Genomic DNA, 64,197 nt, shown 5'->3' with positions numbered 1-64,197 from the left:
AGAATTGCCTCGAGTCTTCTTGGGTATGACGCTACAAGCTTGGCTGCCTGTATTTGGGGAGTTTCTCCCATTTTTCTCTGCAGATCCTCTCAAGGTCTGTCAGGTTGGATGGGGAGCGTCGCTGCACAGCTATTTTCAGGTCTCTCCAGAGATGTTAGATCAAGTTCAAGTCCGGGCTCTGGCTGAGCCACTCAAGGACATTGAGACTTGTCCCAAAGCCACTTCTACGTTGTGTTGGCTGTGTACTTAGGGTCCTTGTGCTGTTGGAAGGTGAACCTTCGCCCCAGTCTTGAGGTCCCGAGTGCTCTGGAGCAGGTTTTCATCAAGGATCTCTGTGCTTTGCTCCGTTCATCTTTCCCTCGGTCCTGACTAGTCTCCCAGTCCCTGCCGCTGAAAAAACTCCACACAGCATGATGCTGCCACCACCATGCCTCATCGTAGGGATGGTGGTAGGTTTCCTCCAGACCTGATGCTTGGCATTCAGGCCAAATAGTTCAATCTTGGTTTCATCAGACCAGAGAATCTTGTTTCTCATGGTCTGAGAGTCCTTTAGGTGCCCTTTGGCAAACTCCAAGCGGGCTGTCATGTGCCTTTTACTGAGGAGTGGCTTCCGTCTGGCCACTCTACCATAAAAGCCTGATTTGTGGAGTGCTGCAGAGATGGTTGTCCCTCTGGAATGTTCTCCCATCTCCACAGAGGAACTCTGGAACTCTGTCAGAGTGACCATCGGGTTCTTGGTCACCTCCCTGACCAAGCCCCTTCTCCCCCGATTGCTCAGTTTGGCCGGGCGGCCAGCTCTAGGAAAAGTCTTGGTGGTTCCAAACTTCTTCCATTTAAGAATGATGGAGGCCACTGTGTTCTTGGGGACCTTCAATGCTGCAGAAATGTTTGGTACCCTTCCCCAGATCTGTGCCTCGACACAATGCTGTCTTGGAGCTCTATAGACAATTCCGTCAACCTCATGTCTTGGTTTTTGCTCTGACATGCACTGTCAACTGTGGGACCTTATATAGACAGGTGTGTGCCTTTCCAAATCATGTCCAATAAATAGAATTTACCACAGGTGGACTCCAATCAAGTTGTCGAAACATCACAAGGATGATCAATGGAGACAGGATGTAACTGAGCTCAACGTCGAGTCTCATAGCAAAGGGTCTGAATATTTATGTAAATAAGGTATTTCTGTTTTTTTTTTATATACATTTGCAAAGAAATCTTAACCAGTTTTTGCTTTGTCATTATGGGGTATTGTGTGTAGATTGAGGAAAACGTTTAATCAATTTTAGAATTAGGCTGTAACGTAACAAAATGTGGAAAACGTCAAGGGGTCTGAATACTTTTCGAAAAAAAAATTATCCCAAAATATGTGGAAAAAGCTAAGGCTTTGATTTCTGGTCAAACAGATGGGAAAGAGGTCTTTATAAAATATCTACCAGGGAATAATACAATAATATTGAAGTAAAGACCCCTGCCAACTAATATCAACAGGATATTTAGTATTGAAGAAATTTCTCTGTCTTCTGTAAGTTTAAGAAACATTGCCTTGTGCCTTCAAATTCCGTTACCAAAACCCAACATATCTTTAAGATATTTACACATTTCTCTCACTCGAGTGAGGATAATGAAAGTTAACAGAAGTAACAAGTAAAGGTAGACCCATCAATTAGTTAATGTTTTTACTGATATTAACTTTGTTTCTGAGTTAACCTCTCTGGGCAAGGTGGGACACTTGCGTCCCACCCTAGTCAACAGCCAGTGGAATCGCGTCGCGCGAAATACAAAACCTCATAAATGCTATAACTTCAATTTCTCAAACATATTACACCGTTTTATAGATACACCTCTCCTGAATCGAACCACGTTGTCCGATTTCAAAAAGGCTTTACAGCAAAAGCAAAACATTAGATTATGTTAGGAGAGTACCCAGCCAGAAATAATCACACTGCCATTTTCAAAGCAACTAGCATGCATCACAAATACCCAAATCACAGCTAAATGCAGCACTAACCTTTGACAATCTTCATCAGATGACACTCCTAGGACATCATGTTACACAATACATGCATTTTTTGTTCGATAAAGTTCATATTTATATATAAAAACAGCATTTTACATCAGCGCGTGACATTCAGAAAATATTTTCCCTCAAATGCTTCCGGTGAATCAGCGCTACAATTTACAAAATTACTATTCGAAAACATTGTTAAAATTTAATATTGTCATTCAAAGAATTATAGATTAACATCTCGTGAATGCAACCGCATTGCCAGATTTAAAAATAACTTTACTGGGAAATCACACTTTGCAATAAACGACGTGGTATGCTCAGAAAAATAGGCTAGGCGATACATGTTAGCGCCATCTTGGAACCATCAACCATCAAAAATACTATTGTAAATATTCCCTTACCTTTGATTATCTTCATCAGAAGGCACTTCCAGGAATCCCAGGTCCACAACAAATGTAGTTTTGTTCGAAAAAGTTAATAATTTATGTCCCAATAGTTCCTTCTTGTTAGCGCGTTCCGAAGGCTACTCATAATGTACTGAAGCGCGCGGGACTTGTCGTCACGAATGTGCAAAAAATATATATTTACGTTCGTTCAAACATGTCAAACGTTGTTTAACATAAATCTTTAGGGCCTTTTTCAACCAGAGCTTCAATAATATTCAAGGCGGACGATTGCATTGTCTTACTAAACCTTTCGAAAGGGGAGGGTAGCCATGGGCGCCCACGTCATAGTAGTAAATGGCCCTCCCCCTGTGACCAACTTCCCAAGCCTCTCTTTGGGTCAGTTTCTACCATAGAAGACTCAAACCACTTTATAAAGACTGTCGACATCTAGTGGAAGCCTTAGGAAGTGCTAAATGATTAATAAGTCCCTGTGTGTTTCAATGGCAAAGGTTTGAAGTTATTCCACACATCAGATTTCCATTTCCTGTTAGGATTTGTCTCAGGGTTTTGACTGCCATATGAGTTCTGTTATACTCACAGACACCATTCAAACAGTTTTAGAAACTTTAGAGTGTTTTCTATCCAAATCTACTAATTATATGCATATTCTAGTTACTGGGCAGGAGTAGTAACCAGATTAAATCGGGTACGTTTTTTATCCGGCCGTGCAAATACTGCCCCCTATCCCCAACAGGTTTTAAGTTATTAAATCAAAATATGTTGTTTCCAAATTGGTAACGGATGTCAGAAAAATGTCAGAAAAATCGATAATGGAATTTCTGCAATTGAATTGGCTAAAATGGGAATTCATAGTGTAAAGAAAAGTAGAGTATATTAGGGAAAGTCAGTTGTACAACTGAATGCCTTCAACTGAAATGTGTCTTCAGCATTTTACCCTCTGAATCAGAGAGGTGCGGGGGGGCTGCCTTAATCGACATCCACGTCTTCGGCACCCGGGGAACAGTGGATTAACTGCCTTGCTCAGGGGCAGAACAACAGATTTTTACCTTGTCGGCTCGGGGATTCGATCCAGCAACCTTTCGGTTACTGGCCCAACGCTCTAACCACTAGGCTACAGCGTAGTACAGTAAAGGAAATTAGTATAGTTCAGTACAGTAAGCACAATAGAATAGAGTACAGTAAAGAAAAGTAGTGTATAGATCAGTACAGTACTGTAGAGTTAAGTACGGTTCACAGTACTAGTCGAGTACAATATAATCTACTGTACTAGGTTATACTTTACTATACTGTTATACTGAACTCTACTGTTCTGTATTGTACTGTACTCTACTGAGTTCTATGCTGTATTTTGATGTCCAAACATGCGAAAACCTAGACGTCTATGATTGGTTCAGATTTGGTCCGGTCCAGACCAACCAAATTTGTTCTTATTTGGGGGCAGCTCTAGCTCATTAAACAGCCAGTGTGTAGAATGGTAGCCAAATATGCAAAGGATGATATTACATATTTATACCTTTTGTGTACCTTTTTATGATACTTCACCATGAAAAGAATGCCATTTTATATTCATAATTATGCATTTCTGTGTAGTACAGATCAGGGACCCATAATTAAATACTGTTACTGCAATGCCAATACCAGGTTTAAATCCACTTACTGTAGTTAGTTAAATAGTCAATTTGCCATGTCATAGCTGACACCTCATTCTTTCTGCAGACATTGTTGAATTTGAAACAGATATTTAATTTTTGGGAAACGTGAACACAAAAAATGGAGGAAGATATTACCGAAATTCTGTTACCAAATTTGCATCTGCACAGTTCTTCTGGTAAATGTGTTTTGGTAAAAAGTAGTCCTTGTGCATAGATGTATGGTTTGTTAAACTTTGAAATCAATGGTTTTTGTTTGGCGTACATTTTAAGTCTCAATTCCGTTACTGTAGAATTGCCCAGACTTGTCATTGTAATTAATCAGAATTTGATGGTACAATTTGTGTAGCTCTCAATAACCCAAGTGGGGTATACCTAGTTTACAGGCGGCCCCCCTTGAGTTCTCAGCTGAGGGTACTGATCACAGCTGGCTCCCTCGTGAACTACAATCCTGACGCTCTGTTTAATCCTGACTTGTGATTATAGTTTTGGTTACCTTTAGAACTTAACTTTCATATAAGCGAGAAAGAATCTTTGAAATACTGAAGATGCAAAGACGCGCCCGGTTGTTTTCACACATCGCCTCGGCTACGACACATCCTCTCACCTTGCGATTGCATTTCCTTTGGACCATTCCATTGCACATTTCCTGTGTTTCTCAAAATACAGCCAGGTGCAACTTTCCTAAACTGCACACAATAAGTGTATATTTTGTATAAGAATTATTTCTCGCTTACACAAAAGTTACATTCCAAGTGTTTCCAAAACTGTATCTCGTGCGGAGGCGTATTTGCGTTTAGACAGAGCATTTTGGGCAGCGTCGGAGCGTCGGCGAAATCCCTTCAGGAGGCAGACAGCTTCGTGAATAGATGGTATAATTAAGCAATAAGGCATGAGGGGGTGTGGTATATGGCCAATATACCACAGCTAAGGGCTGCTCTTAGGCACAACACATCGCGGAGTGCCTGGACACAGCCCTTAGCCGTGGTATATTGGCCATATTCCACAAACCCCCGAGGTGCCTTATTGCTATTATAAACTGGTTACCAACGTAATTAGAGCAGTAAAGATAAATGTTTTATCATACCCGTGGAAAAACGGTCTGATATACCACTGCTGTCAGCCAATCGGCATTCAGGGCTGGAACCACAGATTTGTAATGTTTAATACCATTTACAGTCTATTTGAATGGGCTAAGTATTCCATAATTAAAATAGATTGATTGGTTTCTTGCCTGGTTTTCCCAATCCGTAGTCTAAATGAGAGGATTACGACGCCTCTCCCTAGCCTCAGTGGCTATGGTTTGGGGCAGGGTTCCCTGCAGACTAAACAGCAGAGGGGGACAACCCCCCGCTCCTTTGGGAGCGAGGATTCTGACCAACCCTGAGGACGTCTTCCAGCATAACATGTGGTATGCGTTTGCACATCTATTATTTTTCTTTAATGCAACTTTCAATGTGAAGTCTGAAGTTGATAATATACTGTGTCAAAGGGCACAGCAGTGTATTTTGGATCAAGCATGCAGTACGTTAATGTTGAAATGATTGTGTTTTAGGGACCATGTGAAATGGTCTGAGGAAGAGAAAGAAAAAGCCAGACAAAAGGCAGACGATAATTCTAGCTTACGCATTCCATTAGAAGAGCAAGGTAGCCCTTCTCTAAACGTTCCTAGCAAATTATGTTCTTCATTTTGATTGTATGAAAACTAATATTTCTGTTGTTTTTGTTCTTCATCCACCACTAAGGCAAATATGACATAGACGCCTGTAAATACTGGGACAGCTTTTATGAGATGCACCAGGACAAGTTCTTTAAAGATCGCAAGTGGCTGTTCTTGGAGTTCCCAGAGCTTCTTCCTTTGGGGTTAGGGAGCAGTGCTACTGAGGAGAGACCGTGTGGGCTGCGGGCCCCATGCCCAGAGCCTGGTGTGTCCGGTAGGGAGAAAGAGATGGGCCAGCAGCGGCAACGTGCACCCAGTCACCAGCACATAGATCCACTGACTAGTGATTGCCAGCAGTCCTGTAATCAAGATGGGAGAGACACTGCAGGGGCTGCAAGGCAGCCCAGCTCTTTCCCAGGCGAACATGCAACTTTCAGGATCTTAGAGGTATTTTCATCTTGCTTTTATCCCTCACCTCCCACACTTGTTCATATATTATGTAGTTAGAATGCTTCTGTGGAGTTAGAACTTTGATATTGATTTCACTGGCTAGTAGTTGAGTCAAATGTCGTCTATTTTGACAGAATGTTATTTTTGTCATAGGTTGGATGTGGGGCTGGTAACAGTGTGTATCCTATTGTCAGCTCTATTAAGTAAGTAAAACATCATTACATATATTTGATCCAGTCTCGTTGTCTTTTAAATTGTTATACACTCGGATCAGAAAAATGTATTGATGCATGACATCACAAACTGAACCTGTGGTGTTCAATGGTAGATTTAAAAAATATATATATATATAATTCTGGAATAACATTGTCTCTCTTGAAGGAAAATGTTTTGATATTTACTTTGTTATGCAGACAACCTGTGCCAAAGCATGATGTCATCTTGCATAGAACATTTTGTCCAGAGGACTTGGCAAGGCTAGGAGAGGAAAGTAACGAGTAGGAAGTGTTTAACCTTGGACTGCATGCATAACCCTATGAATGACTCTTCAATGAAATGGAAAGCATGTTATCTGATAGCCAATGTATTAGTCCCTCAGTCTCCCTGCTGGGTGGGTGATTTAAGAGCTATTTGTTCAGTAAATATTTACTGATTGCTACTGTAGATCTTATACAGTTAAGTCTACCTGTCATTATACACTTAACTTGTATCCCTACTCCACACTCCTTGACTTTTTCCACGTTTTGTTGTGTTACAGCCTGAATTTAAAATGGATTACATATAGATTTTGTGTCATAGGCCAACACTCAATAATACCCCATAATGTCAAAGTGGAATTATATTTTTAGAAATGTTTACAAATTAATTAAATGAAAAGCTGAAATGTCTTGAGTCAATAAGTATAGAACCCCTTTGTTATGGCAAGCCTAAATATGTTCAGGAGTAAAAAGTTGCTTATGTCCCATAAGTTGCATGGACTCACTGTGTGCAATAATCATGTTTAACATGACTTGTGACTTGAAAATGACTGTTTTAGCAATGATCAACTTGACAAAGCTTGAAGAATTTAACAAGAACAATGTGAAAATATTGTACAATCCAGGTGTGCAAAGCTCATAGAGACTCGCAGCTGTAATCGCTGCCAAAGATGATTCCCCATAGGTGAACACTATGGGGTGTGAATACTTATGTAAATTAGATATTTCAGTATTCCGTTTTCAATAAATTTGCAAACATTTCTAAAAGCTATTTTGCACTTTCATTAGTGGTATTGTGTGTAGATGGGTGAGGATCTATTTAATCAATTTTGAATTCAGGCTGAAACACAACAAAATGTGGAATAAGCCAAGGAGTATGAATACTTTCTGAAGGCACTGTACCTTTTTGTTTTGTATTGGTGTGTTTGTGGTGAAAATGATATGAAATTAAGCTGACAAGTTCCCTATCTGTGTTGCTGTCTTATAGAAACACAGGGGCATTCTTATACTGCTGTGACTTTTCCCCTCGTGCTGTCCAGCTGGTCAAGGTAAGCTCTCTTAAAGATCTAGATACAATTCTCCAAACAAGCCAGATTCTTACAAACAAACATTGAAAACAGGTTGAAATCTGGTTGAAATTGAATCATTCCAAACAGGTTATTACATCACGGTCAAGCTACTTGTTTGTCTTGTTTTTCACATTATCCTTCTCTTCTACTCAAAATGTTAATCGTCTCACTTTGCTTGATTTGAGGCCTGGTGGACATTTGATGCTCTTGTAATTGAGTCTTTTATCAAATGGCCATGACCAGCAGTCCTTGACATTATTGCATGGAGTCCTTGAGATGCAGAGCATTTATCTTTAATGTGAGACTAGAGCAGTCTACTAGGAACAGACTGTGTGCCCTCATTAGAGGTTGTTACATTTATCCTTCTCTGTTGTCAGTTGCTTTGCGATTTATGGGTGCCATCCTTTCCAAGTCTATTTAAGAGCTTAATATGATGTTGCTCAATTAATGCTACGTATCTACTCATGAAACACTAGGAAAACACCTAGTTTGTTCACATTGCTAATACTATTGCTGGCTTGAAGTAACCACCTCATTATGTAATTCTTTTGAACTATACTGTAAAGTACTGGTGTGTTTACGGGTGCCTTCAGTTATATGCACCTTTTAGTGGTGATTTAGTGTAAGGTCTTGCCACAACAGCTTATTTGTTTTAGGGGGGGGAGTGGTTCACATTCCAGCAGTATTATTCATCCCCTTTTAACCTGATAATGGTCATGTTTTTTCAGTAAATGTAAGAAAGTAAGTGAATAATAGTTTTTCATTCAAAATGGCTTACATTAAACATGATCTTTTTCTTCTAATTATGAAAATAATTACATTCTCACATAATGCATAATTGATGTATGTTTGTCAAATATATATATATATATATATATATATATATATATATATATATATATATATATATATATATGTATATATATATATATTTTTTTTAAAAGGTCACATGCTTCTTAAACTTTCTTACGGGTACTTTTCCAACAATGCAGAGTTTAAGATAAGAAAAATGTATAATAATGACACGAGGAATACATAAACAGTGAATAACAAATAACAATAACGAGTAAAAATAACCTGGCTATATACAGGGATGATAGTCATTTAGGCAGGTTACCTTGGCGTTCTTGGGCACATGCACTATGGTGGTCTGCTTGAAGCAAGTTGGTATTACAGACTGGGTGAGGGATAGGTTGAAAATGTCAGTGAAGACACTTGCCAGCTGGTCAGCACATGCTCTGAGTGCGCGTCCTGGTATTCCGTCAGGCCCCATGGCCTTGCAATTGTTATCCTGTTTAAAGGTCTTACTCACATTGGCTACAGAGAGCGAGATCGTCCGGAACAGCTGGTGCACTCATGCATGGTTCAGTGTTCCTTGCCTGGAATCGAGCATAAAAGGCATTTAGCTCGTCTGGTAGGCTCGCGGCATAGGGCAGCTCGCGGCTGGGTTTCCCTTTGTAATTCGTGATAGTATGCAAGACCTGCCACATCCGTTGAGCCTCAGAGCCAGCGTAGTAGAATTCAATCTTAGTCCTGTATTGACGCTTTGCCTGACGGCTCATCGGAGGTCATAGCGGGATTTCTTATAAGCGTCCGGATTAGTGTCCCGCTCCTTAAAAGCGGCAGCTCTAGCCTTCAGTTCAGTGTGGATATTGCCTGTAGTCCATGGCTTCTGGTTATTAATGAAGCCGGTGGCTGATGTGGTAAACTCCTCAATGTTATTGGATTAATCCCGGAACATATTCCAGTCTGTGCTAGCAAAACAGCCCTGTAGCTTAGCATCTTCTTCATCATACCACTTCCGTATTAAGCGCGTCACCGGTACTTCCTGTTTGAGTTTTTGCTTGTGAGCAGGAAGCAGGAGGATGGAGTTGTGGTCTAATTTGCCAAATGGAGGGCTTGGAGGGCCTTGTATGCATTTTTGTATGTGGAGTAAAAGTGATTTACAGTTTTGTCACTTCTAGTTGCACAGGTGACACTGGTAAAAATTAAGTTAAAAGGATTTCAGTTTCCCTGCATTAAAATCACTGGCCATGGGAAACGCCGCCATTGGATGTATTTTTATTTTATTTTTTGCTTATGGCCCTATACAGCTTGGTCTTAGTGCCAGCATCGGATTGTAGTGGTAAATAGACAGCTACGGAAAAAAAACATTATATAAATTGGTAAATAGTGTGGTCTGCAGCTTATCATGAGGTATTCTAACTAATGTGCGCAATAACTTGAGACTTCCTTAATATTAGAGATTGCGTACCAGTTGTTGTTAACAAAGAGACACACCCCTCCTCCCTTTGTCTTACCCGAGTCTGCCATCCGGTCTTGATGTATAGAAAAACCAGTGAGATGTATATTATCCATGTCCTCGTTCAGCCACAACTCTGAGAAACATAGAATATTACCGTTTTTCAGGTCCTTTTAATAGGATAGTCTCGAACGGAGCTTATCCAGTTTGTTCTCCAGTGATTGCATGTTTGCCAATAGAACAGAGGGCAAATACGGTCTTTTTGGTCGCAGACATAGTCTCGCCAGGATGCCGCCTCGCCTGCCTCTCTTTTGAAATCGGGGTTAATGATCGCCGTTCTGATGTCCAGAATCTGTCTCCGGTCATAGGAAATGATGGAGGAGAAATAATGTAAAAAAAATAAAGTTACGATCAGCGTTAAGAAACACATAAAATAGCAGAATTGGTCAGGAGCCCATAAGACAGCTCCTATCGACTACAGCGCCATATTGGTTTCGTAACTAACTGTAGAATTTGTTATGGCGGCAGATATCCTTGTGGTTCGAGCGTTGGGCCAGTAACCGAAAGGTTGCTAGATCGAATCCCCGAGCTGACAAGGTAAAAATCTGTCGTTCTGCCCCTGAACAAGGCAGTTAAGGCCGTCAATGTAAATAATAATTTGTTCTTAACTGACTTGCCTAGTTAAATAAAAAACATTTATTTTTAAATGTCTTTGAGGAGCTTGTTAATACATTCAGGGCCATTTTTTGTGTGTGAATTAAGCAAAAATGTTAAGAAATCCAAATTTCCATCATAAGAGCTCGACAGTAGGTTTTAAGCTATCCACTACATTTAATTAATTAATGAGTTTAATTGTTAACATATTGATATCATTGTGCTATTTGGAATCAGAGGCCACTTAGTCCCCTCTTTTTCCCCATGTAGGACCACCCAGACTATGACCAGTCTGTGTGTCACGCCTTTGTTCAGGACGTCTGTGACGAGGTGGGCTCCTTTCCGTTCCCTCCACTGAGCCTGGATGTTATTCTGCTGGTCTTCGTGCTGTCCTCCATTCACCCCGAGCGGTAGGTGATGTTTAGGAGACAAAGGCAGGAGCGCCAACTCTCATTTATCACCTCCCCATGCTTTGTCTGAATGTCATTACTAATCTAACCCTCTCCACCCTCCAAAAACAGGCCCTCTCAGAGTGTGAGAGGTTATGCTATTTTCTACTACCGTGTGTGTTTTGAATCAAGAACATCCTGGGTTTATTTATACAGATTATATGCATTTGCTAATTGTACATGTTTTGTATGATAAGGCAGTTGCAAGTGAATAAGCAAAATACCCATTGAAATAGCATGCTGACTGAGATCAGTTTAGGATGTAAGCTCTGGTGTGCTGTTCATGTAGCTAACACCATCCCTTTAAAAGTAGCACAGAATATGGGAGCCTGGCGAGTAGGAGTGTTGGGTTAGTAACCGAAAGGTTGCTGGATTGGATCCCCGAGCCGACAAGGTAAAAATCTATTGTTCTGCCCGTGAGCAAGGCAGTTAACCCCCAACAACAACTGCTCCCCTGGCGCCAATGACGTGGCTGATGATTTAAGGCAGCCCCCCCACCTCTCTGATTCAGAGGGGTTGGGTTAAATGCAGAAGACACATCAGTTGAATGCATTCAGTTGTACAACTGACGAGGTATCCCCCTTTCCCCTCATACAGTACTGTATGTGCCTATTTGCAGTCTATTTATGATTCACTTCAAAATGGCATTAAGTCTAACTGCAGATCCATTTACCCTGGGTACTTGGATGCTTGCTTTTTGTAACAAACAGTGACATTTTACTTCATACTGAAGCCCCTGAAGATTGCAGCTGATTAAAATTATGGATATGGGCTGGCTGCCAGCCAGCTCTCACAGCAAGCCGTAATAGATTTTCCTGTATTCCATCACTTTTCATTTTATATTTGATGTAGAGGTAAGTTGGTACTGTCCTGGGGTTTCATCTCAGTACCTCCTGCCATTTTCTTGCTGTGTAAAATCTTTAATGGTTTAGGTTGTTATTGAGCGCTAAGTGAGTATTGAGTGTAGTGCCTGGAGTATCATGGAGCATATTGTCTCTACAATGGGCCATTGATTGCTGATTCGCTTCAGTCATTGGAAGCAGCTTGTTACTGTATTTATCAGTCACAAAATAAGACAAAGTCAAAAGGCTTCTACTGCAGGCATTTTCTGTGGGTGTATAACTGATTTTGAAATATGCTCTCTTTAGCTCACTAACTTTCTGTCAGACATCACATGCAGTGCATTTGGAAAGTATTCAGACCTTCCCTTTCTCCCCATTTTGTTACGTTACAGCCTTATTCTAAAATTGATGCGAGGGGAAAAAAAAGATTTAATCAATCTACACACAAAACCCCATAATGACAAAGATGTAGATTTATGAGCGGGAAAAAAACACCGTAATACATTTTAGAATAAGGCTGAAACGTAACAAAATATGGAAAAAGTCAAGAGGTTTGAATCATTTCTGAACGCACTGTATGTTAGCTGAGATGCTACTGTACATTTGAACAGCTAACATATTGGGGAGGAGAGTACAGTCAAATTCTTACCCTTTTTCTCCCTTGCAAAAGCCTTACAGCTTGTACTGTATATGTTCATTTCCTGGGAAGCCTCGCTCTGGAATGATAAAATGAACATCTCTCAAAATGTGTCTAACTATCCTTATGAAGTTTTGCGTCGACTGCCCACTTTTATGTATCATACCGTTGCATGTTAACATTGTTTTGAGAAGGAAACTGATGAATTGATTGGTTGGTTTGTCATTTGATTGATTTCTTTGACAGAGTCCAAGGAGTTGTGACCCGGTTGTCTCAATTCCTGAAACCCGGAGGGATACTCCTCTTCCGGGATTACGGCAGATATGACCTATCACAACTACGGTTTAAAAAAGGTGCCATTCTAATTTGAACTTTAGATAAAGTGCGTTTTCACAAAGTATACACTTTACAGAGGAAATAAATATAATTCATTGGGGAAAAACAGCAGATCATAATCATTTGAAATAGGTAGTAGTGAATACATTTTGTCTAAAGTGGCTATACGTTAATAATGACAGTGAGATCTTTTCTCTGATCAACAGGTCGATGCTTGTCAGAGAATTTCTACTCCCGGGGAGATGGAACTTGTGTTTATTTCTTCACAAAAGGTCAATTGAAAAAGTCTCTGTGAATATTGTATCTTTGAATATTGTGTTTAGACATTATCTCCAATCTAATCTTAAATAATTTAGTGGTGGTAATGTGTGATGGTAATATTATGTTACTCTTTCCACAGATGAAGTTCACAGTTTATTTTCCAGTGCTGGTTTGGAAGAAATTCAGAATCTGGAGGATAGGCGACTACAGGTGAACAGAGGGAAGAAAGTTGTAATGCGCAGAGTGTGGATGCAAAGCAAGTTTAAAAAACCTCAACCACTAGCACCACCATCATAGTCTACCACCACTGTCCCTGCTCGGACGAACATGTTGCCCCATGTTGGCTTTACCAAGGACTTGTCTATCCAAATCAGAGGTCAGAGGGAGGTCATAAGCATGTCTCAGTGCAGTGAGATGTGTTAGTGTGATGCATTTACAGTACCACTGGGATGGTCAACTATCGGGCTGAGGGAGTGGTCAACTATCGGGCTGAGGGAGTGGTCAACTATCGGGCTGAGGGGGTGGTCAACTATCGGGCTGAGGGAGTGGTCAACTATCGGGCTGAGGGGGTGGTCAACTATCGGGCTGAGGGAGTGGTCAACTATCGGGCTGAGGGAGTGGTCAACTATCGGGCTGAGGGAGTGGTCAACTATCGGGCTGAGGGGGTGGTCAACTATCGGGCTGAGGGGGTGGTCAACTATCGGGCTGAGGGGGTGGTCAACTATCGGGCTGAGGGAGTGGTCAACTATCGGGCTGAGGGAGTGGTCAACTATCGGGCTGAGGGAGTGGTCAACTATCGGGCTGAGGGAGTGGTCAACTATCGGGCTGAGGGAGTGGTCAACTATCGGGCTGAGGGAGTGGTCAACTATCGGGCTGAGGGAGTGGTCAACTATCGGGCTGAGGGAGTGGTCAACTATCGGGCTGAGGGAGTGCCTTCTGGTTGTTGTGTGCTTATTATGGGTTTCACATGCCATGTATGTAAAACTCACTTTTTGTAAGGAGACAAATGTAATTTATTTGTCTGGTTGAGTGTATGCATATATAAACATATTTAATTAAACAGTTGAAAAAAATGAAAATCTGTGAATGATACTGTCATAAAAATGAATTATTTGTACCTTCCTTAGTTGGACATCTAACAATACATTAAAAGTGTACCTGCTACAGTTGTTGTAGTTGAGTGATTGATTTCCAATTATTTGCACACAACAGAATTATAACTCAAAATAAGTTTTATGTTCTGTCTCAGTAGATGAAATATATTGATTATATACATTAGACTTTTGATATTATGTTAATGAATTGTGGTAATGCAAATTCTTGAATTATGCCAATGTATCCCATTTCTGGCACCTGGTATTTTTGTTTTGTAGTTATATGCTAAGCAACATGTCATATCTGATTGATATAAAATGGAAATGCAACTCATTTATTTGGTAATGCAGTGAACAAAATCAAAAGCACAAAAACAATTTAAATGTTATTTCAATGAATGCAGAGTAAATTAGTTTATGGATAATATTCTGAAAGCCAATTATAAACCGGTTTATTTAATGTCCTATTTCAATTGGTATTTACCTAACATTTTTTTTTAAACTCTGTGGCCTGAATGCCAAGCGTCTCATCTGGAGGAACCTGGCACCATCCCTACGGTGAAACATGCTGTGGGGATGTTTTTCAGCGGCAGGGACTGGGAGACAGGATCGAGGCAAAGATGAACGGATCAAAGTACAGCGAGATCCTTGATGAAAACCTGCTCGAGAGTGTTCAGGACCTCAGACTGGGGCGAAGGTTCACCTACAATAAGACAAATCAAATTTTATTGGTCACATGGTTAGCAAATGTTAATGCGAATGTAGCGAAATGCATGTGCTTCTAGTTCCGACAGTGTAGTAATATCTAACATGTAATCTAACAAATTCACAACGGCTACCTTATACACACAAATGTAAGGTGATGGAATAAGAATATGTACATATAAATATATGGATGCGCGATGGCCGTGCGGCATAGGCAAGATGCAATAGATGGTATAAAATACAGTATATACATATGAGATGAGTAATGTAAGATATGTAAACATTATTAAAATGGCATTATTTAAAGTGACTCGTGATACCTTTATTAAATCCATTTATTAAAATGGCCAGTGATTTGAGTCTGTATGTTGGCAGCAGCCTCTCTATGTTAGTGATGGCTGTTTAGCATTCTGATGGCCTGGAGATAGAAGCTGTTTTTCAGTCTCTCGGTCCCTGCTTTGATACACATGTACTGACCTCGCCTTCTGGATGATAGCGGGGTGAACAGGTAGTGGCTCGGGTGTTTGTTGTTCTTGATGATCTTTTTGGCCTTCCTGTGACATCGGGTGCTGTAGGTGTCCTGGAGGGCAGGTAGTTTGCCCCCGGTGATGTGTTGTGCAGACCGCATCTACCCTCTGGAGAGTCTTGTGGTTGAGGGCGGAGCAGTTGCCGTATGAGGCGGTGATACAGCCCAACAAGATGCTCTTGATTGTGCATCTGTAAAAGTTTTTGAGGGTTTTAGGTGACAAGCCAAATTTCTTCAGCCTCCTGAGGTAAGTTGACGTCGCTCTTATATCCAATAGTTCTTCCCAGCTGTATGTAATAACGCTTAAGATTTTCTGGGCTAACAATGTAAGAAATAATTCATTAAACAAAAAACAAATTACTGCATAGTTTCCTAAGGACTTGAAGCGAGGCTACCATCTCTGTCGGTGCCATCTTGCATCCATCTTGGCTGTGTGGGACAACGACCCACACAACCAAGACAACGCAGGAGTGGCTTCAGGACAAGTCTCTGAATGTCCTTGAGTGGCCCAGCAAGAGCCCGGACTTGAACCTGACCAAACATCTCTGGAGAGACCTGAAAATAGCTGTGCAGCAACGCTCCCCATCCAACCTTACAGAGTTTGAGAGGATCTGCAGAGAGGAATGGGAGAAACTCACCAAATACAGGTGTGCCAAGCTTGTAGCGTCATACCCAAGAAGAGGCTAATTGCTGTCAAAGGTGCTTCAACAGTACTGAGTAAAGGGTCTGAATACTTATGTAAATGTGATGTTTAGGCTTTTTATTTGTAATAAATTGGTGAAAATGTAAAATAAAAAGTGTTTTTGCTTTGCCATTATGGGGTATTGTGTGTAGATTGATGGGGGGGGGGGGGGGGGGGGGGAATTATTTGATCAATTTTAGAATATTGTAATGTAACAAAATGTGGAAAAAGTCAGGGGGTGTGAATACTTTCCGAATGCACTGTAGGTGCCATTTAGGATACACACAAAGTCAAGCCCGAAGTTGGAAATATATGACAGAGAAAAAGTCACATTAAACAAATACATCATACTGTATTTAATAAACTGTATTATGGAAATAAATTCTAAAATAATAATAATAAAAAAGTAAATTTTTTGCCACCAAAATCTTTGTAGTCTTACCAGTTAGTACACCCGTGGAGGTTGGTGGCACCTTAATTGGCGAGAAGGGGCTATTGGTAATGACTGGAGCAGAATAAGTGTAATGGTATCAAATACATCAAACACATGGTTTCCATGTGTTTGATGCCATTCCATTTGCTCCGTTCCAGCCATTATTATGAGCCGTCCTCCCCTCATCAGCCACCACTTTCATACACCCCCTTCTTGGCTGAGGATGATGGATTGAAAAAGTATGTTGGTTTCCTTTGTAACTGACACTCGTTTGAATTATGAAATGATTTGCATATCTTTGGTGGAAAGAGTGTTCCAGTGTAATATTTTGTTCTGTTTTACTGGGAAATAATGTGAAAATTCGGACACATAATATAATTCCATGTTGGAACCCTGATGTCATAATAGGACTATTTGTTTTGTTGACAGTCCTACCTGAAACAGAAGCAAACATGCAACTTTTTCAACAAAGAAACATGCTAACTAATGCATTTTATTATTTGAAAAATGTTTAAATATATTTGTTGGTATTGAATAAATATTATTCACTTGCTATTATTGTCATTTTATGTTTGCTTATTGTCTAACTCTAGGTCAAAAACGTTTAGGTAGTTCATAGTGCGAAACGAACTTGGAAGCTCATTTATTATAACAGATACTGATAGAAATAGTGGGTCATTTTTTTCATTCAATTTTGACACCATAGAGCTAGCTAGACTTGAATCAATAGGCCTATGCAAGTGTGAAAATATTCTCTGATTTGGATAAAATGCCATAAGCTACATTTTACTCCATATTTTTCTGTGTGTGTGCATGTTTATGTACTGCATTATCAATTTCTAAATTCACGTTTTGTGTGTGTGTGTTTGTGTGTGTGAGACAGTGTGAGATAGAGTTAGTTTGTAGTGATTTTGTTGATTGGAGAGTTTTGTTGATGTGAGTTGGTGCCTGTTTGATGACATCTGTTTTACATCAGATTTCATTAATTAATTAAATTCAATCCATTAAAGGGGCAATCTGGGATTGGTACATCCATTTTTGGACATTTGAATTATTAATACACTGCTCAAAAAAATAAAGGGAACACTTAAACAACACAATGTAACTCTAAGTCAATCACACTTCTGTGAAATCAAACTGTCCACTTAGGAAGCAACACTGATTGACAATACATTTCACATGCTGTTGTGCAAATGGATTAGACAACAGGTGGAAATTATAGGCAATTAGCAAGACACCCCCAATAAAGGAGTGGTTCTGCAGGTGGGGACCACAGACCACTTCTCAGTTCCTATGCTTCCTGGCTGATGTTTTGGTCACTTTTGAATGCTGGTGGTGCTTTCACTCTAGTGGTAGCATGAGACGGAGTCTACAACCCACACAAGTGGCTCAGGTAGTGCAGCTCATCCAGGATGGCACATCAATGCGAGCTGTGGCAAGAAGTTTTGCTGTGTCTGTCAGCGTAGTGTCCAGAGCATGGAGGCGCTACCAGGAGACAGGCCAGTACATCAGGAGATGTGGAGGAGGGTGTAGGAGGGCAACAACCCAGCAGCAGGACCGCTACCTCCGCCTTTGTGCAAGGAGGAGCAGGAGGAGCACTGCCAGAGCCCTGCAAAATGACCTCCAGCAGGCCACAAACGGACTGGCCCGCCCGTTCCCCAGACCTGAATCCAATTGAGCACATCTGGGACATCATGTCTCGCTCCATCCACCAACGCCACGTTGCACCACAGACTGTCCAGGAGTTGGCAGATGCTTTAGTCCAGGTCTGGGAGGAGATCCCTCAGGAGACCATCCGCCACCTCATCAGGAGCATGCCCATGCGTTGTAGGGAGATCATACAGGCACGTGGAGGCCACACACACTACTGAGCCTCATTTTGACTTGTTTTAAGGACATTACATCAAAGTTGGATCAGCCTGTAGTGTGGTTTTCCACTTTAATTTTGAGTGTGACTCCAAATCCAGACCTCCATGGGTTGATAAATTGGATTTCCATTGATTATTTTTGTGTGATTTTGTTGTCAGCACATTCAACTATGTAAAGAAAAAAGTATTTAATAACATTATTTCTTTCAGTCAGATGTAGGATGTGTTGTATAAGTGTTCCCTTTATTTTTTTGAGCAGTATATATAGCCATTGATTCTTGTATAATATAACTTAGAAATGCCTCATGAGCAACAGTTAGAACCCAAAATATAAGCTTGTGTTACTCCATTGTTTGAAGACAATGTAATTGTAAACAGCTTCATTAAATAGTACCCGCAAAACACCAGTCTCAACGTCAACAGTGATGAGGCGACTCCGGGATGCTGTCCTTCTAGGCAGAGTTGCAAAGAAAAAGCCATATCTCACTGGCCAATAAAAAGAAAAGATTAAGATGGGCAAAAGAACAGACCCTGGACAGAGGACCTCTGCCTAGAAGGCCAGCATCCTGGAGTCACCTCTTCACTGTTGACGTTGAGACTGGTGTTTTGCGAGTACTATTTAATGAAGATGCCATTTGAGGACTTGTGAGGCATCTGTTTCTCAAACTAGACACTCTAATGTACTTGTCCTCTTGCTCAGTTTTGCACCGGGGCCTCCCACTCCTCTTTCTATTCTGGTTAGAGCCAGTTTGCGCTGTTCTGTGAAGGGAGTAGTACACAGCGCTGTACCAGATCTTCAGTTTCTTGGCCATTTCTCACATGGAATAGCTTTCATTGCTCAGAACACAAATAGACTGACGAGTTTCAGAAGACAGTTCTTTGTTTTTGGCCATTTTGAGCCTGTAATCGAACCCACAAATGCTGATGCTCCAAATATTCAACTAGTCTAAAGAAGGCCAGTTTTATTGCTTCTTTAATCAAATCAAATGTATTTGTCACATACACATGGTTAGCAGGTGTTAATGCAAGTGTAGCGAGTGTAGCACAAGTGTAGCTTGTGCTTCTAGTTCTGACCATGCAGTAACATCTAACAAGTAATATAACCTAACAATTTCACAACAACTACCTTATACACACAAGTATAAAGGAATGAATACGAATATGTACATAAAAATATATAAATGAGTGATGGCCGAACGGCATAGGCAAGATGCAGTAGATGGGGTACGTACGAGTGAGGGGGGCAGGCTGAGTGGCAGTGACATACTCGAGGCAGTGCAGTAGATGGTAGCGGTATCGAGAGAGAGGGGGCATTATATAAAGCGGCATTGTTTTAAGTGGCTAGTGATACATTTAATTACATCAAGATGGCAAGATGCAGTAGATGGTATAGCATACAGTATATACATATGAGATGAGTAATGTAGGGTAAGTAAACATTATATAACATAAAGTGGCTAGTGATAAATTGATTACATACATTTTTCCATTATTAAAGTGGCTGGAGTTGAGTCAATATGTTGGCAGCAGCCACTCAATGTTAGTGATGGCTGGCTGTTTAACAGTCTGATGGCCTTGAGATAGATGCTGTTTTTCAGTCTCTCGGTCTCGATGCACCTGTACTGACCTCGCCTTCTGGATGATAGCGGGGTGAGCAGGCAGTGGCTCGGGTGATTGATGTCCTTGATGATCTTATTGGCCTTCCTGGCCTTCAAAATTAGCACAACAGTTCTCAGCTGTGCTAACATAATTGCAAAGGGTTTTCTAATGACCAATTAGCCTTTTAAAACGATAAACCTGAATTAGCTAACACAACGTGCCATTGGAACACATGAGTGATAGTTGCTGATAATGGTCCGCTGTACGCCTATGTAGATATCGTGTGTAGATATTCCATAGAAAATCTGCCGTTTCCAGCTATAATAGTCATTTACAACATTAACAATGTCTACACTTTATTTCTGATTAATTTGATGTTATTTATATGAACAAAAAATGTGCTTTTCTTTCAAAAACAAGGATATTTCTAAATGACCGCAAACTTTTGAACGGTAGTGTATAATTTTGTTCTCATGGAAGGTCAGTCCTTGCATCCATATGTGAAGTCCTTTCGTCTATGTATTTGACAGTGGTTACCGTTCTCCTGTCCCATTCCTCAGCTGTTTACCAAATGAAATTGCGGGGGAAATGCTTTGTTAATGTTTGAATCCCAGATTTCCTCTTTAAAAGGGGTCAAACTGCAGGACTATTCAATGATCCAAACTTACTATCTCATAATTAAGATGTACATATCTCATAATAATGACTTAGTATTTCATAATTATGACTTACTATCGCACTGTAATGACTTACTATTTCATAATTGACTTACAATCCCATAATGACTAACTATCTCATAAATATGACTTGCTATTGCTGTCTCACAATAATGACTTGCTATCTCATAATTACGACTTACTGTCTCACAATAAGGACTTGTTATCTCATAAAGATGACTTGCTATCTCATAATAATGACTTACTGTATCTTGATTATGACTTCTCATTACTGACTTACTAACTCCGAGTCATAATTATTTTGGTGGGTGGCGGGAACGGCCTTCCATACACTGTATGTCAGTTACGATGTTCTCTTTCACGCATATTTTTGATGGCTTTTTCACCAGTGGCATTTTTCCTGGGTGCATGAACCTCGCGATAATGTTTGCACACGATGCGTGACGCTTGAAGTAAGGTACAACAGCACAGGGCACTTCCAGACGCACTGCAGAGGTGTGAGGAGGTTATGTCCAAAATGTTAAATTCCAACATTTTGTGAGGTTACCGGTGCAGCTGGGCTTATGTCTAAACATTGCAAGGTTTCAAAAATCACGAGATTGTACTGCCACTGACAGCGGTGTTTGTTTGCTTTGTCGTTTCAAAAAGTAGCTTGATGAGTGTCCAAAGTAACATTGGAAGTTTGGAGAGGACGCCATCTTGGCCCTAGCTCTCCACGTCCCCGACAGCACAGGGGTTGCTTTCTCAGCAACATATCACGGCAGTGGTGAAGGCCAAGGAAGGTACTGTAAAATAATTTTGGAAGAAAAGTATTTGTTACATGTTTTGTGAGTCGTTTTGTGGTACGTGCTAAGAATAGTCTTGAAATGAATTGCGTCTTGAGTTACACCGAAGCCATGATGGGCAGCAGCCTGCTAACGTTAGCTAGCCACTACAGTACTAGCTGGTGGTGTCTAACTGCAAATATATGAGGCAAACTAGCTAATTGGTCAATGTTAAGCACAGTACTTTAAACTACTGATACTTTGCTCGCAATTTAAGTTAATCAATTATTGACATGCTGAAGTGGAGTAGCGAGCGTGCTAGCTACTTGCCTTGCTGGCTAGCAAGTTTCCGATACAGAATTTGCTATCCAGGTAACGTTAGCTAGCTACTAACTGTCTCTACCGGCTACAAAGACAACGTTAACTACGTTACCTGTATCTATTGTTAAATGTTGCATTTGCTAGCCAACAAGCTAAGATGTCTGATTTAAAACAGGGACGTGACATGGAGGACCCATGGATTCAGTATTGCGAGATTTTCATGAGTTTCTGTGGACTACATGAATATATGTACATGCATACAGTAGTTAACTAGAATGATTTACTCCTTATCGATAATGATGCAATGGTGTCTGGCGACCCACGCCTTTTTTTTTTTACATGAAGTTGGGATGGCATATTTTTATATTGCAGTAACCAGCTAAGTACACTTGTCATGAGAACCTACTGTGCAATGGATCATATTAGATTCAGAAACGGGTGTTTGCAATCAGAATTGTTTTGCACTCATTGACTATCAACAACAGTATAAGTGACTCAAGTATCCATCAACTATTACTGTGCTAATGACAGTACAGCATGCACATTCAATGGTTTGTGTGGACAGGACAGTGGCAATAGTTTAATAGGGGCAGTGTATTACTTTAGACAAGTAGTCAGCCTAAATGTCCTGCATGACAACTCAAGTCTTTGTGATGGTCTTTGCATGCCTTGTTATTGTTGTGATCTTTGTTGAGTGGGTATAATTTCTGTAACGTTTCAACAGGAATCTGTTCCAAAAACGTCGTAAATAACAAGTTTGCCGACAAACAACGCATACAAGGTTGTAAAGCGGCAGCATAAGATACCAGGTAGGGAGTGGGCTATTTAATTACGTTTTTCACGCACCACGTTTATACCGAAAAATCTCCTCACTCTGGTACCCTATGGACAAACATTAAGAATAAGCTACGTGCTGAGTTGGTGGCTAGTTGACTAGGTGAATTGATCATTCTACTTTGTATGCGTTGTATGTTGGTTTCCTTGTTACTTTACCAAGTTTTGTGAACAGATTCCTGTTAGGACTTTCCACAAATTATACCCATCTTTGTTTGTACCAGGTAACAGTACATATTTAAAGCAAATGTTCTGTTTCAACAGTGATTCACAGATTTCTAGACATTGGTCACATTCCTAAAATATTTACATTTTCTGAGCAAAATAAAACATTTTTTAAATAAAAATACAATCTTGGACATGACTAAAAGTATTTCAAAGTCATTTTAATTTAGAAAATCTGTTCCATGCATAAATGGAGGCATATTCAATAATATCCCAATGTTATCAAGGTTTGTTTTTGTCATACTACATCTGTTTGGGATTTTTGCAGTCAGTTTGCGGTGTACAAATTATAACTATAACCAGGTTTTCATCCAACATTTTTGTTGGTAAAGTACATGTCGTATAAAAAAAGGTAATCAGACTTTCGAAATGTTGACAAAACAAAATACGCTAGACAAGGTGCGATCTTTTTGTCGGTAAAATGAATGGAGCCTTTTTGTGCACATATTGATATAATAACCATGTAGAAGTAAATTTGAAGTCGCGCGACAATATGGTGTGTGGTTCTCGACTAGGACTTGGAAACCATGTAGTTTGTTAGGCTACAGATACAATAAGGTATATGAACTTCACGAGGTGAAAGTGCACGTGGTGATTGATTCTGCTTTCTAATAAATATCGGGGGTTCTGGAGACATGATCGATTGTTGGCCGGCATTTGACAAATAAAAATATCACTATTTTGTCCATAGTTATCTCATGTAGGCCAGCCTAACCGCGCTGTATCTGCAATCTGTTGGCTAGTGTGCACGTGCCAAGACCAGAGTGGGCACATTAGCGACGTAACGCAAATTTTGAACAGTAGAGTTGAAAATGTAATGGAAACCCATTTAATAACTTGTATCCTTTATACAGTACATGGGAATTTAACCACAGTTATTTTCATGTGCACTTGGTCATCACGAAAAGCCTTTCATCCGCAACAGGTCAATGTGATGGGGAAACTACTCGGATGGGAAAATGCATATTGTTTTTTATGCGGATGCATGTTTTGTTTTTTTCCCCTAGCACTACACAGCTGACTCAAATAACCAACTCATCATCAAGCTTTTATTATTTGAACCTGCTGTGTAGTGCTAGGGATAAAACCAAAAGGTTCACACCCGGGGGGCATGACCGAGTTTGGGAAACCCTGCTCTAGTCAGTCTAGTGCAACAGACTAAATTCTGAAAAGGGTGATAGGGTTGTCAAAGTATTGTAACCCAGAAGACATTTTATATGGCAGTGTTTCTCCAAAGTTATTTTTTTTATATATATATATTTTTTCTTCTGGGGGGGGGGGCGGGCGGGACTATTTTTCTGTAATTCTGCACATTTTGTCATGGAGCTGAGAGAGAGATGACTGTTAATTTAAAGCTAATTTCCTGACAAATCTGCACATTCAATGGGTCCCCAATGGTTCAGAACAGTTTAAAAAGTGTTCTATAGCACCTGTCTGCTTCATTTCAATCCTATAATCATTAAGCAATCTGAAGTGGATAATGATATTTGGCAGTGAGCATTATTAAGTTGAGCATTATTTACTCTGTTACATGACATTTCTCAAGTTACTTCATGATGTACTGAAATATCTACTGGCAAGCTATAAAATTACATCACGAATCCCTGAGCTGACAAGGTAAACATGTCGTTCTGCCCCTGAACTGTTCCTAAGCCGTCATTGAAAATAAGAATTTGTTCGTAACTGACTTGCCTAGTTAAATAAAGGTAAAAAAGTTACTCACTCGCTTTACACTCAAATCAAAATGATCTTTGTCACATTTGCCAAATACAACAGATGTTGGCCTTACCATGAAATGCTAACTTATGAGCCCTTAAGCAACAATGCAAAGTAAATCTTTTTTTTTAAGTAGGAACAATTAGCTAAATAACCTAAAAGGAAAAATAGTAACACAAAAAAAGAATAACGAGGCTATTTACCAGGGATTTTCATGCGGGGGTTAGTCAAGGTGATGTGTATATGTATGTAGGGGAACAGTGACTAGATAATAAACAGAGTAGCAGCAGCGTGTGTGTGAAGGAATGTTTGTGTGTGGCGTCAGTCAGGTTGCTCTCTGGTGCAGCTGTAGAACTTTTTTTCCAGGATTTGAGGTCCCATGCCAAATCTTTTCAGCCTCCTGAGGGGAACAGGCATTGTTGTGCTCTCTTCACGACTATGTTGGTGTGTTTAGAACATGATAGGTCCTTAGTGATGTGGAGACCAAGGAACTGAGGTTTCCTCGTGCCACACTCGCTTGTTTTTGTTAGGTTGAATGTGGTAAATCATGGCTGGTTTTCCATTTTATGTTCTTTCAACTTTTCCACTTTTGATGAATGATGTTATTGATGAATGATGTTGTTGCCATGCATAACTGCTGCTTATGATTACATTATCACTGAAAAATGCGAAATACCATAGTCTACATAATGCAAGTTCCACTTGGGCAGCTGTTGCATACAATTTATATTAAATCAAATGCATGTTTCTAACTGGAGATGCATAGCATTGTTGCACTGCATCGTCCTGGGTTTGTACGAAGACTCCCTAGGACCCCAGAGCACCACATTTTATTTCACCTCTACTCCACAAATGAGCTAAAGTGGCATCCATCTTGGGTGCCATGGAACCTGCTGTGGTACCTGATCCTTTCTGTCTCCAGGGTGTTGTGTCTTTTTTCATTCTTTCGCCTGTTTTGCATTCCCTGCCAGTTAGACTGCCTCCATCTGGTGTTGCAGCACCCACCACACTATGCGGATGAACAGCAAACTAATCTACAGTAGGCTAGTTGACATTAGGGATGTTAAACGGTTAGCTGCCCAAAATAAATTTGACCAGTCATGCTTATTGGTCTATAGGGTAATTAGCATAATTATGTTGTATTAAATTGTCGTGGAGTGGTTTGTAATGTTATTTTCGTTATGTCGTCATGCATCTTATTCATCACACGCATACAGAGCCTGGTTTGAGGAGTGGAAAAGCCTTCCTACCTGTCAGACTGTGCAAGAGGAGCTCAAGTCTGTAGGCTACTGTAGTGAAACCTAAGTCCAGTCATTGGGCAACAAATAACCATTCGCATATTAAACTTTGGTGGCCACGATTTAAAAGGAGCTATTTTTAACTCGTAATTTAAGAGTGCCTCCCATTTGCCATTTGGGTGTATAGGCTGAAGCCTGCCTACCGTTGACTATCAGCGAGTCACCCACTGCTTTGCAATGTGAGCTTAAGGCAGTAAAACCTGCACGTTTTACTTCAAATAATGAGGCATGTTTTGCCCTGCGAAAATCCATCTGTAGAAATGTGGATGCAATTATTTTATAAAGACTTCCTCATGCCATTAACCAGCATTTCTCTCCTGTTCTATTGGTTTTCATATCAATTTTCTTTCGCTGTCCAGAAGCACAATCCTCGTCATATTAGTAACCCATCATAGTTGTTGCTATTAGATTCCCCCTTTTTCTACATTTCTGAAGGAGATTTTAATCTCTGTCACAACTGCTCGCATTAGGTTTAGAGCTGTGTTTTCCGCAAATTGCAATTTGGCAAATGTTTGAAAATGGCATTTTATTAGCTGCTTCATTATAGGAGTTGTGTGTTCAATAACAGGCTACAGCCTCTTGAACTGTAAGACGATAAGCTTGCTATTGTTGCATGTATCCACTAAGCTCTTAATAAAAAAATGTCCAGTCCTTGTATGCATCTGTAGTATCAGAGAGGAAGAGGCAAAGCAAGAGGTTTCACTCTTGCCAAAATTAGTCAAATATGCCCAATTCGTTTCTTTGGGCTTATTTTGGGCCTAAGCTTGTCGACTACTTTCCCGCCTTGGGATGACTCGCATTGTTAGGGCGGAAACATAACATCTCATTATATACAGATCTCTCATAGTATTTTCTGTTGGTCACACAATTTATTATTTTCCAAACAGTAACTGTTTGTTGACCAGGTAGAGGGTCAGTTAGACAGAAGCAAAATTGACAGAAATTTGCATCCCTAGTTGACATCATAGAATAGTAGCCTAAATGGGCTTTGAACTAGGCTATAGATTTAGCTATTTTTTAATTGGCCTATTTTATGCCTTAGCATGGTTTATACACTGAACAAAAGTAGCCCTTTGTGAGGGAAAAACTAATTCTGAACGGCTGGGCCTGGCTCCCCAGTGGGTGGGCCCATGCCCACCCATGGTTGCACCCCTGCACAGTCATGTGAAATCCATAGATTAGGGCCTAATGAATTCATTTCAATTGACTGATTTCCTTATTAACTGTAACTCAGTAAAATCTTTCATTGTTGCGTTAATATTTTTGTTTGGTATAGTTTCTCTTTTTCACTTGATCTTGCTGATTAAGCTATCCCCTTGCAATAAGAAGGTGGCTGGCAAGCTTCTTTTTTGTTGTTGCTGTGGACATTTTGGTAAAATGAGCTGGAGTGGTCCCTTTCTCGTGAAAGTAGAAATTGTTGGACAGGACAGTCGATTTGAACGATGGGTAGTCAGATTGTTCTTGTGGATTATGTGATGCCAATATAGGGAACAAATGAAGACTGTAGCACTAATGAGTGATATCTGGTCTAATTTTAGTCAGTCTAGCTCTTGCATAAAACATTTTCAGAACAAACCTATGTTGTGGGCAAATTGCTAGGTTGATGTAAGGGTGTTGATTTTAAGAGAGCTGCCAGAGAATAATTTGATATACATGTTTGTTCTCTGTTCCAGCTCGGATACTTTGGTGTTCTTTGTGAAAGCCAAGTAAAACAGCCAGCCCCAGGTCCCTTCGGCCCACTGCGCTTGTGGGAATTGTCTTGGAGACAGGCCTGCATTGTCTAACATGAGCTTGGAGAACAAGGTGGAGGAACTGTCGTCTTGTCTGTGGGTGCTGTAAACCACAGGCTGGTGGGAAACCACCATGGGTCGTACTGGCCAGAGTAGAGTGGCTTGTAATGTTCTTGTACTGGACACAGGAAAGACAGGGCATTGGCTTTTATTTAGGCGTTTCCTCCACTGGGTCTTCAACTTTACTGGATAATTGAATTCAGAACATTTATGGCAGTACCCGAGCACCCTTTTGAAAGTGAAATGTAGACCCACTTTTGACAAGCATTGCATTTGTAGTGCCCTATAAAATCGTATTTTTTTGTTGTTGCCTGATTCAGTTTTTTTCCGAAATTGTTTAGTTTACGATTTTCCCAGTTTTCAGGTTTTCGCTGGCAAAATCTCACTTTGTTAATAGAACATCACATTTTGCTGCTTTTCTTAGTCCACAACAATGCTTACACCACATCAGGAAACCTCTTAAGGTCTGGGGGGGGTCTTGCCACTGGGTTGATGAAAGTAATCCTGACATCATTCTGACTGGTAGGCAGTACTACAAAAGTAGCCTTTCGGAAAGCCTTTTACATTTACATTTAAGTCATTTAGCAGACGCTCTTATCCAGAGCGACTTACAAATTGGTGCATTCACCTTATAATATCCAGTGAAACAACCACTTTACAATAGTGCATCTAAATCATCTTTTCATCTCTACCAGAAGATTGTTATCATTAGCATTATCGCTAATGGCTACACAAAGTGTAGCTGTGCGTGCACGGGCATTTTCAGAAAGTTGCAGGGAAAATACAACCACTGATACATTTTGTTCGTGTCTTATGATTAACTTGGGCAAATTAATGTTCTAATAAGTTAAATACATTTTTGAATATTGTTGAATTCCATTCTAATGTCTGGATTCCATGAGGTTTATTCAAAATCGGTGTCTCTCTGGCATTATCTTTGGTCTGACTCTTGACAGTGGAAGTGGTGCGGCAGACATGCTGCACTGACTGAACAGATCTTATGAGACCTCATAGCCCTTTGTAGATGCAAAATGGAGCGCATATTAGAGCAAGGCCATATCAGTGAAGTAGACCCCCACGGAGTCTGCTCTGAGGTTGTAGCTTGGAGAATTCCCTTAGCTGAGCTGTCTCCGAGGCCCTCAGGCTTGAGGGAGATTGAGAAAAGGAAGAGGATCGGACTGTTTAGGATCCAGCCTAGTAGTTGAAATCCTGTTTTTGCGGCTGTAGGCCTAATACTGTGTTCTTGTTTACATGTGAAATAATGAAGATATTGCCTAGGCCAGTTTATTTTTTTTAGGAACTCTGAGGCTTTCAACTTTATTCTTGAAAGTGTTAATAGTAGAATGCATAAGGTACATTTTTGGAAATTGGGTAGGGTATCAGCAGCTTTCCGTTCGTCATGTCAGTCATTGCAGACCTAAGAGCTACAGTTGAAGTCAGAAGTTTACATACACCTTAGCCAATACATTTAAACTCCGTTTTTCACAATTCCTGACATTTAATCCTAGTAACAATTCCCTGTCTTAGGTCAGTTAGGATCACCACTTTTTTTAAGAATGTGAAATGTCAGAATTATAGTAGAAATAATATTTATTTCAGCTTTTATTTCTTTCATCACATTCCCCGTGGGTCAGAAGTTTACATGCACTCAATTAGCATTTGGTAGCATTGCCTTTAAATTGTTCAACATGGGTCAAACTTTTTGGGTAGCCTTCCACAAGCTTCCCACATTTACGTTGGGTGAATTTTGGCCCATTCGTCCTGACAGAGCTGGTGTAACTGAGTCAGGTTTGTAGGCCTCCTTGCTCGCACAAGCCTTTTCAGTTCTGCCCACACATTTTCTATAGGATTGAGGTTAGGGCTTTGTGATGGCTACTCCAATACCTTGACTTTGTTGTCCTTAAGCCATTTTGCCTCAACTTTGGGAGTATGCTTGGGGTCATTGTCCATTTGGAAGACCCATTTGCGACCAAGCTTTAACTTCCTGACTGATGTCTTGAGATGTTGCTTCAATATATCCACATCATTTTCCTACCTCATGATGCCATCTATTTTGTGAAGTGCACCAGTCCCTCCTGCAGCAAGCACCCCCACATGATGCTGCCACCCCAGTGCTTCCCGGTTGGGATGGTGTTCTTTGGCTTGCAAGCCTCCCCCTTTTTCCTCCAAACATAACGATGGTCATTATGGCCAAACAGTTCTATTTTTGTTTCATCAGACCAGAGGACATTTCTCCAAAAAGTACAATCTTTGTCCCCATGTGCAGTTGCAACCCGTAGTCTGGCTTTTTTTTATGGCGGTTTTGGAGCAGTGGCTTCTTCCTTGTTGAGCGGCCTTTCAGGTTATGTCGATATCGGACTCGTTTTACTGTGGATATAGATGCTTTTGTACCGGTTTCCTCCAGCATCTTCACAAAGTCCTTTGCTGTTATTCTGGGATTGATTTGCACTTCGCACAAAGTACGTTCATCTCTAGGAGACTGACCGCGTCTCTTTCCTGAGTGGTATGGCGGCTGCGTGGTCCCATGGTGTGTATACTTGCGTACTATTGTTTGAACAGATGAACGTGGTACCTTCAGGCGTTTGGAAATTGCTCCCAAGGATGAACCAGACTTGTGGAGGTCTACAATTTTTTTTTTTTTTTCTGAGGTCTTGGCTGATTACTTTAGATTTTTCCCATGATGTCAGGCACAGAGTTTGAATCAAATTATATCAATTAGCCTATCATAAGCTTCTAAAGCCATGACACAATTTTCTGTAATTTTCCAAGCTGTTTAAAGGAACAGTTAACTTAGTGTATGTAAACATCTGACCCACTGGAATTATGATACAGTGAAATAATCTGTCTAAACAACAATTGTTGGAAAAATTACTTGTCATGCAGTAGTAGATGTCCTAACAGACTTAACAAAACTATAGTTTGTTAACAAGAAATTTGTGGAGTGGTTGAAAATTGAGTTTTAATGGCTCCAACACAAGTGTATGTAAACTTCCGACTTCAATTGAATTTATAACTTGTCAGTAATGTCCAGATCAACAAGCCCATGTCAACTAACTTTTTTTTTTGCTAGGTTTTGTAGCCCATTGATTTTGTTGGAATGTTTAAGTCCCTCCGATGTCATAAAGGACATGGCAAAATGTGTAGAATTGCTAGAAATTAGCTTTATAACTGCAGAATGTTCCCCAATGATGGGAGGCCCGAGTGGATTAAGTTTGTGAACCACTGGTGTAGGCTATTATCAACTCCAGTAAATGTAACCTTTATTTAACTAGGCAAGTCTGTTAAGAACATATTCTTATTTACACTGACAGCCAGACCCGGACAACGCTGGACCAATTGTGCGCCGCCCTATGGGACTCCCAATCACGGCCAGTTGTGATACAGCCTGGATTCGAGCCATGGTGTTTGTAGTGACCCCTCTAGCACTGATATGCAGTGCCTTAGACCTCTGCGCAACTAGGGAGCCCCATATAGCTATAGAGCGCCATGTTTGGTTTGCCTTGCCTCTAACACTCATCAGGCAGAATGTTGTCAGGCATGTACCAGGATTAAGCTATGTCAAATATTTCAGTGTTAATAGACTGTTATCTTGAGGAGTATAAATGTAGGAAATGTCTCCCCTGCTCTGTTCAGATGTGAAGTATCCAGACATTTAGCCTATTAAACGTTTCAGAAATTGCTTTCAGCTGTTCTTTTGTGTGTGACGAGGGAACAATCCTCATTAGTTTTGCTTTGTCACTACCTTATTTTAGTTGGAGCTAAATGGATAGCTCTGTGGTAATGCCTTGTTTTAACAGATTATCTCTGCCGGATACTCTTAGATGATCAGAGTATCCCCCAGGACTAATTATGAGGCTTATTCTGAAGGCCTTCAGGGTTCTAAGTCAATCGCGTTATTACCTTGCAGTTAAGACTTTGTGCCAGGCAGAAGCTGACTTGCCTTGTTAAATTAGCTGTATACCTGATCTCAGTTTTTCTGGCCAGAGCTTCAGAGCAAATCCACGAAACTCAACAAATGAAGTAGTTTTCAGATAATGGTGTATTTTTCAGTAGTTTCTCATCTTTGTCGTGGGAAAAATAAATTCAAGACGGACAGTCTGGTTTTCCTTTTGTATAAAAGAATACAGAGGATAGATGCAAGTTTACTGACTAGTAGGCTGCATGAAGATAGAATTCAGCCTCGCTACAGATTGTAACACCAGGTAATATGATTTAACTAAAAAAATAAGTGTCCATTATACTTGGAGTTACTGTTTGGTGTAGCACATTTTTGACCAAGCTTGGCGATCTACTGTCGTCGTCCACGATTCATGGAAACAGGAGTCTCGTAAAATGTCCAGTTGCAGGGTGTCCGTTTTTAAATTTAGAATTTGCTCCGTTATTAAAGTAGTCCAATGTGTGCGCTGCCATCTTGTCCATTTCAAGTCTCCTCTCATTGATTGAGACATTTTTAAGACTCCTGTTTCCACGAATCAAGGACGATGACCGTATCGCTAAAGTTGGTTACAAATTCTGTGCTTACTCCAAACGGTACCCAACCTGTAACTCTGTTAAATCCCATTATCTGGTGTTAGACTGCAGGCTGAGCTCAGCTACAGATTGTGTCAGGACATATATCAGATTGTGTCAGGGCATATATCACTCATGTCATGGGGAGGTGCCATGTTCCTCTGAGTCTTGTTGTACAGCTATGAAACTGAACTGACCTGGTTCAGAGGTGGGAGTGGTGGCGGCTGGGGGACACAACTTGGTTCAAGCTGTAATGATGTATGGAATGGGTGATCGTGATTCAGTCAGATCTCATCTGCAGCGTTGGATGAGTTAATGTTGTCACGATACCAGAATTTTTACTTCGATGCCAGGTTTAGTATCACGATGCGCGATACCGAAACAATACCGCAACAAAAAAGAGTACTAGCCAAAGTCACAGCATGGCACTTGATCCGGACAGAAACTCAGCTACTGCTCTGTTCAATCGTTTGCCATCTTTTGAGTTTAAAATCATTACATTTGTATGTCTTTTTTAAGAGCCATGTATGTGTTAATGAATAAATTATACAATCAATTTGACTTCGTTTTTACCAGTCTAACTACAAAACAACATGGTTATCATTTATTTGAATGGTAAATCTCCAGTTTTAGGTCTATTCACAATACAGGTGAATGCATATTATTCCATAGGAGTGTGTACATGCGTTGAGTTATTGAGCTTGTTTTAGCTGATTTCACGGGGCTACAGATGACAATCCCTTCCATTTAGGACTTATTTAATTGGAAACTGCTAGGAGAACATTATTGTACTGATCAACAACATTTGCATAAGAAGCAGTCTCTTCTATTCTAAAAGTGTGCGCTGTCTCTAAGAAAGTAATGAAGTCATTCACAGGGGGAGTTTAACTTTGGAGTCTGGCTTTGGCTATGGAATCTAGTGGAAACCAGACGGGAGGCGAGGGAGATGAAGTTAATGAGTTTCTGGTGGCAAGCGAGACTAAGTAAATGAATTATGTTTTTGATGACAGTCAGCTTTGAAATCAGCATATTTAGCATTATGGTTTGCATATCATCACAAACTACTAGAGTAGTGAATTCATTCAGCTGGAAGCTAACAGGGTAAATTGGCCTACAATTTAAAGCTGGAAGCTACCGGTATCATCTTCCATTTTGAAGTGTTCTAGCCCGTTTTGGACATTGTTTTGCGAACAGTAATGAACAGTTTCTACCTCTCTACATGAGTGGGGAGCAGCCCAGGTGGCTCTAGCAATGAATAAGTGGAGCAGGATCTTTGCTCTTCACGCTATATAGGGGCTGCGCTAATGGACTTGATCCTCTCAATCACGTGAGACGCGTTTGACAGAAGTACCGAACATAAAAATTTGAGTACTGTTTTTGTTTTATCACAAAAGTACCGACGTTTCGGTATACCATGCAACGCAAGGAGTAGGCAGTAAGTGGTTTACATGATAGTGTGCAGGTTCTGAGGTGTTGCTCCTCTCTTCCAGGCACCATGGAGGAGCTGCACAGCCTGGACCCCCGGAGACAAGAGCTGCTGGAGGCTCGATTCATGGGCGGGGTCAGTGGCAGCACCGGGGGCAGCACTGGCAGCACCAGCGGGGGAACCAAAGTGAGTGAGCGTGTGTCAAACCCACCGATCCTCACACCGTTTCCCCTATATTAATTTAGCAGCTTGGCCCGCTGTTGCCGTCACTACCCAAAAAATTATTACACTTTATATGTATATACACTGCTCAAAAAAATAAAGGGAACACTTAAACAACACAATGTAACTCCAAGTCAATCACACTTCTGTGAAATCAAACTGTCCACTTAGGAAGCAACACTGATTGACAATACATTTCACATGCTGTTGTGCAAATGGAATAGACAACAGGTGGAAATTATAGGCAATTAGCAAGACACCCCCAATAAAGGAGTGGTTCTGCAGGTGGGGACCACAGACCACTTCTCAGTTCCTATGCTTCCTGGCTGATGTTTTGGTCACTTTTGAATGCTGGCGGTGCTTTCACTCTAGTGGTAGCATGAGACTGAGTCTACAACGCACACAAGTGGCTCAGGTAGTGCAGCTCATCCAGGATGGCACATCAATGCGAGCTGTGGCAAGAAGGTTTGCTGTGTCTGTCAGCGTAGTGTCCAGAGCATGGAGGCGCTACCAGGAGACAGGCCAGTACATCAGGAGACGTGGAGGAGGCCGTAGGAGGGCAACAACCCAGCAGCAGGACCGCTACCTCCGCCTTTGTGCAAGGAGGAGCAGGAGGAGCACTGCCAGAGCCCTGCAAAATGACATCCAGCAGGCCACAAATGTGCATGTGTCTGCTCAAATGGTCAGAAACAGACTCCATGAGGGTGGTATGAGGGCCCGACATCCACAGGTGGGGGTTGTGCTTACAGCCCAACACCGTGCAGGACATTTGGCATTTGCCAGAGAACACCAGGATTGGCAAATTCGCCACTGGCGCCCTGTGCTCTTCACAGATGAAAGCAGGTTCACACTGAGCACGTGACAGAGTCTGGAGAAGCCGTGGAGAACGTTCTGCTGCCTGCAACATCCTCCAGCATGACCGGTTTGGCAGTGGGTCAGTCATGGTGTGGGGTGGCATTTCTTTGGGGGGCCGCACAGGCCTCCATGTGCTCCCCAGAGGTAGCCTGACTGCCATTAGGTACCGAGATGAGATCCTCAGACCCCTTGTGAGACCATATGCTGGTGCGGTTGGCCCTGGGTTCCTCCTAATGCAAGACAATGCTAGACCTCATGTGGCTGGAGTGTGTCAGCAGTTCCTGCAAGAGGAAGGCATTGATGCTATGGACTGGCCCGCCCGTTCCCCAGACCTGAATCCAATTGAGCACATCTGGGACATCATGTCTCGCTCCATCCACCAACGCCACGTTGCACCACAGACTGTCCAGGAGTTGGCGGATGCTTTAGTCCAGGTCTGGGAGGAGATCCCTCAGGAGACCATCCGCCACCTCCTCAGGAGCATGCCCAGGCGTTGTAGGGAGGTCATACAGGCACGTGGAGGCCACACACACTACTGAGCCTCATTTTGACTTGTTTTAAGGACATTACATCAAAGTTGGATCAGCCTGTAGTGTGGTTTTCCACTTTAATTTTGAGTGACTCCAAATCCAGACCTCCATGGGTTGATAAATTGGATTTCCATTGATTTATTTTTGTGATGATTGTTGTCAGCACATTCAACTATGTAAAGAAAAAAGTATTTAATAAGATTACTTCTTTCATTCAGATCTAGGACGTGTTGTTTAAGTGTTCCCTTTATTTTTTTGAGATATATATATATATATATATAGAACAAAAAATATAAATGCCGCAATTTCAAACATTTTAGTGAGTTAGTTCATATAAGGAGATTAGTCAATTGCATTAAATCCATTAGGCCCTAATCCATGGATATCACATGACTGGGAATACAGATATTCTTCTGTTGGGAACAGATATCTAAAAAAGAAAAGTGGGGTCGTGGAACAGAAACCAGTCTGTATCTGGTGTGACCACCATTTGCCTCATGCAGCACGACACATCTCCTTTGCATAAAGATGATTTTATTTAACTAGACAAGTCAGTTAAGAATATTTCTTAATCCGGCCAAACCCTAACCCGGAGGACGCTGGGCCAATTGTGCGTCGCCCTATGGGACTCCCAATCACGGCCGGTTGTGATGCAGCCTGGAATCGAACCAGGGTCTGTAGTGATCCTTCTAGCACAGGGACATTTTCAGCTTCTAGGATTCATGTACAGATCCTTGCGACATGGGGCCGTGCATTATCATGCTGAAACATGAGGTGATGGCAGCTGATGAATGGAACGACAATGGGCCTCAGGATCTCACCGCTGTATCTCTGTGCATTCAAATTGCCATCGATTTTAAATGCAATTGTGTCCGTAGCTTATGCCTGCCCATACCATAACCCCACCGCCACAATGGGGCACTCTGTTCACAATGTTGACATCAGCAAACCGCTCATTCACACGACCCCATACACTGTCTGCCATCTGCCCGGTAAAGTTGAAATCGCCATTCATCTGTAAAGAGCACACTTTTCCAGCGTGCCAGTGGTCATCTAAGGTGAGCAATTGCCCACTGATGTCGATTACGATGCCGAACTGCAGTCAGGTCAAGACCCCGGTGAGGACGACGAGCACGCAGATGAGCTTCCCTGAGGCGGTTTCTGGCAGTTTGTGCAGAAATGATTCGCTTGTGCAAACCCACAGTTTAACCAGCTGCCTGGGTGGCTGGTCTCAGACGATCCGGCCGGTGAAGAAGCCAGATGTGGAGGTCCTGGGCTGGCGTGGTTACACGTGATATGTGGTTATAAGGCCGGTTGTGCGTACCGCCATATTCTTTTTAAATGACGTTTAAATAGAATATTCTAATGAACTTCTGTTTTGATTTCAGGCCTTGACAAACAATGAATGTTCAAATCAAAGTTTTGGAAGCCTGGGGTCCTCCAGTGACAAAGAGTCAGAGGTATGTTTATTAACATGATGTTCTTAAAGGTTTTAGTGAAAAATGAATGACTGTGCAATTTTGTTTTGAACAGGCTGTCAGACAGTATAACTGGTATCTACGGCTTTTCTGGATTTGTTTCTTTAGTCTTTGACGTTCCATCTTGTTTGGCTCAGACCTATGTTTTGATTGGAAGTGGGCTGGTTGGTGTGAGCGGGGAGATCACACGGAGAGTGAGTGAAGGGGAGAGGAGCTGGGCCCTGTTATCCTCCTTGTCGCTGGTGAGAACGTCAGACGCGACTTAAGATGGCGCTAGAGAGAATAAAAATGTGCGGAATCTTGCTGTGATTAAACTGCGTTCTTGTGACGCATAATGCCACGCGCTCTCACATCTCTGTACAAACACGGTTTGTGCCAGACTCTCTGCCAGGGCAGCCTGATCACGGGCGTCATCATCCTGCATGCCGAGTCTGAGCCTCCCTCCACGCTGCTCTCCTGTGTTTTGGCAGCACAGCTCGCTAATGAAGGGAAAACACAAATGGCCTCCAATTTGGAGGGGCAGCAGTGTCGCAAGTCTGTGGGGTGGTGGACTCCCAACATCGCTGACTGTAGGGTTAACCTAAGAAGCCTGAACCTCCGCAATGTGGAGTCTGCACGTATATTAGCAACCTGACTGTGCGGGTGATTGTCTGCTCCCCTCCCGTCTAGTTCGTGTGGTGTAATAAGTCACTGATGGAGGCCTGTGAGCGAGCATGATCGAGGAGGCAGAATAACACCTCTCTGGCCTTTTCTGCCGCAGACATGATGAATCTGCACAGATAACACCCAAACATCCCCCCCCGGCCCCCATACGTCACACCCTCCCTAACGATGCACTGGTGAAACTGTCAGACCTCCGCCTGTCAGCAGATTCCCTGCACAAGGCTCTGTCCTGGTTCTGGGGCCTGTAAATCTTATTTTGTAAAAATATCACGAGGGTTCCTGTGCCCTGTTGAAATGGGCTCCTCATGTTAGACTTCGATTTGGTTCGGGTTTTTGCAGTTTAACCATTGTAATGCTTGCTTTTTTTTGTAGGTCCAGAAATAATCCTCATCCTCTATCTTAGGGTCGGTTCGAAAATGGTTGCTTTTCTTTAGCTGATTCCTTGCTTTGTTTGGCGATTACCTCTTTTCTTGTTTAGCTCATAAGCTGATTTGAATCAGACATTAGAAAAGGCTAGTTAGTCTGTGCTACAGTTTAGTTACATGCTGTAGTCGCTTTTCCTCTATTTCTCACAGCCTGTGGCCCAAAACTGCCAACGGGGGTCTGCATCGGTCATAAATAAGCATCCTCTCCCCACTGGAAGTTCTCGCACAACTACCTCATTAAAGCTTTCCATTACAATTGATCTCTTTTCAGAACAGGCTAATTATGAGCTCGATTAATTATGCATTTTGGTTTTACGTTGAACTCATTCTCTGTACCCCTCCTGCCTTTTTTTCCTGTTTGCAGAGCTCAGACGTGAAAAGGGGGAGCTCTCCTGCATACTCGGTAGGTGCTCATTGTATTTGAAATACTAGGCTATGTTCCCCGTCCTTTTTCAGCTACTGGGCGGCGGGGCAGCATTGGTCGGTCAGTTCACCGACATTCAGGAGTCCTTAGCAGGCTGTAGACTTGTGATTTATGTGTTGCTGCTACAGTGTATTCACTATGCTTTTGTTTTTCAAACACAGACATTTTAAATCCTAATCTGGACAATTCAAGGAATCAAAATGATTGTATTTGTACAACCGACCAGATAGTGGTCATTGGTGAAACAGTTTGTCCTTTACAGACTCCTGAAAAGAAACACTCTGAATCGTCCAGAGGAAGAAAGAGGAAACCTGACACCCAGTCAGAGAACAGCCAAGGTAACTTCCCTCAAGCTGTTTCTGTTGTACTCCAGGTACAGTCATCGATGTCTGAAAGTCAATGCTAATTGTATTTTCTCTCTCACAGGGAAGTCTATTGTGCGAGGACCCAAAATTAGTGATTATTTTGATGTAAGTTATTCTTTTTTTTGGGGGGGGGGGGGGGTTGAAAATTGAAATGATACTCTTATCCTGAGTGAGCTGGGCTTAGTCCCTGTGTCGTGGAGCGCCACGTTTGATGTTCAGCAGAGGTTTTTAGAGAATATCAATGAAGCCGTGGTGTGATCCATTTCACACACAGGCCAGCTCTCAAATGAACAAAACCGGACATAAAGGAGGCTTTCTGTGCCAATGTTGTTGCCAAGTGTCAGGCGACGATGTCACTCACACTGGTGGTCTCTCTTTCTCCAGTTCCATGGAGGGAACGGGTCCAGTCCTGTGAGAGGTCTCCCCTCTGTGATCCGCTCACCTCAGAACTCACATTCCCACTCTGTGCAGGGTTCCAGTGTAAGTAACCCCATATCCACTTCAATTCCTTTATTGCTTGTTGGCTTTATAAACGTATGAAGAAAGCATAGTAGCCTTGTCCAAGCCAGAATGGCCCATTTAAAAAAAATATATATAACACAGTCAATGTTTTGAAGAAATTGACTACCATTTTAGATATGCTAACAATTGTTGTCCCTTGGGTTTCAGATTAGGCAAAACAGCTCATCGCCTACGAGTCTGTCTTTTGGGGAACATGTGATGCATCCAAGGCAGTTAGCAATCAAATGTGTGCAGGTGAAGATGACCACCACTGTAGTATGTGTGTTCAGCACTTTGGACTGTGTGTCGCGAACAAATTCTTAACTCGTTTTTAATTGCAGACTGACCTGACGGGGCTCAAGTTGGCTGCCCTGGAGATGAACAAGAACCTGGACCTTGAGAAAAAAGAAGGCAGAATTGATGATTTGCTTAGAGTAAGGGAAATATGGCTAATGGACAGAACACATCAGCGGAACATTCCTAACTCCCTCATTGAGTTGAAGTATCAGTGATGTATTAATGTGACGCCACTGAACACATGGATCAATTAAAAAGGCTCGCCGTGCTGCACGTAGACCTAAAGTGCGTACAAAAATGTGTGTTATTCAATGCTAGGCTGACATGCTTGGGAAGTTAGCTGCAATGTTCTTATTTCTACGGTAGGAGTGTTTAGAGGGCTTATGGTTTTACTAGGGTTGTAATATGATAAACCTGATTTGTTTCTTCTCCATAGGCGAACTGCGATCTCAGGAGACAGATAGACGAACAACAGAAATTACTTGAAAAGTACAAAGAACGCTTAAATAAATGCATCACCATGAGCAAGAAGTTGCTCATAGAAAAGGTACTTCCCTTTCGTTTCAAGGCGGAATGTCTGAAGCTAGCTATATATATATATATATATATATATATATACATTTTTTTTTTTTTTTTTAACATTGTGACAAGCCTGTATGAGTACTCAGTCAGTGACGTCTGTCATTGTTTGTGTTGCCTAGAGCACCCAGGAGAAACAGGCGTGCCGGGAAAAGAGTATGCAGGACAGACTACGGTTAGGCCATTTCACCACTGTGCGACATGGAGCCTCTTTCACAGAGCAGTGGACCGATGGCTTTGCCTTCCAAAACCTAGTCAAGTTGAGTATCTTGGTCTCCTTGTCAAAGTTGTCTCAAGTCAACTTAACCATAGTTGAGAAATTTATCGAGCTACACGTCTTTCTCTTTCAACAAAGTTCAGTCTGTTCAGGTATCGAAGAAAAGTTTGTAGAATTTGTACTGGCGTGTATCATTTTCCTCTTTATTCTAAAGGCTTATCCAGGGTAAAACTCAGGCTTGGCAGAAATGGTATTGATTACATAGAACATCTTTATCTGCAGACAGCAAGAGTGGATAAACCAACAGAGGGAGGATATCGAGAAGCAGAGGAAACTCCTAGCCAAAAGGAAACCCCCATCGTCCAGCAACTCCCAAGCACCAACCACAAACTCTGAGCCAAAGCAACGCAAAACCAAGGCAGTGAACGGAGCAGAGAATGATCCCTTTCTGAAGCCCAGCCTACCTCAGCTGTGAGTGCCCTTGTCCTCCCTACCTTTGGCTAAGCACACAAGACGCTAGATATCTGTCAACAAATATGCTTGATCCTGTTGCTTTCATTTCTCATGATCTTTTGTTGGTTCATTCCAAAGGTTGACTCTAGCTGAGTATCACGAGCAGGAAGAGATCTACAAACTACGACTCGGGCACCTCAAAAAGGTCAGTGTGCCAACCTGGCAGATCTAGGCAACACGAGCAGAGTGTTTGTTTAATGCGTCGCATTGTTCAAGTCGATCCAATCGTGATTAGACATCCTGACACTGTTCCCTGATGTAGAACCACTAACAGTTCCACTCTGCTTAGAGATTCTGTGGACATTTTCCCTGAATTTCCCCTCAACATATAGTTAATTCAATTGTTTTCTAGGTGAATAAGCATCAAGAGGGTTTGCCCTAGAGACAGACTTGCTACCAAGTCAACCGTTAATATTTAATACAAGGCTAGTCAGCCGAGGCGTAGAAGTGAGTTTTGATGAGCTCCCCTCTCCTTGTAGTGAGTCCTCTGATGTTCCTCTGATGTTTGTGTGTGAATCATTTTATAGGAAGAAGCGGAAATCCAGGTGGAGCTGGAGCGTCTGGAGAGAGTGCGGAACCTTCACATTCGGGAACTTAAGAGAATAAATAACGAGGACAGTTCACAGTGAGTCTGATCACTGGCATCTCTGTGATGTCAGGGAATACGCACAGGGGCTCCTGCTGACAGAGATGGTTCAGTTAGACACTGGAGAGGCAGTCATGGTGCTTGTCACAAGTCATTTTCAATATCCGTGTTTTCCATTCTGCCACACGATGTAAAATGAGCCTGTTTTTTTCCCCCCCTGACTAGCATTTCAATAATGAGGTCCCTCTTTCTAGCCATTAGTTGTTTTTGAGTTGGTGAAAGTCCTACCATCGAGTTAATTCCTAATGAGATTCTGACCTTGTTTTTGTTTGAAAGATTCAAAGACCATCCGACTTTGAACGAGAGATATCTACTGTTACATCTTCTGGGAAGAGGAGGCTTTAGTGAAGTTTACAAGGTGAGTTTATATTCGACCTGTGTATTCATGTCGTCAGTTTGCATCTACAAGTCTTTGTTTGAGTGGACCAGTCCAGAACCTTTCTGTTATAGGCGTTTGACTTGATTGAGCAACGCTATGCTGCTGTGAAAATTCATCAGCTCAACAAGAACTGGAGAGAGGAGAAAAAGGAGAATTATCACAAGTATGTTCCACATTAAATCGTTGCCATTTTCTCCGTGTTCTTATTCAACACTGTGTGGCGGTATCGAGTCAGTTTTATGAATCACAGTAACAACACAGTTTTTCAAAATGTATTTACTTGTAATGCACCGGCTTTAAGCTTATTGTTCTACTCCATCTGCTTAATATCTGGGTTATTCAGTCATACTGCTGTGCTCCTACTGCCTGGTGTCATTCAGTTGGTTGCCCATGGTAACATTGCTCACCTTGTTGCAGACATGCCTGTCGGGAGTACAGAATACACAAGCAGCTGGACCACCCCAGAATCGTCAAGCTGTATGACTACTTCTCACTGGACACAGACACGTAAGTTAACCTTGCTTATTGTACTGACTAATATATATCTATATATATCTCTTGTCACTGCCGTTTACACATTGCTCATTTTATGATGCCCCCAAAGGTTTTGCACAGTTTTGGAATACTGTGAAGGCAATGACCTGGACTTCTACTTGAAGCAGCACAAGCTGATGTCGGAGAAGGAGGCCCGCTCCATCGTCATGCAGATTGTGAATGCGCTCCGATATCTGAACGATATCAAGCCCCCCATCATCCACTATGACCTCAAGCCGGGTGAACGAACGCTCGCACACACCTGAATGATATCCCATACTGGGAGGGCTCCAATTATTTCTGATGCAATGTGCTCATTTGTTCTGTTCCAATTTCAAGGTAACATCCTGCTTGTTGATGGCACAGCGTGTGGGGAAATCAAAATCACAGACTTCGGTTTGTCCAAAATCATGGACGACGACAGCTACGGTGCAGATGGCATGGACCTGACATCACAAGGAGCAGGGACCTACTGGTAAGAAGTGCCACCGCATACACGTGTCATGGGACCAGCACATTATTTGGGTGATATGATGCTTGACATGTGGGCAGACATCATTTTGTTTTTGTTTTCTCAAAGGTACTTGCCTCCGGAGTGTTTTGTTGTTGGCAAAGAACCTCCAAAGATTTCCAACAAGGTGGACGTGTGGTCTGTGGGTGTCATCTTTTTCCAGTGTTTGTATGGAAGAAAAGTACGTTTTTAAAGAACTGGTTTTATTGATTTACCAAAATGAGTGTCGAGAAAATAAGTTGACGCTGAGCCTTATTTCTTTTTCAGCCGTTCGGCCACAATCAGTCTCAGCAGGATATCCTGCAGGAGAACACAATACTTAATGCAACCGAAGTTCAGTTTCCTGTCAAGCCTGTTGCCAGTAATGAAGCAAAGGTGAGGGATCATTTGTGTTCTGAATATTACCATCTGACTGCAATTGTCACTTCTACTTCATCTTCTTTAATAGTTTTGCATTGTTTTATGATCAATTCCTGTATTTGGCATTGCTTTTGTCGAGACCGCTAGTGTTCACAGTAAGGTACAGACATCACAGGCCCTTTTGAGATGCATTTCTGTCCAGCCATAAGTTATGATCACCAGCATACTCAACGTATTGCTCTGTTTAATCATTTTAATTGGTTCTCAGTGCCCGTGTTTTGAACGATGTCGCCTTTTATTCCCCAAGGCCTTTATAAGGCGCTGCCTGGCATACAGGAAGGAGGACCGGTTTGATGTTCACCAGCTGGGAAGGGATTCCTACCTGCTTCCTCACATGAGGAGGTCCAACTCTTCAGGGAACCTGCAGATGGGTGCCGGTGGCTCAGGACCTGCCGCCTCCAGTATCATTTCATACTGAGGGCTGGTCCTGAACTGACTGAATTACTGCCTGGCTGCCCCACGCCTGCAGAGCCCCCCTCCCCCATAGGACCGTGTGTGGGGGAGAGGAGCTACATGCCAACTAGCGGTGTATGGAAGGACAAGAGGGCCATAGACACTGCAGACTGAATGGTGTGGAGTTAGGCCTTCGCCTGTACTGTGCTGTTTCAAATGTGTTTTCTAAAGACTAATGAAAGGATGTTTAAAGAACATAAGTGAATGACTTTGTAAAGGTTGAATAGAGCACTGCTACAGACAAAGTACCTTGAAGAAATGTGACTGGACACTTGAGTTTCTTTTGCTGGTGGAAGCCTTATAGGGCCAACTGGCAGCCTGCTGTTTTTAGAACTGTTAACATCCTCTTGCAAGGGTGCAAATGCTTTAGCTGCGAAGAGGTTCCTTTTTCACCATCAATTTGGCTGTTTGTTTTTTGTTTTCAGCGAAAGTGTTAGGTTTTAATTTGAGTTGTACAATTAGCTATGAGAATGTAATTTTAGCATACAAGTGGCATTATTGTCATTTAGGCCCAGGCAGCATACTAATGTTGAATGCACAAAATAACCAAATGTAGACGAATGGCAATGTACAGAATAATATGCAGGATGATTAAAAATAATTCCTTCAAGAGTAAATGTATATTTGCTGTACAGAAGATTTTCAGATTTTGAATTGCAGCTGTACCATGGTTTAACAATTTCCCTTGTACATTTATGTCCTGGAGTGTTTTCATTTTGCTGCTTTTGATGTTACTTTTTAAAGGGCTGTATGATCCACTTTGGGTACAATTGTACAGTTCTATAAAAAGAATAAATGATGACTGATAATAAATACCAGGAAATCATAGCATGCCATACGAGTGACTTCTTTTGGAGACGGTGGGAGAAGCACTCCGCTGTTCCATTTGATGGATAAGGGCTTTATTGAAACTGAGGGGAAGATCAAAGTATGATGAGTACTCCTTGTCGCTGCAGTCAGGCGTCTGTGACCAGACGGTGACCTTCAGGTTATTTGCAGGTATGGAGTTACACAGCCCAATATATTCTGTTCCACTGACCATCTTAAAACAAAATGCTGAAGGGCTCAATAGACATATTACGTGTATTAGGCCTACACGGGATGAATCATGCAAACCTACTGGATCTACAGCTACAAACATGATTTACATTTGCATCCATAAAGAATATTTTTGTTCCACCAAGTTCGAAGAGTACATGTAAAGTGCACAATGAACAATCCCATTGTTCACCCAAGTAGATTTCATTGGTCCTACACTGACACCCTGTGGTTTTCAAAAGTAAAGCACCGTCATTTTCACACCCAGGCAAAAATACATCATTTAATCAAGGGATGGTTCAATTACACTTTCATTCATATGAAGTGTTTTAGTACAAGCTGAAGTACTAGATTCCACAATTTAGAATTTTTGGACTTATTGATATGGACCTAATGAATTTTTGAATATAACAAATGGCTCATGAGCTGAGTTCAACTGTCCAGAACCCAAAATAAGCTTGTTTTACTCCAATGTTTGTAAACATTTTTTGCATCATAGCTCTGTCTATGAATTTGAGTGGTTACATATCCCTCAGCGTTTTACCAAAACGGGCAGGGAGCATGCTTTGTTTCTACTGCTGATTGCTGCTTTGAGCTCACATTTGCAGCATTTACCGTGAATTCAGTCTCCACTAAAGCGGGAACATTGCCTTTAAATTCCAATCACACTGTAAAGCCGAACTTCCGCTACACGGATTGAATAAGAGCCCTTAGCTTGTAATGCAGTATCAATTTACTAAAGTGGGTCTCTCACAATTCTCCCATCCTTCTGAGGACCTTTGCTGTTTCAACAACCATGGCTACATCCTGATTCTCCACCCTTTTTCCAGAGTGTGCACTTGGCTGCACACTTCCCATGATGGATTTAAGGGGGGGGGAGGGGGAGAGAGAAACACTCGCCAATGATTACACTAATCCAGAGCTTGTAAATCCATGACAGGAAGTATACACACTTTCGGAACAAAGTGGAGAATTAGGGGCACAACCATAGTTTCAGTAGTACAACTATAAGTGTTTCCAGATTGTTGAATTTTAAAGATAGTAGAGCTTGTTGGTAGATGGTTCTCTGTTAGGACTCAGAGGTCGCTTCTGTTGGTTCAAAGGAGGCCACTGGTGTAGGGAGGAGTGTTTCCGTCAATTTGTCAATGACCACTGGGGCGCTGGAGGATTTTGTGTCCGGGATGAGGGCAGGTCTCTGCTCATAGGAGACTTTGACGTTTGCAGAGACAGGTGGCAGAGTGAACTCAGATGGAGGCAGAGTTACCCCTGGGACCAGGGGCAGCTGAGAGTTGAGCATGGATAGAGTTAGAGGAGGAAGATGGGCCAATGGAGGGAAACCTGAGGAACACAGGTGGAATGTTTCAGCAATACAGAAATATTACTGAAAGTAGTATTCAAATAAACATCTTTAAAAATAAAGAATCTTGAAAACATTGACATTACCTGCTGGTGGAATCCCTCCAATACCGGGTAACGATACAGTGCCGAAGTCTGGCAAAGTGAAATTCAAATTTGGCAGGTTGGGAAGGGGAGGTAGGCCTCCGGGTAACGACATTAGACCTGTGCAGGAAATATGAATATATTTAAATACACAAAGCCACATGCAAATTATACATGCAGCATTATATTGTTACCAAACCGTGTCTAGCGCGTACCTGGTAACGTGGTAGCAGGGAGGATTGGAGGTACAGTGCTTAGCAGGGGGCCGACTTGGCTAGGCAACAGTGGCATAGTAGGCACTCCTTGGACAAAGACAATCCATTGTAATAACATCTAATTTTATTTGTCACATGCGCCGAATTACTTACAAGCCCTTAACCAACAATGCAGTTCGAGAAATAGAGTTAGGAAAATAAGTAAAAAATAAAAAGTAACACAGAATAACAATAACGAGGCTATATACAGGGGGTACCAGTACCGAGTCAATGTGCGGGGGTACAGGTTAGTCGAGGTAATTTGTACACATAGGTAGGGATAACGTGTCTATGCATAGATAATAAACAGCGATTAGCAGCAGTGTACAAAACAAATGATGGGGGTGTCAATATAAATAGTCCGGGTGGCCATTTAACTTGGGGGACTGAAGTATGACCATTTTTTGGGCCTTCCTCTGACACCGCCGAGAATACTAATCTCTTACCTGGTGATATCAAGTCAGTAAGCAATATGCATCTAAATGAAGAGTAATGATACCTAGCATACCTGTTTGTAGAGCGTTCGGGACAGTGAGAGGAGCTGAGCTGATTGACAGGTCAGAGAGATTTTGTTCCAACCCAGTCGGAGCAGAAGGCACCGCAGGTTGAGGACTGACAGCAGAGAGCTGAACCTGAGGAACAAATTAAAACTGGGATCAACACCTAGCGCTGTCGAATATTCTCAGAGTACATAAATTCCCTCACGTGACTGCCAGGTATTAGGAGTGAAAAGTCGTCGGTCATTTCCAAAAAGGTCTTACCTCTGTGAAGCCATCCTTGAGTGGGGAAACCGGTTCACTTGGAATCTGTCCAGGGAAACTCATCTTCTTACCCTCTTCAAATGGCTGTGTGGGTATCCTGTGCAGGTAGCCATAGCCAATCCCACAACCTAGGCTGAAGAAGGGCAGAGAGAGTAACTGTGCTACCTGCCAGCCTATAGGCACCTCAGCTAAATCAATGAACAACAAATGTCAATGCCATTACCTGCCTTCTCCACCCCATTCAGAGTTTGGAGTGATGACCACCTCCCGACAGTTGTCCGTGTCAGTGTTATACACATACAACTTAAGCCCTTTCCCTTCATGAGTTTCAATGAGGGAGAAGAGATCTTCAGACTGCGGGGAAAAACATAGCCAAACACTATAGCAATCATCATCAACAGTTTAGCGTAGGGAGAACATCATTGAATTGTCACTAAAGAAAGGCATTCCACACACCTCGTTCATGACAGTGTCCGCACCTATGATGTAGTCAGTGAGTGGTCTCAAACCAGCCAGGGCTGCAGGAGAGTTTGGCTCCACTTCCTGAGGACAAGAAATAGAATGCAGATCGATATTGTAAATATATGCACTCGGGTTACTGAAAGTCTTCACATCATGATTAAGCTACACAATCCTGGCGTTTCCTGTTTCACATTCATTCATGTCCGCAGCTCTAAACTGCAAGGCGATTCGCTCACCAAAACATGCCACACATTCTCATTGGCTCCTTCGAAGCTGCAGAATCGGATGCTGACACCCAGCAGCCCCTGGCCTCCCCACATGTTGCTGGGTGTGACTGTTGTCTCCCTCAGCTCAAGGGTCTTGCTGCTGTATACCAGCATCTTGATGCATTTCTCCACGTTCACCTTCAGCAAGTCTTTTAATGTGTCATTATCTTTGTTCTGACAAGAGTGAAGACGTTAGCAGATTTGAAAGGGTTTTGACTAGGTGGTATAAAGCTACGACCAGACGTGACTTTTTCGTAGCAGGTTAGGAGAATGAATGTAGCAGGATCAGGATTATTAAGTTAGATAAAGGGTTAGGTAAAATGCTCTCCTAACCTGCAACGAAAAGTAACTTCTGGTTGTAACTATCTACTCACAACCATGTTAAAGTGCATCACCTGTAAACAAAGTTAGTCCAGCTATTGGTTGTCTTGTATCCCTGGCTTTGGAAACATTTGAGCTGCTAGGGATCTGACAGATACCAGAGGTAGATCATTTGAGAAATGACAGCTTACCAATCTTGTGTCACTGATGGAAATAATAAAGTCAAAGAATGGTTCCAATCCTGCAAGATGACCAGGGGAGTTCTCTTGCACCTGCAAATTGAGACATGAAGTTTGCACATGGCACAATCATATTATTGCCTTGAAACATTCAATGAAACAACAACTGTGTTCTGGATTGAAAGGAAATCACACCCCGTCACTGCACATTGACGGACCGGTTCCTCAAGTCAAGTGATGGCCTAGCTTCATGGCTGGCTTGCAATCTAGCTAGTTAGCCAAATCAGCTAGCAAGTTTTCAGACAGTGCTCTGTTTAATTTGTTAGACTACACATAGTTTGTTTTCTGAACAGCAAACATGTTGTGAATTGCTCATAGGAAGCCCCTAAAATACACACTGACAGGCTACGGCAATCAGAAGGCCGCAACATCATTCAGTCTGTTGACAAGCATTCCTGTGTTGTTCCCATTATCAGCTATCCCAGTTACAGCTCATGGTTTAGCATGACCCCGTGTGCAAGCAAATATCCATACTCTGAGGACGTGATAACCTTCGGATCCTCCTCCAGGTATTTCGATGCTCTGTGCTCCCCCCATGTCTCCTCAAACCCTGGATATTTTTGTGGTGAAACTGCGATTGGCTGGCTAGCCACAGTAGCTTTTATTTCCCTCTGTTTCCGGAATGATTCGAAAAATAGGCTAAATTGCCTACATAGCAACACTTCCGGTACACTGCAAGAGAGAGTTTCTAAACCCAGAGACGCAACATCGTGAGCCTTCCGGGAACGCTTGACAGCAGACCAGGCCGGGGTTTGAGAGGTCAATAACACAGGAACAATGTTTTACTTTAGTTGTTCATTTCCTTGAAATCTAAAAGCACAACTTAGATTCGAACCAATCTTAAGTAGTTGAACATGTTATTACTCCAACCTCGTGAAATTGACAAACTGACATGTTTTCATTTTCGTCAAAAACTACTTTATATTGAAGGAGGGGCTTTGATTTGACTGTTTGCACATGCGCATTTTGGCGCGAGACAACCGTTGACGTGATTCTACGCATGCGCTTAGCTAACCAACGTCGCCATGACATCGCATACAAGCGTGATCGATGATTTCTATTGGATAAGCCGTTTCTGCTTATCTTCATACTGTACTGTCTTTGGTTTCTGGCATCGTCAAAAACACAAGGTACTAAAACTTTGTGGCTTTTTTGTGTGTTCAATGTGTTTTTTTTTAAATACTTTTTTATCCAGTTAATCAAACGAATGTGTGTGTTATGAAAAGTTACAAAGAAAACAAAAAAAGTAATTCAGGAAAGACCCCTTCTCAGCAGTTTAGTAGGCTATGCATTTATACACATTTTGATGCTCTTATTTGATGGTTATTTAAGGTCACTCTAAAGAAAAAAAATGTAATGTGAAGGATGTATAATGTTAAATCACCTTGCATTGGCTATTTTCCATGTTTTAGAATGGGAAAGTATAGCTATAGAAAGCAGTGTATGCTATTGTGCATTCAGAAACTATTCACACCTATCGACTTTTTAAGCATTTTGTTGTGTTACTGACAGAATTTAAATTGTTTTCAAATGAGCTTTGATGTCACTGGCCCACACACACAATACTCCATAATGTCAAAGTGGAATTATATTGTTAGAATTTTTACAAATTAATTAAAAATGAAAAGCTGAAATGTCTTGAGTCAATAAATATTCAACCCCTTTGTTATGGCAAGCCTAAATACGTTCAGGAGTAAAAAGCTTAACAAGTGACATAATAAGTTGCATGGATTTTTGAATGACTACCCAATCTCTGTTCCACACACATACAATTATCTGTAAGGTCCCTCAGTTGAGCAGTGAATTTCAAATGAAGATTCAACCACAAAGACCAGGGAGGTTTTCCAGTATCTCGCAAAAAAACCTGTACCTATTGGTACAGTTGAAGTCGGAACTTTACATACACCTTAGCCAAATATATTTAAACTCAGTTTTTCACAATTCCTGAAATTTAATCTAGTAACAAATTCACTGTCTTAGGTCAGTTAGGATCACCACTTTATTTTAAGAATGTGAAATGTCAGAATTATAGTAGAGAGAATGATTTATTTCAGCTTTTATTTCTTTCATCACATTCCCAGTGGGTCAGAAGTTTACATACACTCAATTAGTATTTGGTAGCATTGCCTTTAAATTGTTTAACTTGGGTCAAACGTTTCGGGTAGCCTTCCACAAGCTTCCCACAATAAGTTGGGTGAATTTTGGCCCATTCGTCCTGACAGAGCTGGTGTAACTGAATCAAGTTTGTAGACCTCCTTGCTCGCACACGCTTTTTCAGTTCTGCCCACAAATTTTCTATCGGATTGAGGTCAGGGCTTTGTGATGGCCACTCCAATACCTTGACTTTGTTGTCCTTAAACCATTTTGCCACAACTTTGGAAGTATGCTTGGGGTCATTGTCCATTTGGAAGACTCATTTGGGACCAAGCTTTAACTTCCTGACTGATGTCTTGAGATGTTGCTTCAATATATCCACATCATTTTCCTGCCTCATGATGCCATCTATTTTGTGAAGTGCACCAGTCCCTCTTGCAACAAAGCACCCCCACAACATGATGCTTCCACCCCGTGCTTCACGGTTGGGATGGTGTTCTTCGGCTTGCAAGCCTCTCCCTTTTCCCTCCAAACATAACGATGGTCATTATGGCCAAATAGTTCTATTTTTGTTTCATCAGACCAGAGGACATTTCTCCAAAAAGTACGATCTTTGTCCCCATGTGCAGTTGCAAACCTCTGAGTTTTTTATGGCGGTTTTGGAGCAGTGGCTTCTTCCTTGCTGAGCGGTCTTTCAGGTCATGTCAATATAGGACTTGTTTTACTGTGGATATAGATACTTTTGTACCTGTTTCCTCAAGCATCTTCACAAGGTCCTTTGCTGTTGTTCTGGGATTGATTTGCACTTTTCACACCAAAGTACGTTAATCTCTAGGAGACAGAACGCGTCTCCTTCCTGAGCGGTATGACGGCTGCGTGGTCCCATGGTGTTTATACTTGCGTACTATTGTTTGTATAGATGAACATGGTACCTTCAGGCGTTTGGAAATTGCTCCCAAGGATGAACTAGACTTGTGGAGGTCTTGGCTGATTTCTTTTGATTTTCCCATGATGTCAAGCAAAGAGGCACTGAGTTTGAAGGTAGGCCTTGAAATACATCCACAGACACACCTCCAATTGACTCAAATTATGTCAATTAGCCTATCAGAAGCTTCTAAAGCCATGACATAATTTCTGGAATTTTCTAAGCTGTTTAAAGGCACGGTCAACTTAGTGTATGTACACTTCAGACCCACTGGAATTGTGATACAGTGAATTATAAATGAAATAATCTGTCTGTAAACAATTGTTGGAAACATTACTTGTGTCATGCACAAAGTAGAGTGGTTGAAAAACACATTTTAATGATTCCAACCTAAGTGTATGTAAACTTCTGACTTCAACAGTAGATGGGTAAAAATTACCCTTTGAGCATGGTGAAGTTATTAATTACACTTTGGATGATGTATCAATTCACCCAGTCACTACAAAGATACAGGCGTCCTTCCTAACTCAGTTGCCGGAGAGGATGGAAACCGCTCAGGGATTTCACTATGAGGCCAACGGTAACTTTGAAACAATTACAGAGTTTAATGGCTTTGATAGGAGAAAACTGAGGATGGTTACTCCACAATAGTAATCTAAGTGACAGAGTGAAAAGAAAGAAGCCTGTACATAATACAAATATTCCTAAACATGCATCCTGTTTGCAATAAGTATAGTAAAGTAAAACTTTATGTCCTGAATAGAAAGCATTATGTTTGGAGCAAATCCAACACAACACATCACTGAGTACCACAATTTATATTTTCAAGAATGGTGGTGGCTGCATCATGTTATATTTATGCTTGTCATCGACAAGGACTAGGGAGTTTTTTTTAGGATATAAAGAAAAGGAATAGAGCTAAGCGGAGGCAAATTCCTAGAGGAAAACCTGGTTCACTCTGCTTTCCAACACACTGGGAGACAAATCCACATTTCAGCAGGACAATAACCTAAAATACAAGGACAAATATACACTGGAGTTACTTACCAAGACGACATTGAAGGTTCCTGAAGAGCCCAGTTACAGTTTTGACTTAAATCGGCTTGAAAATCTATGGTAAGACTTGAAAATGGTTGTCTAGTTTTGATCAACCAACATGACCAACATGAGTTCGAAGAATAAAAAAATAAAAAATAATGTGCAAATATTGTACAATAAGTGCAAAGCTCTTAGAGAGACTTACCCAGAAAAACTCACAGCCATAATCGCTACCAAAGGTGATTCTAACATGTATTGGTGTGGGGGTGTGAGTACTTATGTAAATGAGATATTTACTTAATTTTCAATACATTTGCAAATTATGTCTAAAAACACATTTTTGATTTCAGGTTGTAACACAACAAAATGTGGAACAAGTCAAATGGTATGAATAATTTCTGAAGGCACTGTATCTCATGATTGGGGAATCATCACAAAACAGGCATACCAAGTGGAACCTTATCAACGTGTCTCATGATGTTCCAACATGTTCCAGGTCTTTCTTTTGAATGAGAAAGGAATTTCATGTTGAACAGTTGGATAGTAGACGACCTGACATAAATGTAATGATTTCCTCAGCAAACTGTATCAGCGCCTTTATCCTTTATCCATAGGGGCGGCACCCAAACATTGTAAATGACAACACCAACATGGTTGTTGATTCCATAGGTGCTGGATGGTGCTGTCCAGTACCATCATTGGTACTGGCTATCATCTCAGAGCAGGAGCGGACGAGGCTAAGGTAAGAGGATAAAGGGTGTTATAGAATCGTGTGGTGATAAGGAAGATCACTATCATAAGGAACGTGGGTTGCACAAACAGATTAATGAATACATCATTGAGTATCTCTGTCTCAGGTCTTATCATATCATTTGAAATAAAGTTATTCAGGGTTTTGCTTCCACTCATCAATCAAGAGGAGTTCCTTCAGGATGAATGTCCATGTGATGAACTTGATATAGGCATACTCTGATCTAGAGTAGCTTTCCACAGCAGCTTCTTGCAGTGAAAAACATGACTGACTAGCCTATACGTTGGAGTGAAATTCTATAACAGGTAAACAACGGTTTCCACTCTTGTTGTGGTGTGAAATGAAACAAAGCAGAACGGCATTGATTTTGTTTCTACAATAATACAGCTGCGATTAATCAACCAATGTGGGGGACCGTATAAACATATGCCAAATGCAGGGGGTTGCGTGGATAGTGAAGTGAGTCTCTCAATATCAGAGATTAGACTTACTAATCAATATTAAACCTATACATCTAGTCAATTACCTTTATTTGTATTGTAAAAACATGAATGCATTGATTAAGCAAATGCATTAACTTTAAATGAAGCTTATTATTTATCTTACAAAGAAGGATATAGATATATATATATATATATATATATATATATATATATATATATATATATATATATATATAAGGATTCAGTAGCTTACTGTACTTTATGTTAGGCTAGCCCTCAAAACTGTGTGGTTATAAAAGTTCATTTTTACTGGCCTTTTTCCATTATAAGGGGGAAAATGTATCATACTGGGAAAAAAATCTCCCTAGTGGAAGGATACCTTTATTGCTCTTATTTTGAGGCCAAATTATCCCCACTTCAAAGCACTAACCCCATCATAGACTAGATAGAGTTATTATCTGCCCTCGCCTTTTACACATTATATTGAAAATGGTCTCTGTGGGTAACGCGTTCAAGGCTGAGAGGACAACAATAATTCTGTCCTACAAGTATTTTAGGTAGCATTAGGATCAGCATGTCTTACGTAACACTGACTCTGATAACAAACTGTAAGAATGAAAGAATGCTTAATCTGCATTCCTGGACAGAAATGAATACAATATGTGTGCCTTTAAATGCATACTGCATTTACAATTCTTGAATTCAGTACTATGGTAATACTATTTTATTTATACACGTGATTTATATATTGTGCAAAAGTATTAGATTTGTGACATTACAGTTTTGTCCCTATTACTTTTAAGCAGTGAACAATCTTCTGGTCTAGTGTCTATAATGACACTATCCTCCTAGAAGTAAATAAATAAACTCAGTATTTCACTAGCAGCTTGCTGACGCCTTAAGTCCCTGCAATCATCATTCCTCTCAGGGCCGCTCTATGTGGCTGCCACAGATTTATACCCGTTCAGTCCTCCAAGTAATTTACACTGCAAGTCTGGACCAAGGAAATATAGTATTCTTAGTGTACCTGAAAATCTATTCTTACAGTACAGTAAAATATACTCTGCAACCTCTGGGGAGTTTTCAGGACACAGACCTGGATGTTTTGTAAGAGTCAACATTTTAGTGGTGTATGTTACTGAAGAAAGACCCAAAAAGTTTGGGAATGTCAATACTAGCAAATGCTAAACACAGAAGCCCGTAAAATAAATGAGTATATTTTACTTATGAACTGGCAACAATCTGGGCATGAAAATGTGTGTGTAGATCAGATGACCAATATGTTACGTTACGGTAAGGGTTACAATGCTCTTTAACGCAGAGCAAAAACATTACCTCTCTGGGTTAAATGTGGCAGTCCACATGTTTGATCCTTCAGCGCGCACCACACGGCAAAGAGCTGTCTCTTCTCTGGGCTGCCCACACCAACCGCCGGGCCTGGCCTGTCATGATGGTGAATGGGATCCTCCAGAGCTGTGGTCGCCAGCCATGATCTCCTTCCTGTCTGGCTTTGGCTCTCTGCTTGTGGTCCAGTAGCGAAGCTAATGAGAGCCTTCCAAACGCATTCTGACAGAGCTTAGTGATTGCAGGCATAATCAGACCCAGTGTAAAAAAAAAGAAAAAAAGACTGGAATTGTGCGCTGCAGCGGGTTTGTATTTTAATGTCATAAACTTAATGAATCCTCTGTACCCCGGGGAAGAGAAGACTGTCAAAAATAAAGGGGAGACTGTGGTTCGAGGAGCTGTATCTCACAGACATACTGTGCTGGGATGCAGAGATAAAGTATTTCTCAGAGAGGGGGAGAAAAGCCTGTGTTTAGCTGACGGGTCAGAACAGGTATATACGCTGGTGAAATGTTTATCACACAGTTATCACTGTTTATTGTTTTCACTTCGACCACTGACGCCGTGTTCCCTGCCAGGCCAGTTCATGGCTCATAGTAAGTACCCCGGCAGTGTCAGCCCTCCTCATGTTAGAAACACTGAGCCGTGTTCGAGTGAGGCTGAGCACTGCATCACAGTCCTCTTGTTCCTCTAAAGTACACGCTGGTAATCAGCATACAGGCTGCGGTGTAATTGCTCTCGGCAAGTGTTAATTGCCTTTAGAAACTGTCTAAGAGAGACATTTACTAGCGGCCTTTCAACTTTAACAAGAGCCCCATTAGGGGTTCAGGCACGATAGCCAGAGAAATGAACACGTTGCTGTTGATGCACTATTCATCTTGCACTTATACATTTGCTTTCTGCCAAGACAAATCAAGCCTTGCGCTGGGAGTGAACCGCGAGGTCAATAAGACGCACAAGTCCCATAGGGCGGCGCACAATTGGCCCAGCATTCTCCGGGTTATTAGGGGAGGGTTTGGCCAGGGTTTGGCCAGGGTAGGCCGTCATTGTAAAATACTTTTTTTTTTTTCTTAACTGACTTGCCTAGTTAAATAAAGGTTAAATACTTTTGTTTTTTAGTTGATCAAAACAAACATGTTTAGCAACATTTAAGAAGATATGGTCTATTATTAAAAGGCTATTTATGGAGTGTGTGTGTGTGTGTGTGTGTGTGTGTGTGTGTGCGTGCGTGCGTGCGTGCGTGCGTGCGTGAAAGAGGGAGAGTGCAAAAAGGGAGCGGCGTGGCAACGAGCCCCCGTGAATATCATCATCACCATTTCATTACACCAGCCGCGCACAATGGGAATGTCAGTATCTATCAGGGGCATAATGAAGCAGTGATTCCCCAGGGTGGGAGATGGATCTGGCACGTCAGGAACCCAATGACTAGACTGATGGATAGATATGAGAGGAGAGCTCGCCATCTGAGAGGGGATAGGGGAAGAACCCCATGGTGTGCAGACCGCCTGGGACCTCAGTGACCACATGAGGACGCTGGAGATGCAGAGATACCGCTGAGAGAGAGAACTCCCAGTGCTGTGGTTAGGAGGAAGAGGCTGCATCTAAGACCTCTCTAAAGCACAAATCATCATAAATATCAATATCCCACAAAATCGATGGAAAGATTGTACAACAAGCAGATGAAACCAATACCATATCTGGACACATTCTGACAAACTACCACTAAATGATTTATAGCATAATTAAAAACCAGAGGTTCAGCTAGATGAATTCCGAGTGAACCTTGGATTTGTTTCATTTTCAACTTGGCAAGAAAACTAAAGCCTCTTTAGGACAACCATCTCCTCATAGGCTGTGTGTTGGGGACGGAGAAGTTGTAATTGTGGTGTGAAATGGAGGGTGGTCATCCTAGTGACCAGTCAGACAGCAGGCATTTCACAGTCTGGTGTTCATAGACAGTCTACCCCGAGAGACTGAGAAAATAGAGAGGAAATCAGCCATGCTTGTTATTTTCAAAGGCCTGCTTTGGACATGATCAAAGTTTAATAATGCTTGTAATTGGAATTGATGGCCTTACAGATTGTTGGTTAAGGTGATGGAGCAACATGAGAAACAATTCAATATGACTTTTATGCTCCATATCAGAGAGCTGTTCCAAAGCGTTTGTGATTGGTTAACTTTATTCCCCTTACATGTTTCTGTCAAAATTGACATTTTGTTCAAACAATCTTGGTGATGCTAATACAGCTCTGGAGATGATACATTTTGCATTGTGTGGAAGTCCAAGGACTAATATTTATATTCCAGTGTAGGTTGAGAATGTAACTTCCTGTGGGAAGCCATTCGTCTCTGCTGAGTCGCTGGATTGTGACGACTAAAGGAACCAATTATTGGGTGATACAAATGCTGGTTCAGTTAATACAGCTCCTTTGTTTTCATTAACCTTCATTTATTTCAAGAGCCTCAGACACCTGCTTCCAAATTAGCTCTGTAATTATGCATCAGTTCAATTAAGCCCAGACAATATTATCACCATTACTGATGCAAAACAACCTAACTACTTTAGTTATCCCACTTTGATTCAAAGAAAAGAACGGTTTATGATTTCAATTACCCACTTATGAATGTGATTTTCTTTCCCCCAATCCTGTATTTTGTGTTGCTGTTACGAAACATTCAATGGCATCGCGTCCATAATGATCACGGCAGTGACCGGTGAAACCGAGAGGAGTGTCTCGCAGGGGAGCGGGGGGGTTGTAGCTCACCTTGCACCACTGAAACACTCGGTTCCCGTATGACTGGATTGAAATAAAATGCACCCAGGCAGAGCCTTGAAATGGGCTTCTCTGAGAGATAAAAAAAATATGTAAAGGGAGCACAGTGTGATGCTTTTCATGATAAATATCTTCAAAGTGTGATTAATGAGAGGAGCGGAATACACGGCAGGGCCTCGTGAAAGCTCAGCTGTGAGATGATCCGCCAATAAAACTCCCCCTCCAGGGTGATTCATTTGAGGAACGGAGAATGGCAATCACATAGACTCTTTGGAGAATTTGGACAAGGCACTGGAAATACACACACATTTGCTCATAACAGATCTTTGGACTGGGGGAGTGGGGAGAGCTGATCATTTCACTGGCCGCGGTTGAAAAAAAAAAAATCGATACATGAATTGTTCATTTTTACTGCCCATACTGGACTTTGGTACTGTGGAATCGCAACTTCCATTTTTTGGGGGCAATCAGAAATATTCATACTTTGTAAATGTGGAGTATTTGAACATGCATCTGCACCACCGAGATAACCGCAATTCAGTTGGCCTCCGATGACGGATGGATGGTGGGTGGCAAAGGCCGAGTGTCTTCTGAGGTCAATCAGCTCCAAGTTGCTCTCACACCATTGCTGTTCCCCATGGCTGACCATAAAGGCTGGTCTGTCACCTAAAGGCTTTCAGCCACCAAATAACAGGACCCCAGAGGGAACTATAGGACGACCACAGGAGGGGAAGAAAAAACAGCAAGCCATTTCAATCAAGTCGAGCAGACTCACAGCCACAGATTTATTTCAACAGTGCGGATGCGTAGCAGATGATCATTGGACCTCGTTAACAAAGAACAGCCAAAAACATGCCCCCCCCCCCCCACGTTCTTTTTTTAAAAGCTGAGATTTTTTTGTTTCTGCTGTAAATAGGACAGCAATGCACTGCACATGGTATGAGGTTAAAGTGCCTGCCTCGACAGGGGACATCCACCCCACTGAGGAATGTATTCAATGTATCTTATCACAGAAACAACAGAATCATCATCACAACTGTGCATTTGGTTTGTTTAAATCAACATCTCAACGACAGACAATTGGTCTTTCACAACACGTCGGTTCTCACAGGATTAAACTGTGCACATGTGGATCATGTAAAGACCCCAACAAATCCATGACATAGTTTATAGATTTGAAAGGTGATTCATTTGAGGAATGGCCCCCCTTCATGAAATGAAATACTTCAAAACAAAGTAAACGCTCTACAATGTGCAACTGTTAAAATAGAAACAATCCTTCGTCCCTAGGGTCAAATATTTCCCCAGATAGCTTAGCATTGTGCTTCTCACAAAATAAAGCACCAGCAAATCTACTGACGGAGCTCAGCTTCCCTCCCACAGCGAGTCGCGTGACTTTATAACATTCGGTCAGTGTGATTCACAAAGACATATTACATTTACACAACATAGAATGCACTAAGGTTAAGGGTGGTGACTGAGTTACATATTACTATATAAATATCTTAATCCATCTATTAGTTATATTAAGGGCTGTATTTACATATATATTTGTAAGCATACCCTTCTTTGGTTCACAAGTACACTAAAATACCTTTAATATCATTATTCAAAACATTTGGGTAATATACAGTACTGTTTCAAAATATAAGTAAGGACACATTACAAATGGAATAGATAACTATTTCACACATATACTTTCTTGATATAAATAAAGTGATTTGTCTATTAATTTTTATAGTCATTGGAACATGTGTTACTGAAAAACTAGGATATATATATTTGCCACAAAAGCAATGTAACAATACTATACACAATCTTCACAAAATTCATTATCTCTAAAAACGCAGCAACAGAATACAGTACCTGTTACAATGACTGTGTAATATTCCCTCTACTTAATATGAAAGGGGAAGAACAGCCAGGATATAATGCAGTGTTTCATATGGTGCATCTGGCCTAATAATTACATGGACAACACACAGCACCAATAGTCAGTACATTATAATATACTGTTTATATCTCGGTATACAGTATATATACAGTATATTACAATACTGTATACATCTATGCCATGAGGTCCTTTGCATTGTGCTCTGTCGCCTACTGAAAAAGATCTCTCAAGGTCACTCAGGATGTGAATATGTATTCTCTTATGTAGGCTACAATACTGTACAATAGTTACAGTTAAATCTAACAATGGCATAGTCACTGCTAAAAGACAGAACAGACAGGAAACACATGAGACGGACCACAGCTTACCTAAAAAAAAGTCCTACAAGCAGCTGAAGTTTCAAAGTCCTACATGATTGGTCAAGAGACAACAGGAATATGAAGCTTGCTGTAGTTCAGGGTCTTTTTCGAGCTAGACATGACAAAGCTGAGACGGAAAGGTCAAAGGGCAACATCCTCCTACTGAGCGTGGCCCTCACAAGTCATGCCCCAGTCTCTCAATCTCATCGGTCAAGAAGTCGATATCTGACCTGGTGGCGGCAGGATTGGAGATGACCATGCGGAAGAAGTTGACCTTGTCTCCCTGAGGCTGGTAGCCCACCATGGTAGTTCCAGACTCCATCATCAACGCTTTGATCTTGGGGGCCACCTGGTTTAGAGACAAGGACAATTCAGAGAAATATACAGTAGGTCAGTGCTGTCTCATGGGAATACAAAATATCGTCTTTATAGACCAAAGCTGACGAGTCCTTACCTTATGCAACCTGTCCCGCCTCTCTTGACCATCGGGCATGTCACGAATGCCTGGCGGAAGGTACCAGAAGCAGACATTTGTGTGCTGGGGCTGTGGAAAGAAAACGGAGACGACATTGTTTGTCAGTGTCTTAACTCAATGGATGGTCTGAAGAAGAAGTACCAACCTCAGTAAGAGGCCAAATAAAGAGCTGAGGCTATGTAAGGTACAGATGTTGTATCTTCATTTGATTAGTCTGTTGTCGCTGATATTCAAATTAGCCTCGTAATTTACATAAATTCACTGAAAACCCACAGTTCTCTTTAAAGTACCAGACAGAATAAATGTCCTACTACTCCAACATCAACAACAGCCATTTTATATATCTTAATAACACAAGATCGGGGGCCTCCCGAGTGGCACAGCGGTCTAAGGCACTGCATCGCAGTGCTTGAGGCTTCACTATAGACCCAGGTTTGATCCCAGGTTGTTTCGCAGCCAGCCATGACTGGGAGACCCATGAGGCAGCGCACAATTGGCCCAGCGTCGTCCGGGTTAGGGGAGAGTTTGGCCGTCCATGTCCCGTCCATGTCTAGCGACTCCTTGTGGCGGGCCGGGTGCATGCACGCTGACTTCGGTAGCCAGTTGTACGGTGTTTCCTCCGACACATTAGTGCGGCTGGCTTCCGGGTTAAGCGAGCAGTGTGTCAAGAAGCAGTGTGGCTTGGCAGGGAGGTGTTTCGGAAGATGCATGGCTCTCGACCTTCGCCTCTCTCTCTCTCGAGTCTGAACGGGAGTTTCAGCGATGGGACAAGACTGTAACTACCAATTGGATATCATGAAATTGTGGAGGAAAAGGGGTAAAAAGTACCCAAGAAATTATAATAAAATTACACAACATCAATATTGGTCTCCATAACGACATACAAGTGTATCCAAAATGGAGCCATAGGCTACACCTAAATTATAGCCTACTGTAGCGAATCAAAACTAATTTCCTGTAACAAATTATCACTTTTCTGAGAATAACCTGCTGCAGGATTATTTTACTCCTCCGACAAAGCCGGTCAAATTTAAGATCCCACATCTGTAAATTCCTAAATCCACAAGGAGTTCAACTGAGGATTCTAAAGCATAGCGCCACCTCAGGCAGGCCTGCCTCACTACATTGTGTTGCTCAGAACCCTTTTGGGCACCTCAGTTAATGACTTCTGACTCATCGGATATCAGATATTTCCAATATCTCTGATGCTCCATTGGAAGATATTACTATCTTTGGAAACAGAACAGAGTAGAAAACGCAGTGCGATCAATCTCACCTCTCCCTCGAACACCATCTGATAGCCCTCACGGTCCCTGATTTTAGTGTAGAGATAATGCGAGAGGTCCAAGCACTTGTCGATGTGGTGTTCAAACCCTACCGTTCCCTGTTGGAGCGGAAATATACATAGATAGAGAAGGAATATCAAACATTACTCTTTTTTTTTGTTAACTGGTCCAAGATCAGCATCCAAGATCAATCCCTATCACATGCTTAACATAATATAGACAGATTTAGTATTAGAACAAAAGCTTGGGGAGATACGTGCACATACCTTTGCTTTCCACATGAGCCAGAATTTGAAGATATCTACGTGTCGTCCACACTGGATGGCCTTATCCCCCGTGTCGTACGATACATCATACTGTTTGTCAGGTTGGAAGAGGTAGCCAGCACACATTGAGTTGCAGCCTGATAAAACTCCCTGTAAAGATCAATGGTGTGGTTAAAGGCGAGAGGCAGATACTTAGAGTGCAATGGTGCCTTCAAACTGGGCTGTATTCATAGGTATAGTATGCCAGATCTCTGACTTGTGACCTAACTTGAGTGTTTCCCGGCATACGCTAGTAGGGCGCATGCCCCGCCCACCTAAGGATCTGCCTATTTCAGACATCTATTTCCTGTGTTCGAGGGGTGCAAAATCCACTTGTCACTTAAATCTGGCTAGATTGATTGTTTTTTTTTACTCCTGCGACTCTTTCATACTCTTGCTTGTGCCTGTCGTTTTTTCCCGTTAACGTTACGGCCGCCAAAATGTTTGTTATGACCTGTCAAACACACGCTGGTAATGGCTGAAATGGGCTCAATGGAATACAGTGCCTTCAGAAAGTATTCAGACCACTTGACTTTTTCCCCCATTTTGTTACTTTACAGCCTTATTCTAAAAAGGATTAAATTTAAAAAAATCCTCAGCAATCTACACACAATACCCCATAATGACAAAGCGAAAACAGGTTTTTAGAAGTGTTTGTACATTATTTCCATAAGTATTCAGACCCTTTGCTATGAGACTCGAAGTTGAGCTCAGGTGCATCCTGTTTCCAAAAGCTGAACGTAGCAAAGTACAGAGAGATCCTTGATGAAAACCTGCTCCAGAGCGCTCAGGACCTCAGACTGGGGTGAACGTTCACCTTCCAACAGGACAACGACCCTAAGCACACAACCAAGACAACGCAGGAGTCGCTTTGGGACAAGTCTCTGAATGTCCTTGAGTGGCCCTGCCAGAGCCCTGACTTGAACCCGACGAACATCTCTGGAGAGACCTGAAAATAGCTGTGCAGCAACGCTCCCCATCCAACCTGACAGAGCTTGAGAAGATCTGCAGAGAAGAATGGGAGAAACTCCCCAAATACAGATGTGCCAAGCTTGTAGCATCATACCCAAGAAGACTAGGATTTAATTGCTGCCAAAGGTGCTTCAACAACGTACTAAGTAATGTGATATTTTTATTTTTGTATTTTTATAAATTAGCAAAAATGTCTACAAACCTGTTATTGCTTGGTTATTATGGGGTATTATGTGTAGATTGATGAGGGGAAAAAACTATTGAATCAATTTTAGAATAAGTCTGTAACCTAACAAAATGTGGAAAAAGTCAAGGGGTCTGAATACTTTCCGAAGGCACTGTACATTGGCTTTCCTTTGAATCTATAGCAACGCTGAAGCTTCGTCGGGGATTTAACACACCATCTTGACACTTACATCACTAGAAAGAGAAGCTAGCTAACTTTATTTTGATGGGTGTTCATTTTTTGTGAAATTGAAAACAGTAATCTTTTAATACAGTTTAATAGAAATGAGATGCGCTGAAATGAAAGCAACTTCCATACATGAAAACTCGGATTATATGTCTGATCTCGCAAACAAATGTGAAGTATGTATAGATAGGTGTAATCTAGAGCCAAGCCTGTAGATTTTTTCATCAGAGGGTATCCTGCTATTATAACACTGAATTGTGCAAGAGAACGTGACAATAACAGTAATTAATGAGGCAGTCTAGACAGTGTAGGTGAGTGGCAGTATAGGGTAGACAGAGCAAGTGTTTGGTGGTTCCAGCCCTGTTCCACCCCTTTATGTTAATATATTCATATATGCAAACACACCTGGTGTATTTATGCAAATGAGGCACATAACATTTTCTTTATTTTAACACGAAATAAAAAATAACTGATGCAATAAGAAAATGTATGTATGCGTGCATTCTAAGAAGAAAAAAATGAAATTTCACAATAAATTGAATAGCTTGAATTCCCACCAAAATCCCTGAACTCCATCCATTATTTGTCTGTGCTAGTAAAATGTTTTATGTGCTATAATTCTGCCAATATCTGATGGATTATAGAAATTCAAAAAGTTTGAAGTATCTTTATCCATGGTCCAATTGCTGCATTTATTACAATTTCGATGACCATTGCTAATCAT

General features: G+C 41.5%; 4 protein-coding genes across 6 annotated transcripts in view; 2 read left to right on the top strand and 2 right to left on the bottom strand.

Annotated features, from left to right (window-relative positions):
* Positions 1-14,307, top strand: part of mettl8 (methyltransferase 8, methylcytidine) — a 16,745-nt gene extending 2,438 nt beyond the window's left edge. Inside the window, 9 exon segments of the mRNA NM_001140324.1 lie at positions 5,319-5,475; positions 5,620-5,711; positions 5,810-6,171; positions 6,328-6,377; positions 7,639-7,699; positions 10,887-11,026; positions 12,791-12,897; positions 13,087-13,152; positions 13,281-14,307. Of these exon segments, the coding sequence (NP_001133796.1) occupies positions 5,324-5,475; positions 5,620-5,711; positions 5,810-6,171; positions 6,328-6,377; positions 7,639-7,699; positions 10,887-11,026; positions 12,791-12,897; positions 13,087-13,152; positions 13,281-13,438 (1,188 nt within the window). The 5' untranslated portion in view covers positions 5,319-5,323 and the 3' untranslated portion in view covers positions 13,439-14,307.
* A 6,869-nt stretch (positions 14,308-21,176) lies between these two features.
* On the top strand, positions 21,177-44,448 carry LOC106581771 (serine/threonine-protein kinase tousled-like 1-B). Its single transcript, XM_014164057.2, has 22 exons — positions 21,177-21,507; positions 33,673-33,794; positions 36,604-36,675; positions 38,146-38,184; positions 38,468-38,543; positions 38,632-38,675; positions 38,955-39,050; positions 39,240-39,326; positions 39,413-39,505; positions 39,805-39,915; positions 40,070-40,206; positions 40,447-40,635; positions 40,756-40,822; positions 41,205-41,302; positions 41,600-41,681; positions 41,774-41,865; positions 42,120-42,209; positions 42,307-42,476; positions 42,576-42,711; positions 42,817-42,928; positions 43,015-43,122; positions 43,415-44,448. The coding sequence occupies exons 2-22, from the start codon at positions 33,678-33,680 to the stop codon at positions 43,583-43,585; spliced, it is 2,187 nt and encodes a 728-aa protein (XP_014019532.1). The 5' UTR covers positions 21,177-21,507; positions 33,673-33,677; the 3' UTR covers positions 43,586-44,448.
* Positions 44,449-44,913: 465 nt separating this feature from the next.
* On the bottom strand, positions 44,914-49,105 carry gors2 (Golgi reassembly-stacking protein 2). Of its 2 annotated transcripts, none has more exons than XM_014163946.3 (10): positions 48,876-49,105; positions 48,354-48,434; positions 47,812-48,015; positions 47,570-47,656; positions 47,337-47,467; positions 47,114-47,246; positions 46,861-46,984; positions 46,314-46,397; positions 46,102-46,218; positions 44,914-45,996 (listed from the first exon to the last, which is right to left on the bottom strand). In XM_014163946.3, the coding sequence occupies exons 1-10, from the start codon at positions 48,936-48,938 to the stop codon at positions 45,728-45,730; spliced, it is 1,293 nt and encodes a 430-aa protein (XP_014019421.1). In that variant the 5' UTR covers positions 48,939-49,105; the 3' UTR covers positions 44,914-45,727.
* A 9,421-nt stretch (positions 49,106-58,526) lies between these two features.
* The window catches only part of LOC106581773 (glutamate decarboxylase 1), a 17,806-nt gene continuing 12,135 nt past the window's right edge, over positions 58,527-64,197 (bottom strand). For both annotated transcript variants that reach the window (XM_014164061.3, XM_014164060.3), the window contains 4 exons: positions 62,051-62,200; positions 61,775-61,882; positions 60,478-60,567; positions 58,527-60,372 (listed from right to left, as the gene is read on the bottom strand). In XM_014164061.3, coding sequence (XP_014019536.1) covers positions 60,199-60,372; positions 60,478-60,567; positions 61,775-61,882; positions 62,051-62,200 — 522 coding nt within the window. In that variant the 3' untranslated portion in view covers positions 58,527-60,198. The remainder of the gene's footprint in view (positions 60,373-60,477; positions 60,568-61,774; positions 61,883-62,050; positions 62,201-64,197) is intronic.

This window comes from Salmo salar, chromosome 21 (assembly GCF_965601325.2).
Source record: "Salmo salar chromosome 21, fSalSal1, whole genome shotgun sequence".
Lineage (NCBI taxonomy): Eukaryota > Metazoa > Chordata > Actinopteri > Salmoniformes > Salmonidae > Salmo > Salmo salar.
Note: the sequence above shows the minus strand (reverse complement) of the source record. Positions and strands in the feature narration are given on the sequence as shown.

What these genes read in the sequence shown, in the direction of transcription:
- LOC106581771 (XM_014164057.2), top strand. Translation starts at nt 33,678, where the DNA reads ATGGAGGAGCTGCACAGCCTGGACCCCCGGAGACAAGAGCTGCTGGAG. An exon ending in TAGCAATCAAATGTGTGCAG is followed by an intron (nt 39,327 to 39,412) that starts GTGAAGATGACC and finishes TTTTAATTGCAG; the next exon opens with ACTGACCTGACGGGGCTCAA. An exon ending in AGTGTTTGTATGGAAGAAAA is followed by an intron (nt 42,929 to 43,014) that starts GTACGTTTTTAA and finishes TTTCTTTTTCAG; the next exon opens with CCGTTCGGCCACAATCAGTC.
- gors2 (XM_014163946.3), bottom strand. Translation starts at nt 48,938, where the DNA reads ATGGGGGGAGCACAGAGCATCGAAATACCTGGAGGAGGATCCGAAGGT. An exon ending in AAGGTTATCACGTCCTCAGA is followed by an intron (nt 48,435 to 48,875) that starts GTATGGATATTT and finishes CTCAATTTGCAG; the next exon opens with GTGCAAGAGAACTCCCCTGG. An exon ending in AGAATGTGTGGCATGTTTTG is followed by an intron (nt 47,657 to 47,811) that starts GTGAGCGAATCG and finishes TCTTGTCCTCAG; the next exon opens with GAAGTGGAGCCAAACTCTCC.